The sequence below is a fragment of the Chanos chanos genome, chromosome 8 (assembly GCF_902362185.1).
Source record: "Chanos chanos chromosome 8, fChaCha1.1, whole genome shotgun sequence".
In the NCBI taxonomy this organism is placed as follows: Eukaryota; Metazoa; Chordata; class Actinopteri; order Gonorynchiformes; family Chanidae; genus Chanos; species Chanos chanos.
Window position 1 is genome coordinate 28,304,496 of NC_044502.1, and position 57,002 is coordinate 28,361,497.

Sequence of the window (57,002 nt, forward strand, 5' to 3'; positions counted from 1 at the left end):
GGGTGTGTGAGGGGGAGATACTAATGGGGTGTGGTGATGGGATGGTTGGGTTTTTGGTTTTCTTCCCTAACCAGTCCGGTTGGTTCAGTCTGGTTCCACCGGTTTAGACTTACAGGAAATACAACACAGCCATAAACAGTCTCTCTAAAAGATTGTTTTGCTGTTGGTTAGACATTATGCATGGCACAAATGTTTGTTCAAACATGTTTTATGGTTAGATACAAGCAATCAGTCAGATGTATAATAATTGATACTGAATTGCCTTTTACTATGTTTTGAAACGTTTTTTGATACATCATTTTGATATAAACGTGAACCAATAAGGAACACGCCCACAGCAATATTTAAATCACTTTCCTCAAAATGGAAGATTGATTGGATTTGTATAGAAATTGCAGAAAACTGTAGCGTATTTACCAGATTAGAATCTGAGTTTGGAAACCATATGTACTGTTATGGAGCTTAGATCTAAAAAAAACCCCCTGAAAACTAGCCAATGTAAAGTGTTCATTTCATAAAGACATTCATAACACTCAAAGTTAAAAGAGAGAGATTGTAAACTTGTGTCGGTTTTCTTTGAGGAGCCCGTATGAGGGAGTGGGTCAGGATGATGCCAGCAGGTGAGGAAACCTTAACACCGTATACAATAAAATATACAAGCCTTTTTTACTTTAACCTGACAATCACCGAACAGCTATGTTACACTGAATGAAGAGCCTTTAGTGGCACTAATTTGAAACTGGTCAAGTATCAAGTAATTGATGTCTGATTGTTTTCCTTCATAGTTGAGACAGAAATGTAGCACTGTGATGAGACAGTTTCAGTACATGATTTTCATAAAAAATAAATGATTTTTAGTCGCTGACTCTCATTGCGTTATCAAATTGTAATTTCTGATAACCCTCTAACAATTTACAGTAATTTTTTTTTTTTAGCACTTTCTTGGTGATCATCTAGATCGTGTAGTTATGACTTAAAGCTGGGCTTCACGGCTGTAGTACAGAGATCTGCTATTGTATCATGTATATACCCAACCATTGATACATTACATACATAATCATTCATTATACTGTCATCTCCAATGTTATCAGACTTTGTGTTTTTATGTTTGACTACAGTGTACCTCTGTACCATAGTGTTGTGTCTGTGTTTTTGGACCATTGTAAACAACCATCTTTTCCAGTAAAAAAAAAAAAAAAAAAGAAAGAAAGAAAAAAGATTACTTGTATACTGGGAGATAGAAAAGTGGATTCATGTTTTGTTTTAATGCTGTGACCATTCATCTGGATTCTGGAGTTTGTCTTAATTAGTCAACTCTGCATTGTAATGTGTTATGTCTTTCTCTCCCTCCTTTGCTCGTTTCATGTTATATTTTCTTTGTTTTCTCTCATTTGCTCTCCCTCTCCACCTTAGGCCTATGCTGACTACGGCTGATAAAGTGGACAAAGGTACGTTTGGTGTAGCAGATGAAAATAAGGATACATTATCCTCATTCTCCCCCAACCCTGCGGTGACCCACCCCTTTAAGGAGTCCAAGCCCCGCTCCCTCCGCTTCACCTGGAGCATGAAAACCACCTCCTCCATGGAGGCCAATGAAATGATGAAAGAGATCCGTAAAGTTCTGGACTCCAACAGGTGCGAGTACGAATCGCGAGAGCGGTTCATGCTCCTCTGCGTGTCAGGGGACCCGTCGCGGGACGATTTCGTCCAATGGGAGATGGAGGTGTGCAAGCTGCCCCGCCTCTCCCTCAACGGTGTCCGCTTCAAGCGCGTCTCCGGCACCTCTATCGCCTTCAAGAACATCGCGTCGAAAATCGCCAATGAGTTGAAACTGTGAGCTTTCGGTTTCGGGAAGGTCGGAAAGGATACTGAGCTGAACTCCAGCCCGAGGCCTTAGGCTCAGGCTGATAATAACAGTGAGAGGAGAAGGTGACGTAGATCTTTTCACACGGACTAGCCTTGGGAGCTGTAATGAGAAACAGGAGGTCAAGGAGTGTGAACACTGCACGCTCACTTTTAGGGGAAAGGTGTTTTTTGAGGGAAGGTAATCTTGGTTCTTGGTTTCTTTTTTTTGGTTTTCTGTTGACCTACCCATCTCCCAAGCTTACTTATTTGTTGATGTCCTTTACGTGTGACATTTTTTGATGTTGTTCTGTTTTTTTTTTTTGTTGTGTTTTTTTTTGTTTGGTTTTTTTTTGGAAAGTTCACAATGTTCCTCTGTTCTGGATAAAAGTTGTTTTTTTTTTTATATGGAAAAGAGACAGAATGGAAGGAGAGGAGATGTAATTAATTTACAGATTAAACTCAGTGTGGGTTGTGTTGTTAACAAGAATACAGCCAAGCTCTATCCTCCCTATGACCAAATGCCTCTTCACCTTTACCCACAAACCCAAAGTATGGTTATGCACCATGATATGTGATTGCCTTACTATTTCAGGTTATTTGTGATGAACAGAAAGAAAGAGAGAGAGAGGGAGAGAAAGTGTGTAAGTCTGAATGAGTGCTGAACTTTGACACTCTGAATGTAAATCAGAAACTACAAATGAGCACCTCTGACTCAAGTGTAATGCATCTTCAGTAAAAGTGCTATTAGATAATTGTGTTTTTTTCTCTCCTAAGGCTCCTGTCGGTTCTAATTCAGCCAGTGACATGGCTGCCGTGCTAGTCCTAGCTAATCAACCTCAGAATCATCAACTGAGCCCCCTCAGAACAGTATGATGCAATGAAACCAAGGAGTCTCTCTTGAACCCCTATTGATTTGGTGGTGAAACATCACTGTTCTGAACTGTAAGCCCAGATGATCAGGGGTCTATTTGACCCCCCCCCCCCCCCCCCCCACCACCACCGCCACCAAAAGAAAAAAAACACTTATAAAAACACACACACTGCAGGCACACTGCATATAATTGAAACAAAGTAAGGGCCAGTTAAGTAATTGATGTGGATTGTAGTGTAATTAAGAGTTGCTGGCTGGTGTTTCAATGTGCTACACTGGAATGAGTCTGTTTTTTGTTGCGTTTCTCTGGAGAATAAAAAAATATTATTATTATTATTATTATTATTATTATTATGAAAATAAACTAAGTTGAATTTCTTTTTCTTGAAGCATGTAGCATTCTTGAAGCAGTCCCATTTTTTCCTTCATACAGCCAGTGGTCGTTTGTGATGGGTAAGACACAAGTTTGCTGGTTGAAAATGACTGGACCTTAAATTGATGGCATGATTTCTGGATCAAACTTCATTGCAGGGGCTAACTTTTTATGTAAAAAAAAACAAAAAAAAACTTGTATGTCAAAATATGCTTTTTGCCCAGGGTACATTACAACAGTGGACAGATTATTTAGCATATGTGTATATTGCTCAAAAATGACAATGATATTTTCATGCCATTACGTAATGAAATGTGTCACAACTATGCACAGTTTAATCCCGTGCAATCTGAAGTGTCACAATGATCATCGAGACGCGTTCCAATCGATGCGCAAATTTGGATGAGAAAATTGAGGAATATCGTGGAATTTTTCCGATTAGTTCCAGAACAATGTTATAGATGGCGCTAAACATCGCCATAACTACGTCGAACCACCATTAAGTAGAGGAAGAAGAATTTTGCGCAGGCGTGTTGACGAAATCCATTTTAGAAAGGCCTAAGTAGAAAACAAAGCCGAAGGTGGCTACTTAATCACTACGAAATTTGATCTTAACTGTGTAACTGAGATCTCTTTTATGTTCACAAAAACGTTGATTTTTTTTAATCCAAGGCGAGTATATTCTTCAGTTTGGTCTTCTGAGGATGGCCACCGCGGACGACTCGCGGTATTACAATGGTGAGTTCACTAACGTTAACAGTAAGCTATCTACGTTATCTCACTGGTCCCCCGCGCTAACTAGTTGCTTGATCTGGTCTCCCTTTTAAATGTATAACACGGAAGTGTCTTACATTAGTTAATAATGTGTATCTATATTTTTGTAGGAACGCCAACTTGACGTTGGCTATCGATTTATAATGCACACTCTCTGTCGAAAGTACTTGGCTGAATTTCCGTGTTTGAGTACGAACGTTAGGCGCAGGTGCTGTAGAACTTATCGTGGAAAACGCTATTGAATTGAAGAGTTCTGTTAATATGTTCTGTTTTATGCCTTTACTTCGTCTCCGTTGTCGTACTTAAAAGTGGTTAAAACTATTACAACGCCAAGCCGTGTTGTGAGTAGCCACGTGTTAAGTAGTAAGGTTATACGTGTACGCGTTTTGCTGAAGATGTCTAAAGTGTTTTAATTTAACACGAGGAGTCTCAAATAAAGAGCAAATATATCGTTATTCTTAACTGTTTTACACTAACGAGGAGAAAAACATGATCTTAATGCCACCTCCTTTTAGCATGATTTATAAAAGTGCAGGACACCGCAATCACAGCCACCTCTATACGATAAGAGTTGCACACCGGATAAAAGTATTCAAACTATCGTGTAAATCCCTTAATTTTAGCATGCCTTGCCATCAGAACCTTCCCTCTTTGAGTGAAAAACAAACAAAAACAACCACTTATTTTTCTCTCAGAACACGATGACCGAGTTGGAGGTCCAAAGCACCGTAATCGGAAAGGCAGGGGGCCGTTTAGGGCCCCCATGTATAGTGACCAGATATCAAGGCCCCGACATCGTGGGGGCCAAGGAGGGGGTGGGGGTCCTGGACCCCGATCCAGACTTGAAGACGACGATGGAGATGTAGCAATGTCTGATAATTCACAAGACGGAGCTTTACAACGGAGATTGTGAGTTTGCTAAGATATGTTTGTATGTCATTTATTGTAGTATTGTAATGGCATTTTGATGTCTCTTCATTCTGTGTGTATCAGCAAGCAATTTATTGCGTTCTGAGTTGTTCGGTGGAGCTTAAATTTGACATGTGTTTCCCGCTAGCACTCCCTATGAAAGACCAAATCGCAGGAATCGCAGAGGTGGTGGAGGAGGAGGAGGAGGAGGAGGTGGTGGCGGAGGCCACAGGAATCGGCCAAACAGAGCAGGTGGAGGAGGTGGTGGTGGTGGCGGTGGTGGTGGTGGGGGTAGCGGCCGGAAGAACTGGTTCAAGATGACTGTGAGTATACTGGACACGATGTTCTATCACATACATATTACTTACCTGTCCCATGGATGTTCATTGACCGGTTGAATAAAATTAGCGAAGTCTTTAGGCTTTACTTAGGAATTTCTTATGTAACAGAAGTGTAACTTTCTGTATACATGATTAAAAAGAGGTTAATGTCTTTTTTTGTCCTTCTTTCATGTATAATTCTAAACAGACCATAACTTGAGTCGCTTGTATCTCGCCAGTGCTACAGTTGTACTAACTATTCAGATATTACTTTTGATATTGCCTGCCAACACCCCCCTGCCACACACACTCACACACAGACATTAGATCACCAGTAGTGATGGTAGATTAAATGCAATTAAAGGTCACATGCACAGTGGTAACTTGCATAGATGTTTATTTATTTGTCCTAAATGTTCATTTCCTTCAGATTCCCCATGGGAAGAAATATGAGAAGGAGTGGTTGTTGAACGCTCTGCAGAGTATCTGCTCTATGCCATTCCAAGCAGTACATGTAAGGACTGTCCCTTTGACTATATCATTAACAGATCCATTATTTCATTGTTCTAGATTTTCTTCATGGTTCTGTTGATGGTTGCCGTCTCTGTCATGTAAAAAAGAAAAAAATCACTACGGTTTTAAATCTTTACAGTTAATGTTTTTTTTTTTCTTTTTTACCATTAAAAACTGGTCTAAAATGGATTTCTGCTAGTCTGCTTGTCCTTCATTAAGATGGGAGGCACAACAACTGAGAGATGAGGTCATGTGATGTATCTGTAAACATGTCTCTTTATCTGTTTGTATTGAAATATAATTCACCCCCTCCTTGCTGTACAGTACCACACAGACGGCAACAGAGCCCAGTTCTACATAGAGGATTCCACCACTGCTAACGCTTTGGCGAAAGCCTCCCGAAAAATTACAGACAAAGATGGATACAAGGTACTACAGCTTTTTACCATAACTTGCACAGTCATGAACAAGTTGGTTATTAAGACTGTAGTTTGAAGGTCAGGCATGTCGGAAAAATTGTGATATTCAGGAATGTCAGGAAAAATCCTGGACTTAAATGTGGTGCCTCATCATACTGACTCACCCGCCCCTTTTTTATCTCATCCACCAATCAGGTTACAGTTGTAATGGTCCCCTGTGCTCCACCCAGCTTCATCCTCACAGAACTGAAGCCTGCGGATCTGGAGCACCTGAAAGTGAGTAACAATGTGGAGACAATCACAACCTAGTCAAATGGTTCATGCAAGCAACAAGCAGAAAACCAAAACAAACTCATTAGCAATTGCTCTTTAAACACCTCTTTTTTTTCTTTTTTTTTTTTTAATAAGCAGTTCTTAATTCTCTCCAACACATGGAGAATGTCTTACTTGATCTGAACGAGCAGTGTCAGCATGTTGATCTTACCTGTGCTTTTTCTCCTAAGCAATGCATGGCCAAGCGGTTCGATGGCTCGCAACAAGCTCTAGATCTCAACAATATCCGGATAGATCCAGGTAATGGAATAAAATTCAGGCACACTCAGAAGAAGCTTTAGTAGTTTAGTAGCTCTCATCACATGATAGTTTCCTCTCTTGCTACAGATTTAGTATCACAGAACATCGAGGTCGCTCTGAATAGGAAAAACTCAATGCAGGCAGTCATCAAGATCATTGAGGAGAACATTCCTGAGGTAATATGTGATCCTGGAGAAAAAAAAAAATGTTCACACATGCAAGGTTGCTGAGTTAGACCTGATGGGAGTCAGTGTGAGATCTGCATTACTGAGTGATGACCTGAAATGGTGAAATTTGCACATTAAGTGCAGCATAAAATCAGATACAAAACGCTCATCTGCTTTGCCTTTCTCTCCACCCCATTTGTTCTCTCTCTCTCTCTCTCTCAGCTTATTTGTTTAAACCTGAGCAACAACAGGTTGTGTCGACTGGACGACCTTGCCGAAATTGTCAACAAAGTGCCCAACCTGAAGACACTGAACCTCTCCCACAACGAGGTAATGAACACATCAGACAGCTGTCTCATAGCCTCATTCATACCGTTTGTCTTCATTTGGACGTGGTAAATATTTGAAACGTCTCTTTCTCTGCGCAGATCAAGACGGACAGAGAGCTGGACAAGCTGAAGGGGCTGAAGCTTGCGGAGCTGTGGTTGGAGAGGAACCCACTATGTGATCATTTTAAGGACCAGACCAGTTACATCAGGTAAGGCCTCATTTTCACACAGCCACAGTCCAAGCGCTGTGCTCCGAAGAAGCTCATGAGAGGTGTGTGTGTGTGTGTGCGTCCGTGTCTGTGTGTGTCTTCAAACTCCTCTCTTGAAATTGAGAATTCAACCTAGTTGGCTGCTCCAAGCTGAAGTGCAGCCAGGCAGAGTTTTACAGTATCTAAGAGAGCTCAATGCAAAGGAAAATAGGAAGTACTTTGTCACACACACACTAAGCAGTGAGCAGTGAAATGGAGCCTCTGCGTTTAACCCATCCTAACACCAGTGAGCACACACCACGAGCTAGAAGAAGCAGGCAGCCGCCACTGGCGCCTGGGGACCAACGCCAGGTCTATTTGCCAGTGCCTTTGGTCAAGGTCACTGACAGGAGTACTAATCCTAGCATGCATGTCTTTGTGGTCAAGCCAGTGTAAACAGTGAAGCCCAGTCTTCAGCAGGACCTTTTGGTGTTTCTCACTGACTTATTCTGCCTCTGAACAATGAGAGTTTAAAGCCCAACCCTATTTGAGCCCACTGAATATTATGTAGTGAGCAATCTGCTCTTGTAATACCGTAAGTGACAAAAGTTAACAGTTGAGTTTTGGTGGTTAACACATTCACTTGTGTTAGTGTTTGTGTAATTACAGCTTTTAAATCCTGAAGCTGCTGTTGGGTTTCTTCAAAAGTTACAGTTAAAGTCTTTCACAGTAGTCTGAAAACCGTCCTGGCTGTGTTCATTTAATACTGTTAGGGTGGTGACGGTTAATCATTTCCACTCCTTTATTAAAAGGTTCTGAAGTCAGCAGTTGAGAAACTCAGGAAAGTTGGCTTGATCCACTCAGACTGAAGGATCAAGTAGAGAATTGGTGTGTCTGTCATAAAGCATTCCTCAGTCTCTTTCTCTCGCTCTTCTCTCCTTTACCATCACTCACATTCTCACTTTTTTTCCTCTCTGTTTATTGCCTTCTTCAGTACATGTTGGCCCTCTTGCTCATTATAGAGACTGGCATTCATAACCAGATTTACTGTAAGAACAGAACAGAGCGACTCTCGTCACTACAAATCAGGTTGAGCTTGTTTTGGAACGTTTTCCATGCTGCCTGATGCCTCTGGATTCGTCAGAATGACACCAGGCTTTGTCAGAAGCCCAAGGTGACACCTCGTACAATACGAACAAACAGGAAAACAAAACAAATCTCACGCTGAGTGTTGCCATCTGCATTTTGCTTAATGCTAGAAAGGCTAGCTGGCACCTTCTCCCCCCTCTGTCTCCTCTCTGTGTTTGTGTCTCGAGATGACAGGCTGTCTGTAACGTGGCCAGTGAGGAAGGCTGGTTAGCCAATGACGGGTAAGATCCCACTCTGAACATTTGGGACAACCTAAGGCAGGCACAGCCGCGAAACTGGCCCACAGTCAAAACACTTTGGTGCCAAAACCAAAGAATTCTAAGAGCAAAAGAAGAAAAGAAGATTGAAAAGAAGACAGAAGAAACAAGAAGGAGTTTTTCTTTTCTTTTTTTTTTTTTTTTTTAATCACGATGGAGATCTGGAGGTTAAGAGGGAGAGGGTTAGGGTTTTTCGTTTCTTTCCAGCGAAGAACCCAAAAGCCATGCAATGCTGTCAGATATGATGTCATCGCAACCTTTTACTGTGAGGTTGATTGACAGGCAACTGACCTGTTGATTCACTTTACCTTCAATGCAGCAGAGGAATCAAAGAACCACTTTTAAGGAATTTTGTCTGAAAATGTGACAACGGTCTCTGGTTGGGGGTCTGTCATAAAATATTTAGGTTGCTAGTTGTATTTAAATGTGTATCGCTAAGTTTATTTGTATCTATATTCAGAGTATTATGGACAGAGTCCTGAAACAAAACAGTTTGACTATTTAAATTTCTTTTTTATTATTTAAGCAAATTCCCCTCTATGTTTAAGTGGCAGTGGGGTCCAAATTTAAATAGATAAGTTGTTAGAGTTAGCTTAGCATTAGCTTAGCTTAGCACTAGCTTGTAGTTTGCAAATTAGCATTAACTCCTTTAGAAAGAGGATTTGAATGTGGTCTCCTGTATGAGCGCTCAGGGCTTAACCTCGGTACTTTCTCTTCTTTTCTCCTTTTTGTTCTTGCACTACCGTGTTTCTGGTGTTCATTCTTTCATTTTCATTTTTACAGAGATCTGTCTCAGTATGCCTCGTCCTTGCTTAATTTTCTCTTTTACAGTTTTTCAGAATGCTTGTGTTCAGACACATTCTACTGTCAATAACCAGTTTCCTTCACTATTACATGTTTTGGTTCCATGTGTTACTAAATGACCTCCACTAACACAGCATGTCGTCACTCGGACTGCCTGGAAAAAACAAAACAAAACAAAAACCACAGGCCAGTGTCACTTTGAATAAGAATAATTCTGTTGAAATTTTCCACTTAAGTCAGCAATCAAAACACCAGCACCATCTCTCCATCAGTAAGTTCACCTTTTTGTTCTGTCTCTTCTAATCATTGTACCTACTTCCATTCTCTCTCTCACTTTCTCTCTCTGTATAATCATTCTCATTCTGAACGTTATAAATTAAAAAAAAAAAAACACACAGCACAACCCATCTCCTGGTAAATTTCCCAGAAATCATTTTCATTTGTAGTATTATAAACCTGCTCTCCCTGAGCAGGACGCCCATGTGCAGTAGTCCTGTGGGTTAGTTCCAGGGCTTTGGTCATACTCCGAAAGCTTCAGCAGAGCTTTTGAAAGATTACCACTCCACTGATTTTGGCACTGAACCTATAGGGGAAATTTGGATCAGAATGCACCATACGTTGCTGGCTATGATCAGGGGTCCACATAAGCATCTGACTTTGTCTTGGGGGGTGGGGGAGGGAGGGGGGGGGGGGGGAGGGGGGGGAGCAGACCTCAACACCCCCACTGCCCTGACCCCTCCCCTCCAAGTGGGCGTGTCAGGGTGTTTGGACATGTAGGGTGGACGGTGGTGAGTACGGCCAAGGGGTAAGTACAGGGGCTTTGGGCAGTGGGTAAACAGGTAGGAGAGCTTCCAGGAGTGGCGACGGTTATAACCAGGTTCACAGGAGAGCTCTCTCTGGACTCACACTAAGTCAAAGACACTTTTCTGAGTATGTTTGAAAACTCTGTCTTATTAAAGCATATGTCCATATGTCCTTTGTTCTTCACACAAGTTGGGCACTGTCAAACTCTGAGTAGTTATATTACATGTGATCACTGAGTACACTAGCCAGTGGGTTGAAACCAACATTATTTTGTAAATTTCTGAAATGAAATGACCTTTCTTAAAAGTTTTTACGCCTGCCACTCTTAAATTTGCTAGCAGCATTGCCCCCAGTTTCAACATGGCTGTGTGTGTGTCTGTGTACGTGTGTTTAGGGCTTTGTGGTAAGGCTTGACTTGAGCCCTATTTGTTTTCAGTGTGTGTGTGTGTCTGTGTACGTGCATTTGGGGCTTTGTGGTAAGGCTTGACTTGAGCCCTATTTGTTTGCTCTGTGTGTGTGTGCTTTAACTCTGTTTTCTTTATTTGTTCCTCTGTGTCTTTGTGAACGTGACACAGTGCTATGCGGGAGAGGTTCCCCCGACTACTGAAACTGGTACGTCTCACTGACCTATCTCCCTCTCTCTCCAAATACACTTCCAACTGCAAAATATTCCGCAGTAATGTTGGTATCGGATAAAAAGATGTGGAAACATATTCTATAAGATGTTGGTCTCAACTCGTCATTAATTGATTTTATTTACTTCCTTATTTGTTTCTTTCTTTCCTTATTTATTGACAGTCATCAGTCCATCTACCTAAAATACAGCTGCCTTCTAAATCCATTTATTTATTTCTTCACAGGATGGACATGACCTTCCGCCGCCCATTGGCTTTGACCTTGAGGTTGCACCTGCAGTACTGCCTCCATGCAAGGTTTGTATAATAATAATAACAGTTATCATCATCCTCACAATCTCTGTGTTGTCTCACAGCTGTCCCTTACATACTGTCTCAACCAATACTACTGCAATCTACATAATCATGCTGTAAGAGCCCATGAAATCATCTAGTGTCTTTCTCTTCTGCTTTTAACAGCCCAGTTACTTCTGCTCGGAAGAAATCAAAAACATCATCCTGTGCTTCTTGCAGCAGTAAGTCTTGGCTCTTCTGTGATGAAATTAAATGGAATAGATTTGAATGTCGTTCTGTGGGTAGGTTCTGACGTTTGATTTGTTTTGGCTGATCACAGGTACTACAGCATATATGACTCGGCCGACAGACAGCCTCTGCTGGACGCCTACCATGACGGAGCCGCCTTCTCCCTCAGTATCCCGTTCTCCATGCAGAACCCCTCAAAGTATGCCTTTGCATTCTCTCGGCTTTCTGCACGGTCTCAGCTAGTCTTCTGTCTACTGCTGACCAGTGCCGTGGTCTCCGGACTCTCATGCATCTTAGCATTCTTCTCACAGGGCACTTTTGGCTGGATGTATACCAGCTAATGCTTTTACGGCGCCAGACTGATTTAATTGCTTTCATTTTTCATTTTTAAAAGTTCAGAATATGCATTTAAACCCTTGAAAAAATATCAGATTAGTTTTCAATGTAGAAATCTGCTGTAAAGAATGCTAATTACTTTGCAGTGCTTTGTCGATTTTTAAGCTACTTCAGCATGTTTCCTGGTTCTGCTGTTTTCATTTTGGGTGTGGGTGTGTGTATTTATGGTTTCGTTTTAGTGTTGTGGATATTTTGTGGCTTTCTGTCTTAACAGTCCTCTTGCTTTGTTTTGTACAGATGCAGTTTAGGGGAATATCAGAAAGACAGTCGCAACATCAAAAGACTCAAAGATCCAAGTAAGTCACCAAGTCATGATGCATCACTAATTTTTGGCAAAACGCACTTCACTGTCATGGAACTAGAAATAAGAACCCAGCCACTGATCCTAAACTTTTTTTTACCTTTGATTTGTCCTGTAGCCACACGGTTTCGGTTGCTCAAACACACACGCTTGAACGTGGTGGCCTTTCTCAACGAACTTCCCAAGACCCAACACGATGTTGCCTCTTTTAACATTGATGTCAATACATACACAGTGAGTGGATTTGACCTTGCACTCCTTCTCCTCCCTTTCATGCTCTCGTGTTAAAACGCATTTGAGGTTGTCATGGTTTCAATGCTCCTGACCTCATGCTGTCTTTAATTACAGAACACGTTACTGTCGTTCACCGTCAGTGGGGTGTTCAAAGAAGGTGAGTTGACTCTCTGAATAGTAAAAGCTTTTTGAGTGTGATTTCTGTTAAACAATATTTGTTACCTTTTCTCTGAAAGTGTACCTGTGAAAAAGAGAGAAGTTAACCCAATTCATTCTCTCTTCCTGTTTCCTCTCCAGTGGATGGAAAATCCCGAGACTCGTACAGAGCTTTCTCTCGGGTGTTTATCGCGGTGCCTGCTGGAAATTCAGGGTAGGCCCTCAATCCCTGTTGATTTTTTTTTTTTTTTCTTTTTCCCTTCCGATACTATAACATTCAACCAAGTGAACCTCACCGTTAAAATGAAAACTCAATATTGTACTCTGCTTGTTTGACAGGGTCTTGTAGTCGCCCTGAGTGTATGGTTGTGTCTGATATTTGGCAGTCTTCCCCTTCTCCTGTATTGAGACCCTGACTGCTTGGTTCAGTTGTTCATCATGTTCCCATATTTTGTGTTGAGGGGTGTTTTTGTTTAAAGGATCTGTTTGGTGGAGCTCCTGAACTGCAATAACTGACACACCTTTTGTTATCCCAGTCTCTGCATAGTGAACGATGAGATGTTCATAAGGAACGCCACAACGGAGGAGATCCGCCGGGCGTTCGTGGCGCCGGCACCCACCCCGTCCAGCAGTCCGGTGCCCACCCTCTCAGCGCCCCAGCAGGAAATGCTCTCTGCCTTCTCCGTTAAGTCTGGCATGAACCTGGAGTGGTCTCAGAAGTGAGTAGATGGGGAAGATTTGCCCCATGGAGAAAGGTTGTTTTTTTTTTTTTGTTTGTTTGTTTGTTTTTTTTCACATTTTTAGCATTTAAAAGAAGATTTTAGCATGTAGTGACAACATCCTTTTACATGTAACTATTACAACTGGCCTTGAATCCTCTGTAATTTGCTCTATGCAATTGTCGTTTTTTTTGGGTTTTTTTTATCAGGTGCCTACAGGATAATGAGTGGGATTTCAACAGAGCTGCTCAGATCTTCACTGACCTTAAGGTAACCAGTTCTCTACTTTATAATTGCACCTTTGTGTTAACAAGTGTTTTTTTTTCTTCTTTAAAATATGAATGCATTTATTGCAAAATGTTGGGTGAAATGAAATTTCTCACCACCTCCCTTTTTTTTTTCTTAGGCTCAGGGGAAGATCCCAGATGTCGCTTTCATAAAGTGAAGATAATTGTGAACTTTTTTTTCCCCCACCCCATTGTCTGGTATCTTATCAATGATAACTGCTGAAAATGTTACAACATTTATAATCAGCTTATTAAAATACAGATCAGTTATTCATCTGTTCCTTTCTACTTATACACACACAATCACTGAGTCGTTGTCATTAGTTTTGCCCAACATCTGTAACAGACAGGTCTACCAGAATCAGTCTGAAAGTTCACTGAAGCTGGCTGTGTTGCTAAACTAACAGTACCCTACCAGTTGTAATGTGCTGATAAAACAGCACTGAGATAATGATTTCAGCTCTCATGTGGAGTTGCATGGAATTCCAGGTCTGAAATGGTATCCATTTACCTTATCGTCCACAACAGTCAAATTCTTTTTGGTACTGCTATGTTTAACAAGAGTATCTCGTGCAGTATTCCTTAGCGGTGCTGTGTGAAGTATCAGCACATCCACATTATTTGTGTGCATTTTTCCTATAACCAGAGGTGTACCCACTGCTTCTCTGCGATGAGCTGTTGGACTGAACATGTAACATGTATGTGAAAATATTATGTGGCACATCTAGCTTTTTATTCAAGAGAGGCTCTAAAATAAAGTAAACGTGATTTAATGACAGCACTCAGTTTTTTCACATCTCACACGACATAAATGTACCCTGAACTACAAAGAATACTGCGACATTGAGAGACAGTGTGAGCTGTAAAAAAAAGGAGAGAAATGCCAGAAAAACGAGACGAAAGTCCCCCATGTAAAGGGTGAAAAGTCTCAACATTCATTTATTCATTAAATATGATGTAACAATTTTAACGTAAATGTTATGTATTATTATACTTAATCAGTGATGTATACTGTGAAACAAATAACATTTGCCAAGAAAGCCAGTGGGAAGGTCACTTAAATGTAAAAATGTGGTGAACTACGCTGCCTTGACCCGTTTCAAAAATGTCAGCATCGACGATGGAAGGGTGCCGCAGCCATTAGTGTCTGTTATACCATTAAAATCTTAGCCCATCTCTCCAGTAATACCTTAAACGATTTTTCATTTTATAGTACACAACTAGGCTATCGTTTTTGTCGCACATGGCATTGCAACACTTCAAAATGATTCTCCCAAAACAGTAGTCATGTTTGATTTCGCAAGACTGTCCCGCGCAACTGAAAGGGACAGCGTCGGTTACTTTGTGGCCACAGCGACCTACGGACCTAAAGACCAGGTAATTTCTCCTCGTTTTTGGAAATGCGGCTTTAATAGCACGCCACAAATCCTTAGGCACTTTAGGCGATTCGGTCGAGTAAAGCAATTTAAATGTTTTCGGGATAATCTCAGGGCAAGTTTTTAGACATGTTGGCATACCGATTTTTACAGCATTAACATCCTCGGTTGCTTACCTCTTCTGATACAACCTACTTTAATACTTAATGCTGAGCTAAGAACAGCTCTCCCAATCACTGCTGTCGAATAATGGTCTGTCTGTGCTGGTTTTTTTTAATGATGGGATGCGGATACATTCTACGCTGCATATCATGGATGAAATATCATGGGAAGGAACTCGTAAATCTGTTGACATTTAATGACCTATTTTAACGTTAACGTTCCCCGCTTTAGTGAATGAATTTCATCCTATCTGTTCTGAACAATCTCCCTTCTATTTTTTCTCCAGAGCCAAAGGCTTTCTAGCAATGCCACGTGAGTTAGCTTGGTGTGTATGTGTGACTTCGCAGAAAAGAAATTGACAATTAGGGCTTTTCCAGAAAATACCCCCCCCCCCAAATAATTGTAGACAGTTTAGAAACCTCAACTCAATTGTGCCTATTTTTAAACGCTTTGTTGAATAAAAATGCAACTTTGCTGCGTTTTTACTCTTACCATGTGCACATTCAACCCTATTAGTCATTACAGTGAAGTAAGGAGTAACCAAGTAATAGTAAGCCAGCAAAGTGGTTGAATTTGTTACACTGAAAACAGAATGATGAACTGAAATCATGGTAAAAACCAGCACAGACATTACAATATACTTGTGTTTCTATAAAATTCAGTGGAAACTAGGTGGAATTTGGAAACCAGGAATGCCCAAAAACAACTTTAGAAGGGCTGAAGACAATATGCACACAGAACTCTTCAGACAAACACGACTTGCAGTAGGTTTTAATGTGTTTACTGTGGGAAAACTGTAACTGTTTTAGAGATGGGAGGTCACAGTAGGTACAGCCAACATTGTGCGTATAGGTGAATACTTTTTTTTTTTTTTTAACTTTTGTAGAGCTGTAGCACAGTGAGCCTCAGGTAAACAATTCAAATCACCTGTTTAATGCTCTGGTTAAGTCAATATGGCTTGAGTATGGCAGCCTTGCTGCATACAACTCGTTTACACAACCTGAATGAACTTTTTTTAAAAGCTATTTCCAATTCATTTAAACAGTATAGTGGACTTAACCGTGAACATGTTCCCATGTTCTTTCAGTTTAAAGAAAGTGTTAGAACCTAAGTTTTCAGGTCGAGGAGGACGCGGCTGTGGATATGTACTTTTCTAAGCTGGTGGGAGATACGTTAGGCTAGTTCTGACAAAACATTGGAGGCCAGGCTGCAAGTCAGCCCTGTCCCATCCGGTTCCACGTTGATTTTTTTCACCACTCCATCCTCAACCAGCATGGCATACCTGAACAGAGAGCATTGAGAAAGATGTGTGACAGGTTTACACAGGCAGCAGTCTTGCCGTTTAGCACACCAGAGATTACAAATCAACCTCTGGGGGAAAAACATCATGGACTCTAGACATCCTATGAGTGCTAAAGCTAGCCGTCTTGGTTTAAGCCCACTGACAGAACATGTTTGAATACTCAAGAGCTCAAAGTATAAAATGTGTCGCTATAAGCTGAATCACATCAAATGCAATGATCTCACCTCTTAGATCTTTTGTTCCCAAGCACCTGCACTATCTGATCGTTGTCCAGTAAGAGATCAACTGCCTGCAATGAAATCAAAGAAGCTCTATCACAGATTTATGTGCCAATTCAAAAGGGCAGTGATCTCACTTTGAGATGGAAGAGAGTTCATACCTTAGTGAACGCTCCAGTTGGGTCTGCAAGCATTCGCACCTACAATGAGAATTACCTCCTTCAGTTCCAAACAGCCAAATATATAGCTATCAAAAACATAAAGGCACACACTGTCTGTTCAGATGTTACCATGACAACTAACAACTATGCTGTATTTGGTGACACTTGTTGGCATATATGATTATGCAGCAACATATAGAGTATGGTTTACAGTTTAACCTTTTACCATTAAAATATTTCCCAAAGTGTTGCTGGACTTTTAATTACAGTAATTATTACATGTTCATAAACCTTTCAAGGCTATGCCAGAGTAATCCAATTGAATTACATGATTCTTCATTATTTATTTCAGTTCCCACCTTGCCTTCAGCACCGTGTTCCTTGCCCCATGCTGCCATGACAAAGGCATCATTGACCGAGATGCAAGCCACCTCCTGAACTCCTTTACTGCGAAGCTCCCCTGCTTGCTGTACAAACCCTGGGAGGTGAGTCTTGACACAAGACAGGTGCGTGTTATAGGCCATTACAGAAAATGAGTTATACAGAATCGGTGACATTGTATTCATCAGGAGGAACATCAGCAAAGAAAGACTGTCCTTCAAATGTCACCCAGGCGTATGTTGCCATTTTACACAACTATTTGTACTGTGAGTGCTGTGAGGTAACCACCCAGGTTATTACGTGATGTGATATTTTATTAGAGTTTCAAAAGGCCATTTTCGTTTATGGAAACAGTTAACTGAGTCAAGTGATTGTGTTTAGTTCCTACATCAGCATCATTGACTACCTTAGAGCATCCAGGAGTGAAGGCTCCGGGCACAGCAAACAGTACCCCCTTTTTCCCCTTGAAGAGCTGGTCCATGGATACTTTTGTCCCTGGGTCTCCCTCTTGGACCTCCACAGCTGGGAGACTCTCTCCAACCTACAACACATAGATTATTCAGTTTTACTTACAGTTGCACAAAGACACTTATATTCAAATATGCGGTTTCGCAAATCGTAATATACCAGTTTTTACTGCGTGTTACTGCATGTTTCATTATCTCGTTTCACTCATGGGACTCCTTAAACGATTTGCTATATATCAGAGTTCTCTAGTGAAATGTAGAAAGACGTTGGGTCCATTTCAGGGTTTACGTTTAAGTGGTCAACAGAACGGACATGGAATACTTTACGTTATGTTCATGCTACCATTGCGGTAGACTCAGGCTGTTTGAAAACACTTTTCAGAACCACAGGAGTCTAACAGGCCTGACAAACGCAGCTGTCCCACAGCAGTGTCGCCCTTGTCTGGGCACATGCGCAGTTTTCAAAATGTTGCGCCCGTGCTAGTGGCTATTTCAATAAAATAAAGTAGGCCATTTGGCTTAACGTGTTTTAATGGCTTCCTGTTTATAAGAAATGTGACAGCTGTGCACAAATCATTCCACGTTACAGCCCTTAGGTCTGTCAAACAAAAGCAGATCGGTACCAACGTATAAATAATTTAAGCCATCGAAACGAGATGCCCCACATAGACCATCAAAATTATGTCTGCGAAACAACGCTCATAGCTACGTGTTTTAACTTAGGCTACAAAATTGCCGCACAGTTTAAAATGCTGTTCTCTTCTTTGATAACGGAACATTATTTTGGATAAGCATAGAGTGCCGTTAGTTAACAGAGTGGGACACTGTCAGACTGCTTCTCAACGCGCTGATTTACTGGCAGATTATTCTTGTGGACTGTGTAGTAACATTATCTAGTAGCTTTCATTGTGTGCGATGTGAAGAGAATATTTAAGCGTCACATCACAGCAAGCATGGCGGCCCTACGCCTCAGGATTGTGTGTGTGTATTTAAAAGAAACGTATTACGAATAAAAAAACAAAATGGGCAAAGCCAAGGTCATGCACACAAGCTTCGGCGGCTATTTTTAGATATTAAATGTCTTAGGCTCGTCTGTGGAGGCATTTCCTACCTTGATCGGCATGCTGGCGACGAGAGTGGTGTGCAGCGGTCTGAAGCAGTGGATGACACGAGACCCTTTGAGAATCGCTGAAGTGGAAATCATTGGCTTATATGTATACGGGGGACAACTAACTGGCGTTGAAGTGCAGCTCAACAGCAAGCGTCCAGGGTAACCAGGCCACTAAAGTTAGCCTGACTGATGGTTTGCCCCGCCCTATCCGGTGGGGAGAGGGATTTGGACTTATACACCTGCTACTTCTTACTCAGTATTCAACTCACCTAGAACAACTTTTTAGGTTGCTGACTTCCAAAAGTGTATGCACATAATTTGTCTCCATATTTGTAGTCAGTATGTAAGCTACACAGACTACGAACAAGTAGCCTTTATTGTCCTTAAAATCGTAAACTGATTTTTGTAACTTTATTTTCCACTTTCATTTGGACAATGTTTAAATGAAGACAAAAAACGAACCAAAAAACCCGAACTTGAACGAACAGCGTACACAATGAGAACCTAAGGGAGAATGCTTTTTAAACACGATGTAATTTTTAAAAATGTCTTCTGTTATTAGGCCTATCAGCATCAACAGTAAGTCTTGTCATTCCTACCATTCTGCTCTTGCTCTACCCCCTTGTGGCACTTTGTGGTAATTCCTCTGAGATTGCAGAATTCTCACTCACTCACTCATTATCTAAGGCGCTTATCCGAATTAGTAAAGCTAGCCACCGCGGCAGCGTGCGCTCTTGCAGAATTCTCGTCTCTTTAAATCGTTACATTAGTGGAAAACACAGAGGATTTCTGGAATATGGAAAATTCTGAGATGTAAGAGAACGCACAAAAGAAAACTCAGAAAGGCAGACTAGAGAAAAACTTGACAAAAATATACAAACCAATGATATGCGATGGTGTGTGTTAATTTATTACAAAACTCAAAACACTAACAAGAATTGAAAGTACTTCTAGTTCTTTTGTGGTGTTTCAGTGTTTGTATGTTTCTTTCACAGTGATTTAGTAGTTGAAACAGCTATTACTGACGAACCATTTAGCTGACCAGAAAAAAACAAAACAATACACAAACATTAACATCATTAGAGTGAACCGCCACCCCCTTCCCCAGACACACACAAACAAAAAGCAATAACATCAATAATAAACATCAGCAAATTGAGTAAAAAATAGAATTTAATATTTTAAATACAATGTTTAAATAGAAATATTGATTTGTTCTGTATCATAAGTGTTATTATTACTATTGATTTCATTTTTTTTTTCAGTCTTATTATGGTTGAGGTAAGATTTACAGTATGTGACTAGAGGGAAATGTGAAACAAAGTTTTGGTAATTTCTTGTATTGCTCATTTACATAAATATACACAGATGCACTAAACAACTACCCATGTCCTTACATTAACTTGAAAATGATCCGTTAATCTGAAATCATCGCCTTATCTAATTTTGACAGACAAATGGCATATTATTATGTTTTTCATTATGACAACACTACTGTTATATTATTATTATTATCATTATAATTATTATTATTATTATAGTTATTATGAACACAAAACATTGACATTTTAACACTTGAATGCACCCAGACATTCATGATTATGTACACATTCTAGAACATCCCAATGTACCACTGAGAAATATTTCATAATGCGTACAAAAAACAAACAAACAAACAAAAAAGACCCCACATTGGTAGGTTACACAGATGAAGCTTTTTAGTGTTGTCCATTAAATTTGAATGACTGGGAATAAGATATAACAGAAAAGCAAAATCTGACACTGTTCACTCAACAAGCAGAATTAGCAAAAAACAACAAAAAAAGATGTTAGTACAAGAGCAGAGAAACAGGAACGGGTATTCAAACTAACAGTTAAATAGTCCTGCAGAGTTCAGGAGGTCAACACACCACTTGGTAGTTCATTAAACCTGCAAACGTAATTCACACCAGTACAAAGGAAAATAAAAATAATTACACACACACACACACACACAACAGATTTTGACATTAGAAAATCTTTCCCTGGCTTTCATATTTCATCCAAAGTTCAATTAGTATTTATTGACAAAGACCAAAAGTTAAAAAAAAAATTACAAAAAAGTCTCAAAAAGAAAAAAAAAAAAAGAAAAAGAAAAAAGGAAAACAAAAAAAATTCAATAAAAATTCTAATAGGTCATAACATTCTATTGAATGAATTGCTTTATTTCAGTACCAAACCTGAGGCCAAGCGGAACTACACCTGTTTAAATAAAGATCCTTACTCAAGTCATACTTAGGAACAAACAAACAAAAACGAGCTGAAAGAAAAAACGGACAGCATTTGCTAAGTAACTACAACCTGTTACACTTGTCCACTTCCTGTGGTGTTTTTCTTTCTTTCTTCTTTTTTATGTCCTGCTGCAGCTGGGGCTTATGAATGTGTACATATACAATCAGAATGACATCGCATACTTTTACTGAAGAGCAGTCTAAAGATGTGCTATGATCTCCAAGAGGTTAGCTTTCGAGGGACAGCAACATCGTTTTGGAAACGGTCCACTAGAAAACCTTACAACTCGACTTGTCTTCTTCCTTTTTAGCTCTGTGTGATTGCGATAAATACATTTTTTTAAAAAAAGAAGAAATATAGCAGGTAGAGTTGGTGGGCTCTAAATTCAGTATGACTCCCTTCAATACTAGGCAGCTGTCTGTACACAATCCACACACAGCAGTAAAACAAAACATAATAAAATAAAAATCATTAAAACAAACAAACAAAAAAAGTTAAAAGAATGGTCACAGACTAAAAGGGTTCCACATGACCCCGTATCGTGAGGCTCATGAAAATGCATTAGGTGTTGGTCTGAGCCAAAACAACAGCTCACAGTTCATAGGTTACAAAGCACAGGAACCTTTTGGTCAGACCAAACCAGTCAAGACAATTTTCCCATGTGTATCTCTGAGAAGAGGAGTAAAATCTAGCTGAAAAGAACATTAGCCCTCTCCTTCTTTTAAGAAAAACAAATCAGGTCCTGTTTGGTTTCTCAGAAAGGTTCTGATTGCTGAGGTGATTGCTGGACTTCAACCAAACGACTTCAGTTTACTTCAAACCGTCAGTCTAATTGCTCCCTTCTTCACCAATGGCCAGAAGAGAATGTTCTTTAAAAGATCTAGAGAGGATCATAAATTGTCAACAGAATCTCAGTCTCTTTTCATTTACCCAAACTGAGGCATTTTCTGGTATATTCTTTTTGAATTTGCTTATTTAAACAGCTAATTCTACCAGCACAAGGTTGAGGTTGATGTAGTTGTACCAACATCAGCTCAGACAGCACAGTCAGTTTACACATTCTCTCATTTACTCTCTCTCTCTCTCTCTCTCAACACACACACACAGACATACACACAGTGGATTGACAGTTCATGTTAAAATCAACCACTAAAGGAAAAAAAAAAGGTATATTTAACTATACACAGAAAACAAGTTCCTGATTGACAAATCACAATTTTCCCTTTTTTCTGTATTCCTGCCCTTGTAGATCCAGATATTAATTTTAATGCAACAAAGCCATCCATCAGCAGGCCAGACTCAGTTCCTTGTTGTCAATTCTTGAAGACTGTTAAAGAACACATATTACACGTTCATGGCTCTGATTACTACTATTACTATTTGTTTTTGTGAAACTACTCATATTGCTTTTCAAATATTGCATGCGATTAGATCTGTGACATGTTTCCAAGTTTCACGTGTGCCTGTATGCTGAATGGCAGCGCCGCGTCTGGCCTTAAAGTATGCGCTATTCATCGCAATTTCAGCAGGCGATTTCATTTCAGTGTCACTGCTGAAGACACCGCTCTGGCAGCTGCTTGACTTTCCCTTCATAAATCTTGCATATATCACACCACAATCAATCTATTTCACGGTTATATACAACAGCCCTCACAGGTTCTGGAGAGTTCATAAATACCGAAAAATCGCAGCTAAAGCGCATGGCTATGCCCATCTAATACTTAGCTTACCTATAGTGGAGTCCACAGGTTACTGAGCGCTACCGCTGGCCCATGGTGATTCTCTGAATGTACATGAATGTATATTTTATATGCTATATGTCTGAAATGTATCTTAAAGAAGGGGCTTTAGGGTAAAATGAATGAGTTATCCAGTAAAACAGTCACTCACGTGCTGAATTCAGTGTGGGAGGGAATGTTGTTTAGGATTGGGGCTAAGCTTCAGTCCTTGGCACATGGATTTCATACAACTATCATTGACAAAATGCCAATGAACTCTACTCTTTAACGTGACCCGAAAGAGGACCGCTGTTGGCCGCGGACGACATACTGATTTATTGAAGTAATTACTGACCCCTCAGTTTTGTGGCGTTAGATTTCACCTTCTCTTCCCTTCACCTACCAGCACAACCACAGACCTTATGAATGTTGTGAATATGCAAATCAGTCCTAAATAACATTCAGTCATATGAAATGAAATGAAACAGAGTTCGGGGGAAGGGGCTTTGTCCCAGGTTTAAAAGAGCATTACCAGAGCAAGTTCATCGAGCTGTAGGAGTAGGTCAGTTTGAATGAACTAAAGATTATCAGTCTTTTTTTCATGGCTGCATAAACAAATATGCATTTCTCTCAACAAGAGGCTTCGATAATGACGAACTACTCAAATCGACATCCCTCCGGCACCTTTGCTCTCTGTTTTTCATTTTGTTTAGTTGTTTTTTTTCCCCAAAAAATGATGACTTTAGCCATTTTTCTCTCTCCCCGTGCGTTTCACTCATCTGTCCGTTTCTTGCTCTAGGGCGAGTCCATCATTGCCTCAAGCATCTCCAGGAATAGTTTGTGCATGGGCACTCCTCCACGAGTCTTGATGCTGTAGAAGGTGGTGAGGGCTCGTCCGGCGGTCTGTCTGAGGAGAGGGAGGGTCAGGAGGAGACGGCCGGCGCGTTGGGGATCGTCAGGGCGTCGCTGGCACTCCAGCTCAAGGAGAGCCTGGTGCAGGAGGTCCCTCAACTTCTGAACTGCTTCCATATCCTCAATGTACACCGAGTCTGGAACACAGAGAGACAGAGAAAGAGAGAGAGAGAAACTGAATGATAAGAGAATGAAAACAAAGCGGATGGATGGACAGATGGGTTGAGGTTGTGCCATTGTGTTGCGTACACACACACACGCACACACACACACACAGTGGTGTGCTTGTGTAACAAAGATCAGACATGATTGGTAAACACCGTGTCCCCCCACAGCCCCCCCATCCAGAGCCATCACATGCAACTCTTTGTATTTGTATGACAAACAGCAGCCGTGGGGGCTCAGTGGAGTATGGCATTGAGTTAACTGTTTACAGTAATCAGCAGAACCACAGGCCCCTGTGAGAGCAGAGACAGGCAGGGCTGCTACTGATATAGCATCCAGCCAATCAGGGTAGTCCCTCCCCTCCAACAACATCTCCACTAAAACCCATGGTTTTAAATCCATCCATGCTCAGAGAGCAGGACAAGATCATTATGTCCAGCTCTAACTGTATCTGTTCCAGTCCTGGAAACACAGCTATGGGTGAGGATGTGACAGTGCTGGGCTGAAACTTAAGTGTGAAGAACTGCAGGTCCCCAGGGGTGGAGCTGGGAAGATACAACCCCCAAAAAACACTATAATGTGCCGTCAACGGCAACAATGTCACTGGATTACTGAAGCATTAGACTCTCCTAACCTCCCAACAGAGACTACCCAGTCATCTTTTCACGGGACAAAACTCACCATAGAGCTACAAAACATACTTTAATGTAATACTGCAGTGCCACTGTTATTCAAAAGACCTTGTTCTGCACAGAGAATGAGATGTTTATTCATCATAAAAATAAGTGACTTCATGCATACAAGCTCAAACTTAGAGAACATTTTTCAATCAGTTCTGGGGTTCACCTATAGAAAGTAAACTGAGAGTCAGGTTGTTAGCCGTGCTGACGTCTAACCTGAGTTGGTGAGGGCGATGGCCTTGAGCATGACGAACTCCTCACGGTCCAGCTGCAGCGCTCGGAAACGCCGTGCCAGCTGGCTGATGGCGGCATTGAGCTCGCTCAGGCCAGCCACGCGAGACATCTCCTCATCCAGCACAAAGTCCTCGGCAAACACCACCTCGTCTTCACACCCCAGCGAACGAAAAGCCACCCCCAACACCAGCACCTCCAGCCACACTGACTGAAGCACGGACATCTGGTCCGCCAGAGACAGTGACAAAAAGCCTGGGGATGGAGAGAGAGAGAGAAAGAGAGGGAGTTTAGATGTGACTGATAGCTGTGAGAAACCCCTGCAGGAACCTGAAGGAGCATTCTAGTGAGCTTTTGTTCAATTACAGCATTCCCAGAGTAGGCAAATAGGAGAATGACTAAAATCCACTGAGATTACAGAATATTTAGAGGGATACTGAAGAGTGTAAGATTACACATATATACTAGAGAAACAGTGATTTTTGTGTCTCAGTAGAGTCCGCTGTCACAACATTTGCAAGAAAATATAAGGAACTTTCTGTCCGTAACCTTTTCTATCACTACCTGCCTCTTAACTGGGAACAGTGGGAACGTTCAGCTATCTTAACCCATATACAACAATATCAAAACACATTCTCCAGCCAGGGAACAGTGTCTGCTTATTGGTCCCACATCATCCTCCCCGCTTGTCCCTTCTTCCCAGTTTCTCTCTCTCCCTCCCTCACCAGGGATGTGTTTGGCCCAGCCGATGATGACCACCAGTTCCCGATCGGCCAGGTCGCAGAGGGTGGTGAGTGTACGCTGGGCTGTGTCTGGCTGCAAGGGGTCAGGCATAGCAAACAACTTCTCTGGCTCCGCTACCAGCAGATGTGACACAATGATGTTGGATGAGCCTAAGAAGAGAGAGAGAGAGAGAGAAGAAGGGTGTAACATGAATTCGCAGTTACCAACCAGTGCAGCATGTGAACAGTGAGACAATAAATCAAATGCTCCAAACAAAACCGAAAGGCTAAGAGGAGCGACAGTTATTTTTTTGTTTGAAGTTAACACATTTTCACCTGTCTAGCTCCTCACCTTTTTCCCCCTCTTTCCTTAGAGGTATAGGGGCGCTCTGATAAGTGGCGTTCTCCGTCTCTGGACGTCTCTTGTACTTCTGTCTCCCTCCCCGGACCCTGTCCAAGCGAACTCCTGAGAGCAGATAAACCAAAGTGAAGGGGAGACAGGGCTAACACAAGAATGTGTTTTGGAAATACACCGTTCACTGTGCATGTTGCTGGTAGACCACATCTACTTGTGAGAGTGATTTTACAAGGGTAACTCAAACAAACAAAAAAAGTCTAGAACTGGCATGAAACATGCTGTACTACATGTAATTAATGGCCTGGCATGGTATGTTTCAGTAACAGTACGTAACTGAGCCCCGGGTATTTATAAGTATTTATTGTTATCCTCGGCCTGCTGTTCATGTCAACCCTGTTATAATAAGCCTGATCTGCTCACCCTCTTTGAGCATGCCCACTTTGAGGCACTTGGTGAAGCGGCATGCCTGGCAGGCCTTCCTACGTCTCTTGGTGATCTCACATTCGTTGGATGCAGGACAGCTGTACTCAATGTTACCTAGGACAGATATAGAGAGAGCAAAGGCAGAGGTTAGAAAACTGCTGTCAACTAAACAACCTGTCATTTGTTTGATTTACAGTTGCTAGGCTCAGAGCACAAAAAAAAGAAAGAAAGAAAAAAAAAAACGATTGACTTTACGTGTACTTTAGGGTGAATATACACACTCAAAGAAACAGACACAGACACGCACACACTCAGAGAAAGTAGTGTTCTCACCCTGGATAGTTCTTTTGAAGAAAGCCTTGCATGCTTCACATGAAGCCACTCCATAGTGGTAACCAGAGGCCACATCTCCACACACCAGGCACAGCCTCTTGGGCAGCGTGCTGAGGGCATACTTGCACCGTCCACTCCCACTGCCTGTGGAGCCTTCCTCTGCCCCATCTCCACCTTCATCTTTAAAGTGGCAGCGCAGGGCGGGCGTGTACAGGGGTGGGGAGTAGCGCCCAGCGCCATCCCCCCTGGTCCCACCTCCGCCGCTTTGGGAGGAATCCGAGGAAGCTCCCCCTGGACTGGCCCGTCCGCCTCCGCCGCCGCCCTCCGGGCTGCTGGGTTCGGCCTTTATGTAGACATCAGATCGACGCTCCCTAGAGGACATTTTGCCTGCAGAGAGAGAGAGAGAGAGGAGAGAATAAGGAAGGACATGGCATCTGGCATCTACACTGAGCCTCACACAGCCAATTCTGATTATAATCACCATCTCAATGACATGAGCCAATGACAATGGATAAAGGGGACATCATTATGTGACAACATGTACTGAGCTTCAATTAATAACTCCTGACAGGTTCAGGCCCTAATGTCCTTGGTTTACCCGCTCATTCTTTAGAGAGAAGCCTGTGACGCAGCCTGGAGGTCAACAAGGACAGTCAGTATATATGAGTGAAACTATTAGATTTTTTCCCCTCCCAACAATTCATTGTGTTGTTCAAAAAAAAACATAGTTCTGGATGACTTGGCATTTATTTGTAAGGATATCTGATTGTCCATGTCCATGTCAGACTGCATAATGAAACACTTCACAAAATCTGACCCTGTCGGATGTCTGCAGTAGGCCTGGAGCAAAGAAAAAAAAAACGTAATTTATGTAAACAAAACAAAACAAAACAAAATCTGTGGAGTTGCTTGTGGGTACCTTTGCCTTTTGTGGACACGAGGCAATGTCTTGTCCTTTCTGTCATTTTATTTTTAAAAATAAATAAGTAAGATATGAAACTGACATGCTTAAAGATTTTGGGACTTGATCAAATACTGAAATAGCCTGTGTGTGAGATGTCACATTGCAATAGACACAAGTGAACCCGCAATTCAGGCCGAAGGTATACACCCACAGCAGATTAGGGTCATTAATCCCCAGGAGAGAATTTCCAATCCCTTAATTATACCACCGTGTTACTGCATAAGACCTCTCCGTAGTCCAGGAAACACCGCTAGAGACATACAGTAACTCATGGTCCACAACGCAAAAAACTGCTGATTTAACCTATTCAAGTAGTTCAGCAAAGCCATTACAACACGAGACAGCGTTGCACAAGAGATGCAACACGCACGAGGAAGCTGAACCACTGAGTTCGTCCGCCAAGTTCAATACGCTATCGACTGCGGACGACGATGAGGAAATTCCAAAATTATTAAACGCGTGATTAAACTTTCAATTTCAGGCTGTCGTTCGTGAGTGGTTCCGACTGGAGCCTTTGCCTTACTAGTGTAACAACTCAGCTCTGTGTGTTAAAAGAGACGTTACAACCTCTCTGGACAAACAGTACTGACAACATAGGCCACACAGTTCTTTTCCCTGGTTCACAAGATTAGGTGAGGTATAACTGTCAGGACAGATGTCTTGGCGGAGGCTGGACAGTTAAGTGGGCACGAACATTGACAGGGTCAGCACTGGAAAAGGAACGAACGGCTGAGACCACAGTTAACGTGTCCCCTCTATAAATATCTCACAAACACAGCTCGGCACTTCAGAACTATGTGAGCTGATAACAGTCAACTATTACTGTACGTATTTCACTCATGTTGCAATTCTGTCGCACAACTGACTGTTGAACATCCAGTTTTAAAGAAGAAATTAACAACAGGTGTCGATTTGATGTAGCCTGATGAACAACAACAACAAAAAGATTCTGGCAGTATTTCTGTGCGACTCTGTTCTTGTGTCCAGTGAAGTGTTGAAATACCGGCTACCGTACAGTGTGTTACTATGGACAAATGCCTCGAATGTGTTCTACACACTCTGCCCTACAAACTGTCCCACTCCTTATGTAACATGTGAACTTTGCCATTCCACTCTCTCTGAAGTCTCAGAACGATGCCTTGTCTAGCCGTAACAGAAGCACAACAATGAGCCGAAGACAGACGGAAAGAAAGAGGATCTGTGAGAATAAATAATTTCTGGTAATGTCTTCAAGTATCAAGAGGGTGCTGAAACAATTTTATCCATCATAATATTTGGGGTGTCTCATTTTATATTCCAACCTTTGACCTACCGAAACTAATATAAACAGTGTTTAGGAAAGTCGTTGCCATTAATATCAATTTTGTCTGCCGAAACGAAACTTTGCTTTGTTTGAGTTTGGGTTTTTTTTTATTACCCCGTCAGTTGAGCCGTAGATGACACGCCAGCAAGAGACACTGCATAACTCGAGTACAGATGTGCATAGACACAGCGTGACTCTGGTGTCAGTGAGCAACAGGGTTAACTGGAGCAAACTGCAGCAACACACGTGACTCACCAGCATTGCTAAGCTGCGACGGGGCAGAAATCGACCACAATTTTGCGTCTCACCCGTAACAACAGACACTGTGTACTAACTCTAGCTGAAATGAAGGTGGTGTCTGCAAACTAGTTACACAAATAAATGTAACCGATAAACTGAAATTAACGCGACCATTACGGCAATATCGAAGTGCTGAGTATACCCCATTCAGACACTGTCCGACACTTAGCTGCAAGACCCTGTAACCGGCTAGCTGGTTAGCTAAAGTAACCGTCACCGCTCTCATCACTAGTAGTTATTTGATGTAACTAACCTTACCCAAATTAACAGACCAAAGTTTCTTAATATTAGCATGTTTGACTGTTGCTAGCGTAACTTACCTCCACCTCCCTCAGGGTCGACAAACTATACAGAAGTCTTCAGTCAAATCGTTTTCAAGTCTCGTGATTAAATGTCGCTTCAGTCTGATCGACGCAAAACAAATTCGGGAACAGTAATGGTGAAAAAAGAACAGATGTAATTCACGTTTCCAGGGCAAAAACGGTTAATGTTGGCTACCTTCATTTTTTTTTCATTCATTCTCACACGTTTACTCCAAAAACGTGTCGATTGTCATTGGTAGTTGCCGAGAGGGCGGAGAGAAGAAGAGGTTATGTTACGGAAACTGACTTGATTTTTGTTGACTGTGTTGTACGCATAATTAAGGAATGGGGTTGGAATAATTTAAATATCTGTTGCAAAAGCAGGAGTTGAAACAGCCTGTACAGTAAACCTGATTATGGGGGGTAGGGAATGAGGCTAGATAAGCCGCTGTGCATACAAACACCAACTTGAATTCTTGTAACGGACATTTCTTTTTCAATAGTGCTACCTTTCTCTGATTTAAAAAAAACAACAGAAAAAAAGGGACGAGCAGAACAATACTTGCCACTAACAGTTTCTTAACCTAAAGAATCAGACAACTTTTCTACGGCGAATCGTAGCCTCCGGTTTACTAATAAGATTCTGTCTGCTAAATAGCATCTTTTGAGTATGGGTGAAAATTTACATGATTTACCCACCTCCGTTCCGTTTTTGGTTATCGGCGGAGAATACCCACAAAGTATCAAAATCCTCTAAATTTAACCAAATCAACCCGAAAACATCTTACATCTTATATAGGTCTTAATTACTATATTCAATTAAAAGCAGAGAGGCTGTCCTCTTCAACGGGATGACACTCAAAAGTAATCACAGATGAAAGCAGAGACATTGGAGAAGAGTCAATGGGAAATTAATCTGAGAGATTTGTACCTGTATGCTTCAGAGCCGTTTTCCTTTCAAGGTTTTCTTGTGCTGAAAATCCACTCTTTCCTCTCTCTTTTGGCTACAGATGTGTGTGACTGATGGTTATATCACTGTAGTCATCGGAAGCCCTGGAAAAGAGCACCAGAATTTGGAATACTTACATTTTACTTTTCTTGGACAGTTAAGACACGTCATATAAATGCAATTATAACTAATAAAACCTGTGGTTTGAATAAAATTTAAACTGAAAATACATACATAAAAGATAATCATCACTCAAATTGGGAATATTATGAAGAGACAAGTTAATTTCAGTGTGACAAAGCACCAGCTTCTGCTAGAGATTCCAGTTGAGCCAGACTGACAAATAATGGAAAAAGTCCTTTTGATGTTGCTTTATTTTTATAAACATTCACTCCTTCGGATTTTGTTTTGGTGTTACTTCCCAGACATCTTAGTACTTGCTTTCATTTTGGTGTAATTAATAAAAAGACGTCAGTTGTAATTCACTATATTCAGAGTGAGGCAACAGGACCCTCCAGAAAGCTAACTCTTCTGAAAACAAAACAACCATGCTAACTGCAGTAATCGTCTATCCAGTGTAGGTCATATGTTCTGAGCCTGCAAAGCTGTTAAAAATATTTGCAAAGTAGTCCATTAACACATGCCTACAGTAAGCAAGACCAGGACAGGAACTATCAAAACACACACACACACACAAAAGTAACTAAATGCTTTTGATCTAAATCATCACAGTGCTTGATTCTGTTTTAATAGGTTCATTTTTTACACAGAGAAACAGCAAAACCACGTCACCAGAACAAATTTCTTGTCTGTCTGTTATATCTTCTCTGATCGTTGCGTCAGTACTTCAGTATACTTTATGGCAGATAATACTAAGGACAATAATATTCATTTGTCTTTCTCAGACATACGGTTGTTCATATTGTCGACCACAGTCCTTGCAATTTTCATAGGGACACGCACTAACACTAACACACTCGGTTATTGCATACAACCCACTCCCCCTCCCCCTCACTCCCTCTGACACATTCCAAAGGTCAAAGTCACAGGAGGGCTTGAAGGACACAGTCACCACAATCGCTTTCTCTATCAGACCGGTCATACACTGGGAAAAACATGGCATGTGTTGGGTGATAATTTACTAGGTTTGAAGGGGAAAGGGGTTAGCGAAAGGTAAAACAAAAGAAGAAAGAAGGCAGCCTTAAACAGAAATGTAAACAACTTTTAAATATGTCTCTTTATTCAAAATGTAATCTATTAATTTATTCATTATTAGTGTAATTTATTAAGTTTTCACTATTACCCTTGTGAGGTGCTAAAAGAAAAATGAGAACTGTTTTTCAATGTCAATTCAGACATCTGTTTTACTCACTCAGCACTTTCTCAGAGGGCATATGAAGGTGAAACTTTACAAAGTGTCTGCTTAAAGAGAAGCAAGGCAGGCCACTGAAACAGTGAATCAGCCTGTTTTATGTCCAAATCAGATCAGAATCTTCAAAGTCAATTTAGAACACCAGCAACATTGATCAAACAAGTCACTGATGTTGGGCAAAATGGTTATCAACCTTAATTGAGAAATAATTCATAAAAGTGTGCTTAGAATAACTTAAAAGTGACAGTGTGACAAAGTGAAAAATGGTGTATATTAACATACAGAGGGGTCAAGTGATACTTGACAATGCATGTAATGTTACATCTTGTCAGTTACACTTAAAAGCAGCCACTTTCATTAGTCTTGATTACATATATCCTGCTCGACCAAAATGGGGTTTGGTACGGCATAAAGATTGATGCCCGTTTCAATACAGGACAACTAAACATTATTCCAGCACTTAACAGCATCTCTTCGTATCAGTTAATAGATATATTTTTTATATACTGTGAATGAGAGTAATTGTGGAAAATGTAAAATGGGTAACATTAAAAAGAACTGGTCATGCTGACTCCTACTGCAACACAGGTAAAACCACTCTGGACTTTTACACAACGTTTACTCACACTGTGAGATTTTTGTTTGTTCTCATTTCATGTAAAGTATGTTTGTACTAAAAACATGATGACCTAGGTGTAACCCCTGTGTAATTGGCGAAGTAAATTCCTAAAACCCATGGATGTTTATCAGCTTTATTGCGAATTATCTTGACAATTAGCACATTAAACAGGAGAGCTGTAGACTCAACAAATGACAAAGTCTTCCTTCTTTTGTTGTCTCAGACAGACGCCTTTCATTAATCTTGTGTCTCTCTATGCACTGTCGCTATAAATGGATTGACAAGGAGTGATTCACAAATCAATTGAGGCTCTTCAGTTTTCTACATTGTTAAAACAGTGCCGCTGGCTTAATACAAAAGAAACTAACGACAAGATACTGTCATTGTTTAAAAGGTGAGAGACATTCATTGATTCAGTACACTGATTAATGCCACACTCCCTTCATACATGGCACAATGCCTTATGTGTCCCTGATGTGGTTTGTATGGTTGCGGTTTGTACATGTGAAAGCCAGAATTGAGAGTAGTGTTAAGTGGTACAGGATGGTAAGACTGTTGGTCACATCTGTTTCTGGTGCTTTTTTCATGAGTAAATCTCTGCAGAAAAGAAGTATATCAAGTAAAGATGAGGCTAAGCGATAAACCAATAAGGTCCAGTGCTGCTGAATGAGTACATCTGATTGACAACTAAGAACTTTGGGAGAAATAAAGTCAACTAGACAAGGCTTGAGCTGCTGCATAGACAAGAGCAGACCTTAAAAGGTGACCTTGTTCTCTGAGCCTTGACCAGTCAAAGGTTAATTGTAATAATGGATTACGGCTTCTTAAGAACAGGGATTCCCAGTTTCTGTCCCAGAGGGGGTGTGCTTGCTGGAGTGGGTGGGAGGGCAGGATACAAAAGTATGTAGACATATGACATAAAACACTACCACATGGGAAACTTCAACACGACGCTGGAAAAAATAATTTCACTTCACATTTTAAAACACCGCTCAACACATACCAGGGATTGTTAATTGGTTGAGAAATCAGAAAAGTCTCGACATTTTATAAAACTGGAATTCAACATGGGATAAAATTATCTGGGTTTCTTATCAAGCTGAGGTTTAAGGGGGAGCGTTTAAGCCTGTTTGAACAGTCAGCAAGAACACACGCGGACAAAAGGTGAAAGGCACCGTCCAAAAAGGCTCGGTAGAAAAACAGCTAGTTTAAAAAAGAACCAATATCATTACGTCAGTAACTACGTCGCCAAAGCGCCTTGAATACATGGATGCCAATCACTCCTAGTTGTGCACACTGCCGTCTGAGGGAGTTTATTTTCGGACAACAACGGAAAGCTCCCCTGGCAAATGCGACATAAAGTGGAAGTAGTGGAGGTAGCCGGAGGGAAAAAAAGTCAGTCACTGACACTGTACAGCGTGCAATCTGATCAAGGTCAGACATCAGAAAAACTGTCACAACGGACTTTAGTCACTCAGAATGTGGGCAGAGTTTGAGGGTTTGTTGTAATAAGAGCACAGAGTAAGAATGAGCACGGGACAGGAACGGTGTAACACATATTACCTCAACTATGTGCAGAATCTTAATTATTAGTGACAGGTTACCGTGTTTCCTTTCCGAAATACTACAGAGGCAATTAGTCTAAACATTTTCCCTATGTTTTATTTTATTTTTTATCTTATCGTACGAACTGATCCTCAATCCCCATATTGTAGGTAAAATTAAACAACGTAATTAACAGGTAATAAACTGCAAATGTCACCAGAAACGCTTACTATCATACCTGTAGTTGTGCGATTAATAACAAATGTTCTTGGAGTATTAGGCTAACCTGGTCACGCTTACACAATAAGCAGTAGCTTGCTTGTCGTCTAATAAGTAATGTTTAAACACGTGAAACGCGAAGCCCTTGAAACAATGTGTTACAACTGAAATGCATCTGTTACTTACCAGTATGTGTGATAACATTGCTAGAGACAGACGCCTCGAACCAATGGTGGAGCAACTGTTATCAGTGTAACTCCATTATAGACAAGAGTCAGTAGATCCGATTTACACCACCGTGCAACAATGATCACCGGTAGTAAACCAATTCTATTAAAAATAACATTAGTACAGTGGGTTGCCCGTTTGATGAACTACTGTCGGCTACCCGGGTAATTTGCGCAAGTTTACTATAATCCGAGGCTTCAGTGAAAACGAGACACAATATCAACTGAATTCGTCGAGACCGCTGTATGTCTCGAGTGACTGCAGGACAGGAAGAATGGTCAACGCAGCAGGGGTAGTTTTAATCCATAGTCTATGCTCGATCCTAGGCTCTCCTTAGTAGCTCTTCGTTCGGTTCCTGTTGCCACTGGCAGCTAGGTTCTCGTCTTCCGCTGATACAACCGAGCTCTTAGTTACGTATATCCCTTGTTCTTTCTCCTCCCTCTCTCCTTTTGCGTATGCTGTTTCTCCGTTACGTCCGCGCCCCCTTCCAATCCCGTTTTCTCGCACCGGCGTCATCAGCGTTGCAACAATGAAGAAAAATTGACCTACTGTAATGTAATGTCTGTCTGACTCGTGAGTCAGTCTTGTTATATCTGTCGCAGTCCTTTATTTAAACTGCTTATGACCGACCGTGTTCTATTTTAAGGTTAAATCAGATGAAAAAACGAGGGTAAAATGGCAAACCGGTTACTGTAATGAGCAATATGCCGTCATATATATTAACACGAAGAAAAACCGTTTACACAAAATGTCCTCCCAGTTATTCCGAAAAATTCAAACTGGGCATGTGTTTGTGTCTAAATTCAATTTGTTGTTTTAAGCTGTGCAAAATTAAAAGATTTTTTTCTAGTCAAACGCGTTAACCTATTTAGGGGTGTATGGGGATGCGTAGTTATATGAGTTATATGGTCATAAAATTTAGATTTCGTCTTATATGCGGCATAGTTAAACCGCACACAATTTGAAGAAACACGTCAATTTTTGCAATCTAATTATATGAGCATAACGGACGATCACTGGAATACCGTTTGGTGCAGCAGGCTATGGCTGTGCTATACAATCGATGCAATTTAAACTTTAATTAACCTAACGTACAATGAGCATATACTTTGCCTTTTTTAGTATTGCATAGTCTGTTTCGTACAAATATGTTTAATCTAAGAAGATGGTTGTGATGCAGCAAAGTCCATCGGCTTCACTGAAGCAATAGACACCACAGTAAATCACACATCGCTTTAGATGGCATGGAAAATGTTTGCAGCGCGCTCAGTCGGTTCGGTCTTGTGACAGTGACCCAACTCTGTGCTCGAGGCCACCCCTAGTCAGCTGGTTCATGGAACAGATTTGGGCGTCAGGCCAACGGCGCGGGCTTCCGAGAGTGACTGCAGCGAGGGAGACAGAGAGGGGGGTAGAGAGAGAGAGAGAGCAGAACTCTCCAGTGCTCATAGTAACCTGACCACGGCAACTGGCAAAAAGAAAGGAAGAGGAGTGTGTCTCAAGCTCGTGCATTGCTGTAACGGAAAAAGTCCGTCCCGTGTCGGAAAAATCTGACAGCATTTGATGTTGAAAACGTTGTTACGGTTAGAACAGCATGTTCATAATGTTTTACGCGGATTATATGGGCAAATCTCTAAATATTTACATGTATATTTGAACGCAGCAAATAAGCAAAAGACATAGTAACATCATATGATTTGTGTTTGTCGGTGTTTGAAAAGAAGATTGGTTGTCTTAAAAAGACAAATGGCGATGAAAAGGGATGAGGGGGGAGCTTGTGTTCATTCTGTCATTGAAAATCTACCAGCGACCTTGAATTCAAGGTCATTCTCGACACCGCATATAGCTGAATTTCAATTGAGCTGCATACTGCATTCATTCACCACTGTGAAACTTGCGGTCGTCCCTACCTTAAGAAAAGGACATTTTCATTTTCATTTTACATCTTTATTTTCTGAACACATTTTAGTTTAGTTCAGATTGCAGACCATTTTTGACTTGTGGAGGAGAGAGGGGCGTGTGCTGATGGTGGCTTTAGTGTGAATGTGTTTTATGGCTGTGGACTGCCAGAAAAGGTCATGCAACGATGTTCTGAAATGCTGACAAGGGGTCACGACCCCTAGACAGGTGTGAACAACCACACAAACACTAATAGCAACTCCAAATACCAGCAGGAAGTAATTTCATGGCTTTTGATATGGGCTATAGGAGACAACCTCAGGAATTTATTTCTCTCTCTTTATTGCAAACACTCTCTATCTCTCTCTCTCTCTCTCTCTCTCTCTCACACACACACACACACATAGTCTTGTCTCAGGTATGGTGCCTGGCAGATTTTTAATTAATCTCTTAGTCAAATGGAGTACATGGCTTGACTCTTAACAAAGTGAACAAAATAAGTTCTATTCAGTAAGTCTCTGCAGTGGGGGTTTTGCCTAAATGAGCAAGGAATTGGACACCCTGCTTTGTACCCAGACAAGTCCAGAGCACCTCCATCCCTGATTCATTCACTAGAAGCTGAGGCCAAAATGAATATATTAATATGTATATTAAAGGGGAATAATGAAAAGCATTATGAAAAAAAATAAACAACACTGGGGTCCACAACCTGATTTTTGGCACTTGTTCTAGGACATTGAGGTGAAATACAATCTGCAACAAAGCCCAGAATCTCAATAATAATTTTGAAAAAAGCAAAGATAAAGTGATTATGATATTGATTCGACAGCAATTTATGTAAATATGTATGTTTGTAAAATTCAGTAACTGAGCTCAAGCAAAAGTTGACATGTTCCTCATGACGAGAGGCAGAATTAGGCTATTTTGTATTTGTGAATGTATGCATGTCTTGATTAAACGTGCCATTCCCTCACCCGTTGTCATGCCTAAACATATTTTACACACCTTTCTAATTTGGGATTACTTGTTTCGCCCAGGAAAATGTAATGACGGAGGTGCTGTGTCGCCCTCTACTGGCAACTTCTAGAGCAGATCGTGTGAGTCTTGCAAGCACTGACGTCCTCATAGTGAGTGTCCTCGAACGCAAGGTCATACATTTCCTTGTGCGTGAATTCCAGACAGCTCATGCAGTTGTACAAGGAGGAACACAGTAATGACAGCTACCCACCTACCCTTCCCCAACGGCGATGAAGGAACAGTCTGGAGACAGAATTATGAGACAATCGTTCATTTTTGCTCTATTTCAAAGAGTGTGTGCTCTCCTTTGGAACATTCATTATGAAATAATATGAAATCAAGCTGAAAAAAATAATTGCTCCTTACCAGGCACTTCTGTTTTTTTTTTCTTTTTCTTTTTTTCTTTTTTTTTTTAAATCATGTTTCAAAGAGGTACAAGAGTAGCAGACATAAAAATGTTATTTCAAATAAGGCAAAATGTAATCTCTTTAATTAAAATTCTGCTGTCCTGATGTTTCTCACCTTCTAGTCCACATTGGTTAGCCTGATTTCTTTTACTATAGGTCTGACAGTAGAAAGGTAATACTGATAGATTCAATGCCTCTTATTTAATTATAGTTTGAAATAGGTCAATGCGGTAAACTTCAACCAGAGGTGTTTTTGCACCAGAACGGGGGTGTATACTAAACACACTGGCTTTAACATTCCACTGAACATTGTCACACTATGTTTAACTGTAGGTTAGTGTTAAGTTAATCTGACTAATAAAAAACTGGGGGTGTGGAGACACATTGTGAGGTGTTTATGTGCATGTGGTTTGCTCTGCACCTGCTCCAGCAGAAACCCCAGTCCTGCTCATTCTGGAGACATAGCAGAAAACATGTTAGTCTCCAAATACAAGATGCTATATATGTGAACAAGTGAAAACACCCTGTCTGTCTTTATAGGATAAACTCATACCTAGAGCTTCTTTATTCTCTCTGTCCCCCTCTCTCTGTCTCTCTGTCTCTTTAGCTCCCTCTCTCATTTATTTGTTTATTTATTCATTTATTTATTTATTACATACATGTTAACATAAACCCACCACTCACTTCATATGTATGTATTATGCTTAACTTTGCTGGCCTCTGGAATTACTGCCAGCATGTTCAGTTCCTCACAGTCCTCTGGGTGGTCATGAATACATATTAAAAACAAACAATAAAGACCATGAAAACCTCTGTCCCTGTGCAGTCTCATGGGAAACAAAGGTGATATCACTTATTATATTATTATAATAATATATACATTATTAACAGCGAACATAAGTCAGAGGTGCCTGTTTCCTCAGAGAGTGAAGACTCAGACTCAGGATCACATGCTTCTCCAGAACAACAGCTGTGACTGGGTGGGACTCGAGTGTTGTTGTTTACACTCCAGTCCACAGGGGCATCTGCCTACAGGGTTTAGAGATTGTGTCAAAGCTGTAGATCGAAACAAGCTTTTAGAGCAGGATTTTAAAAGAATCCCACCCTTTCTAAAAGATTAAAGTAATACTGAATCTGGAAATTCCATAAAATTATATTTGCAAACAACAAGGAGTTTGAGATACTGTCTTAAAGTTATGGATCACAGAGCTGCAGATCTCTTTCTTCTAAGATTCATTTTGCGTGTTTTTTGGCCACCCCTTTTTTCCTACAAACCTTTACAAGTGCTCATTGCACATTGATCTGTTTAGAAAACCAAAGATAATTTTCCAATTTGACTTTTTACAGTATTTGTACAGTATTTGTACAGCTAGCACCAAGTAGGGTCAGTTTTGACAATACCAACTTATTCATCCAGAATGTGTTCTGTTGGGCAGAGGGACAAGTTGTAAGATGATTACTGCAGTGGCCTCTTCAAACCACATGTTCACCCTAACATGGTTCTTCATCGTGTTACAAATGGAACACAAGTCCAAAACAACAGCTTTAAACACCATAATATATCTATATTTTGATATGGCATGCAAATCTAAATATATGGCTATTTTGCTCAATCAGATATTATTGGACAATTATTAATCAAATGGGTTGGCCTGTGATGTGTTCACCATTTTAGCAATGTCAGTACTAGTTTATTACAAACTGCAGCATTTTGAAGTGTAGCTGTTGTTTAGAGGTGACACAATACAACCCACTGTCATAAAACCATTATTGGGTCGGTCACAGCAAATTTAAATGCATAGAACATAAAAACACAGCGCAACATGAAAAGTGGGTCCATTATATTTTTCCATTATATTTCACATAGACTGAGACTAGACAAACAAAGATCACACACTGTCTTATGCTATGATTATTTATTGTCTGAGTATTTTTAAGTAATCTTAATTGAACTGAGCTGTAAAATACACATCAGTTGATATGTTGAGATTAGGTGAAGAAACGAACAGAAAGATCAAGTTAATCACATTGTAATAATTCCATTCTTACCTTTATGAACGTTGCTGTATCTAACCTCATTATATCTACCCTATAATAACAAACAGGTTCATAATAAAAAGTGATTGTATTTCCAGTTCGGTTCCATGTAATTTCAATACTCTGTACAAAATGTTAACGATTGTCCATTAGCCACAGTGACGCTACAGTGACAAATAAGACATATAAGATCAAATCAAACAGAGAAAACCCTGACAGTGAGGGTGGGGATTTTTAATCCTGCGTTAAAAGCTTGGTTGAGTCGACAGTGTTGACATAAACCTTAAACCCTGTGCTGGACACTCCCGTGGAACGGGGTATAAAAGACAGAACTTGAGTTCCATCCAGTCACACCTCTCCTCCTGGTGAAGCATCTGATCTGATTCTGGTCTCACACTAAGGGAACATGGATCACAGGCTTGTGTCTGCCGTCTTAATTCTGCTCCTTGGTCTTGGTCAGGCCCTCTCTTCCACGGTAAGAGCTGTATCCCTATCTTTTATTAACACTTGTTCATTCACTCATTCATCTAATCACTCTATTACTCATTAACTTCTTTCTCCCTCTCCAGGAGCAGCCCAGTGTGGAAGGTAAATCTACATTAGAAATGTACAGCTCTCTGACATCACTCTATCATTAAAATGTTGACTGACTGTAATTTCTGCTGTTCCAGTAATTCTGTTATAATAATTCTCTTAAAATGCTCACTCACCCCATCATTTCCCATGGCACTGTAAGGAAAAGGTAGATTTATGTACTTCATTGTTTGTTTGTTTGTTTGTTTGTTTCTAATATGTATTCATGACCAATCAGAGGACCATGAAAAGCTGGACATCACTTCAGTAATTCTGGAGGCTAACAAAGGTAAGCGTAAACAAGTGTGTAAAAAGAGTGGTGGGTTTTTATTGGCGTGAATGTAAAATAAAAGGAAATGACACATCACACACACTTCATGATGTGATCCCTGCAGGAATCAGTCACATGATGATGGAGGGAGACGTGGTCATAGCCAAAACCAGGAACGCCATGAAGTGTTGGGCTGACTACTGCAAGTGGGAGAAATCTTCATCTGGACTGGTGGAAGTGCCATACACTATCAGTGACTACTTCTGTAAGCACAACCCCCCCCAGAAACAGTCAACCAATGTGTCTCTTTACATCTTATCTTCATTATGTGGACCTTACTAACACTGAATGTTCCACGTTGTAGATGACTATGAAAAGGCCAAGATTAAAAGAGCCATGAGAAGGTTCAATGAGAAAACCTGCATTCGCTTTGTGCCAAGGACCGGCCAGACCAACTACATCAGTATTGAGAGTAAAACTGGGTGAGTGACAACGCCTAACATACAGTTTTATCGCCCAGAACAAACCCTCAGACAGTCATTGTGGTTTTTGACTCTTTCGTCACCACACTCCAGGTGCTGGTCAAATCTGGGGAGAACCGGAGGGAAACAGAAACTCTCCCTGTCGGTGTACGGCTGTGTTCACTATGGTGTGATCCAGCACGAGCTTCTCCACGCTCTGGGATTCCTCCACGAACACACCAGGAGCGACAGAGATCAGTATGTCCGCATTAACTGGGACTACATTCCATCAGGTGAAGACTTCAAGTATACGATTCATCTGTTGTTGTTTTTTTTGGTAGGTGCAGAGGGATAATAGTAATGAATTTTGTTTTTCTTTCATAGGAACTGCTTACAACTTTAAGAAGAAGAACACCAATAACCTGAACACACCTTATGACTATGGCTCCATCATGCATTATGGACGGTGAGAGATGTTAAGCCACACAACACAAGTTGTATTTCATTATAACAGTACAATTATTTAGTGCAGTATACTTCAGTGCCAGTGAAGTATATTTTGAACAGGAGATCAGACAATGCAATTCTATTGTACTACACATTTAACAAGAGACCTGTGATCTTCCATGGTTAGCACTGCCTTCTCGACTGAGTACGGGAAAGACACCATCACTCCGATTCCTGATTCCTCAGTGGAGATCGGACAGAGGCAGGAAATGTCTGACATCGACATTCAGAGAATCAACGAACTCTATGAATGTGGTGAGTTATCGTTCCTCTCACATGGTATACATTTTTCTATGAAATCACACACATACTGAACATTTTCAGTCTCAGAAATCTGGAATTTCTAATGTGACATTCTTTATTCTGTTTGCAGATGTGTAAAAAAGAGGGACGACTGAAGATGAATGGAAGACATGGAGTTCTAGCTATGTTCTGATTACACAATACGTACCATCTGTTTTTTAAAGAGCAGAGAGAGCAAACTGAGTATAGGATCTCAGCTGTAAATGTGTTTTAACGTGTCATTTTTCAAAATGTTTGTCCAAACTGTATTAATAAATTAAATTAAAAACGCACCATCATGGAAAATCTCATTTGTGGAAAGTTACTTGTTTCTTCTGATCAGTACTTTGAAGAGAAATACACTGAATAATGAAGGATAAACCCTGAGATTTAACCCTGATAGAGAAGGGAAAAACATAAAAAAGGGAAAATCCATACAGAAAAAAATATACGCATGCATGAATATCATACATACACACACATACTGACAATAACAGTGCATTAGTAGTTGCTTTACTCATTCATTTAGTCTCTTCACCCTCTATGGGCATTTTATGTGCATTTACATCAACTTTCATTTCATAGAATGACTCTCTGTGGAGGATTAAAACATGGTGTCAAGTCAAGATACTTTGCTGTACCCTGAAAAGCAAGGCAAGACACAGATGCAGCGTCTCTTTACAAAAAAGCCTGTCACTTGTATCAATAATGTAAGCCAAATATGAAGTGTATTGGATTATAAGACAAAGCAAAATAATTCAATAAGTAAGGCAAGACTTGACGAAGACAGGCTGGCTGGACTTCCCAGTCTGACTTGTTACCGTTAATCCTGTGTCTCCATCACACAGGACAGTATGGGTTTTTTTTGGTTGTTTGTTTCACAAATCCATTGATAGTAGACTCTGTGAGCTTCAATGTGTTGAGATGTGTGCTATAGACAACTGGCCACTCTCAGAGGAAAGACTTCTTAAGGCTCACATACAGTCCAGCAGATGGAGACACAATTTTTCCTGTCTCTATAAAATGACAATGGGTGATACTGACGATCATCTGCTTCCAGTCAGAGACACACGTGCTTTCAGTAGTTCTCATAGACTGGGGAGGCTATAATAAAAAGCATACCATCTCTGTTGTTTTTTTTTCTTAGTTTGAGGCACACAAACATATGATGACAAAATCACCAGTCCTTCGGAGGTCTCCGAAGTCATTGTAAAAGTGTGTTACAGTTTCTGTTCTTAGCACAGGTGTTCTCTGAATAACCTCAGAATTTAAAGGCTGAACCTGTTTGAAGGAGGATGGCAGCATACCTGGAGGGGGAGGTGGGGGGCATCACTGCAAAATCCAAGGAAGATCTTCATGATGCCTATTGGAGACACCATCTAACCTAGACAGACCCTCTGTGCTTAAGGCTCAGTTGGTGGAGGTGGAGGGGGATCAGCTGGAGGTTGAATGTCCCCATTGGGCTCTTTGAGTTCAGGTTTGATGGGGCTCGTCTTGGGGCTCTTTTTCATCTGGGGTTGTCTCCTGGCCCTTCTCCTCCTGGGTTTGCGTTGAGACGCATTTTTGGTCTCAGTTTGCTCCAACAGGGGGTCCAAGTGAAGTTTGCCGCTCAAGGCGTCTGATGACTCATCGATGTAAGCCAAGTTCTCCCCAAAGTAATCCAATGGCTGAGAGAGCACGGGGTCTGTGGGGGCACTGGGAATTGCCCCCTCCTTCCCCAAATCTTTCCCGTTAGCTGCGTTCTCCACTTCGGTGTCCTCTGAGTAGCTCTCTGAGCCCGATTCGGACTCATTGGAGGTGTAAGAGTAGAAAGAGGATGAGCCGGACTGACTGTCAGGCTCACGGCCGTTCTCTACAGGCCTTCCCCCCTCTGGAGCTGGAGCTGCAGCGGATGCGCTGTGACCATGGCTACGATGGCCACGGCGGCGCTTACGGCGACGGTGCCTGAAAGGGTCGTCCAGTTTGGTGGGGATCCTGAAATCCACAGACATGTTCTGGATGTTCTGAGTCCAGTCAGTCGCATGGGCTCTGAGCTCCTCCATCTGTGTAAGGGTAGAAAGACACAGTGGCAACAAAGGCAACAGAATGAGAGAAACAGGAGGGAGCAATTAAGTGAAGGAAAAAGAAGAGAAAAGGGAGCGATGATTAATGTGAGTAATGTGCAAAAGAACAAAAACAGTTTTGTAATGATTGCATTTCCGAGAGTGAGGAGACCAATCAAGGAGCGCTTTAAACAGGTTCAAATCTTTTTTTTTTAGTGCAATGCCCATCTGTTTCCATCTGGGCACTTTGATGTTTTACGAAATGAAAGACTCTGTGGTGGCAAAGCCAAATCTAACCTTAAACCAAACTTTAAAGCTTTAACCCATTCCTCCTCCTCCACCAACCTTACCGTCCGCCAAATATCTACCTGTCTTCACAGTGATTTTCATTTCATTAAAGGGCCACATAGTTTTGTTTCAGTGCTGAGCTCACCTCAGCACGAGTCTTCTTGGACAGCACTCTCAGCCAGTTTCCAATCATGGTGAGGACGGAGGCAAAATACGCCAGTCCCAGAAGAATCCAGAACCACACCAGGGGCTTGTACCAGTGGTCCTGACCAGCATCTCCTCCATCACCTGAGTGTCACATGAGAAAAGCCAGAGGATGAGAGTGGAGGAGTTGGCCGGTGTTGACTATGGTGCAATTTGTACTTCTGTCCTCTAGAAGGCACTAAAAGCTCAAACAGGCGGGCTTATAAATAATTCAGCTGTCATTGGAGTAAGGTCATTAATAATTAATCAGCAAATGAAATGCGCACTATGCTAAATTGGTACGGTACATTAGTCTTAACTGAACAGAAATGTGTAAAGAAATATAAGAGTGAGCGCAATACAACCTTGATTCAGAGCTGACAAGATCACTGGCAGAGGACAGGTATGTTAGACATGTCTGAGTAGATTGTAGAATTATTAGATCATATGTAATGAGACACTGAATCTCAACACTCAAGAACTGATTCTCAGATGTCATGTGACCTGCAATAATTCAACTCACTTCACCTAATTCAGTTAATTCAGGCAACCTAAACAAGGCCTGATTATTTGATTCAGGTGTGAATTAGATAGGGGTTAGACCTAATTGCCTGTGCTCCTTCAGAAAGTAAGAAGCGTGGACAGAATATCAATTTATTGAGAGAAGCTTTCATAGATGAAAAGCATGAACTCTGTTATCCAGTAACTGTGTTATCTAGTAGTGACAATACCTGCAACATAGTCTCCAAAACCCACAGTGGTGAGGGTGATAACCACAAAGTAGGCTGACTCCAGAAGTGACCACTTTTCCACCTCCTGAAAGACCAGCGTGGGGATGAAAAGGAAGAGAACACAGCCCAGCAGGATGGACAGAATGGCAGAGATTGCACGGACAATGTTGGGACTGACCTTCCATTTCTGAGTGTTATCAAGGAGAGAGAGAGAGAGAGAGAGAGAGAGCATACCATAAAGGGAAGAGAAAGAGGAGTCTTTTACACCCTGGAAAAGATAAGTGAAAAGTTTGGGGGGGGAACTTCTACTTAGACTACAGACCTACAGTTTGAAGGTGCTGCCTCATTGCTTATAAAGATCAACTTAATACCCTTTACATCGATTCTCTTTTCGGTCAATATCTAATGTGTGAACCTTCCCCTTCCTGTTTAGAAACCACCGTAACTGGATAGCATGGAAGATCTGCCAAACTCAGTTAACTCAACTTTCCTTTATGTAACATGAGGAAGACAGATTGCGGGAAGTGTGAATACATGTCAGTCTTTCTCTCACCAGGAAGAGAGTCTCTATTTTAGCAATGGCTCTCCTCAGGCCAGTACCCAGGTGGTCACCAACTCCGGCCAACAGGAAACCAAACAAGGGAATTCCCATCAGGGCGTAACAGATGCAGAAGAGCTGGCCCCACTCCGTCTTTGGGGAGATATTCCCATAACCTTAAAGAAAGATACATGCATGCTTAAAAAAAAAAAGACAAATGCAAGACAGCTAACCAATCGACTGTCACGCCGGATTGGCAGAAACGGTAAGGAGGGATTGGCATTACCAATGGTTGTGATGATGGTGCCAGAGAAGAAGAAGGAACTGGCAAGATCCCAGCTGCTAGCAAAGGTTTCATTGCTGTTTGGGTCGATGCCTGCCCCAATGGCATCTGCCACCTCCTACAGGAGCCGAGAATGGGGATATGAGAGGGAGTTTACTACTGTTGGATGGGACTTTGAAGAGCTGGCTTTTGTATTACTGTCTGAATGTCATATCAATTATCAGCTGCTTACAAAGTAAATGACTGGTAGCTTGCTTACGCAGTAACATCTGGTTACTTGCTTAGTCCAGAGAAAAATGTATCGGCTTAATGAATGGGGTAACAGATGGTGTTCCGCAATGGTGTACTCTTATAGTTTACAGGAGATCTTGAGTTACTCCTAGAGAGCGCTGTAATAAGACTGAAGGATAATTTTAAATAAGAAAACAAGTGTAAAAAAAGAGAACAGAGCATTCCACGCAGTGGGTAAGCACAGCCTCATTGAATGACTTTCTGTTACTTTTATCCATGCTTACCAAATCCATCACATTTATTAAAAATCTGAGAACGTGAAGAAGTGACAACGTTTGATTTAATGGCTGTTTCTCCACGTCCACTTCAGTGAGCCGCTCCCTCACACTAAACACCTCCTGATGTTTTCAGTCAACACCGTAAGTCTTACTTCCTTAATCCAGGTTCAGGACTGGCCCAGAAACACACTTAGATTGCATGAAGTGAAAAAGCTAGCCGAATATAAGCAAGGTGAATGAACGAAACCACACCTGTATCAGAGCCTGCAGGTTTTCTGGGCTGACACAGGTGTAGTTCTCCAGGAATTCCCGTCGGGTTTGCAGCATGTGGATGTGGTGGCCTTCTTCATAGGGCGCCTCCAGGGCATTGAAAACTAATGCACCAAAAACCAGGTATAGCAGCACCCCGGTCAGGATGGCCAGGAGGGTGGAGCAGCGCATGGCCACTCCCCTGCTCAGCCCAATGCTTGCCCGCTTCCTGCCCGAGCCCGAGCCCCTGCCCGCGCTGCCAGAGCTGATTCTTCTCTCTGGGGCACAGCTGGAGAACACACAGCAGCCATGTCAGAGGAGAGCTGCCACATTAATTGATACCAGAGCATTGTTATTAGCCCCATCTTGGCTTGGTCTAGAGCCATTTTGAACCTCTGGTGGGAGTTATTCACATCAGGAGAGCAGAGTTCTACTCTAACCACTAACATGACCATCACTAATTAAACTAACTGTATATACATCAAGCATGACTAATGCTAATTAAACTAACTGTATGTATATTGAGCATGACTAATGCTAATTAAACTAACTGTATACACATCCAGTAAATGGAGAGAAAAAAACCTTTAGATTGACAATAAATGCGTAAAATTTAAAGAAGGTAATTTATGAGGACTAACAATATATTGACTACTAAGACTTGTTTCCCATATGAAGATGGTCCTGGCACCGACCACTCCTTTTTAACTGAATTCTTCATGCAGTTCTATGTACATCCCTAGTGGTGTTTATCTCAGTACCTCTCCTCCTCTGTTTCCTCCCCCCTTTTGCGTCTCCTCCAGCTCCTCTTGTCTTTGTGGCTGAGGATGGGGTCTCTGGAGCCACAGTTGTGCTGCAGTTCTTTGTCCTCACTGTCCAATGGAGGGGACACTGAAAGGGGGTTTTTATGACACCATAAAAATAGAAGCACATTTATGTTGCCATACACCTAACACAACACGCTGGTTACTGTTGCCTGAATTTCTATTCTGTTACATGTCGCACACAAACAGCAAGGCATAGTGAATATTAAACTTTACTTTTTTTCACCAGCATGGATGGATTGAACAATAAAAGTACAGTTTGTGTCAAAGACATACGAGGGGTTATGTATAATAAGTACATAAGTATATGTATATGGGTCTGTTGGTTACGTAACGGCTGTGATAAACAAAACACGCAAACAGACTGGCATGTTTACATCTGCCTTGACTCTGAATATACATTTGTCTCTGGTAAAAGGACGTTTTCATTTTTTTAATGGGAGGCAACATGATGAAAATGACAGATGAGTATTGGTGATCTGAGAGCTGGGTAACTAACTGCCGTGACAGTAATGAAGCTGTAATGAAACCTTTACAGAGTCATGCCATGGAACTGAACTGCAAAGGGGAAAACACAGCTGTTTTAGACAGTGTCCTCCGTAAACAAAACGGTGCAAGCAAAATAAAAGGACATTGTTGTAGCGGGTAGAGTCCCTCTAACCCAACCCAGTAAACATTAGAAAAGAGAAAAAGGTGAGCTTGTGATTGCAATGCTTGAATGTCACTTAAAGGGGTTTTCTGGGTTGTCACAGAGCAGAAAACTCCTAGAAAAGCTGAGATCTGAGAGGAATAACAATACTGTGAATCTGGAGCCTGTAGAATGTATGTCATCTCTGAACGTCACGTTAAGAGAAGTGCTAATCAATTGCCTGTGTTCATTAGAATTCTAAACTCTCATCACTTCCACTCTGACAGTTTTACACCCACAGAGTTTGACCGAACAGAAACAGAACGATATGAGGAGGTGTAGTGTTTCGTTATGCGTGTGTGTGTGTGTGTATGTGTGCGTGTGTGTGTGTGTGTGTGTGTGTGTGTGTGTGTACATGTGTGGCTAACGTTGTGCGAAAAAAAAGAATGAGAATAATGGAGCGTTAAGACTAATGAAGTTATAACTTGTACATGTTGTTTTTGTGTGCGCGTGCGTGTGTGTGAGACATGAGAGAAATCTGAGATGGACCAATTGCACAGTTGTTCAGTGGTAAATTTTCGTGTGTGACAGTTTATTGGGGCTTTGGCTGTATCTGAGCCAGAGACCTGCTGACTGAGAGCCTGCAAGCTCAACATAACCAGCCTGGCTACAGTGTGGATGTAAAACCTGAGATGTGTTTCAGCTCACATCAACTCAAACCGCCCTTTCTCAAGCCCGCATTCAACATTCCTGGGCCAGAGTAAAATCACCATTACGTTAAATACAAATTTATTAATATACAAATATTTGCCTATTGTGTAATCACTTTCCTTTTAAGTTTCGCTGTACACTCTGCATGAGTAACTGTCACACAGAAACATCACCCTGCAGCATGAGCAGCTGGTAACAAGTAAATGTTACTTCAGTACTTTTTTCTCGTGGATAGACTGAAGTTATGCTAGTTGTTTTTTTGCGTAACTCCAAAGTATTTACACATGCATTAAATTCATTACAGCTGCTAAAGAACTCAAAGTATGAATGTCAAGGTTATACAGACATTAGAGACCCCCTGGCAAGGGTGGGGAGTAAAGATGCCAGTACCCTGAGCATCTGAAACATTTACAGCAACAGCTGATGGGCCAGTGGTACCAGATGAGTCTCACCATTGGGAAACCATTACTCACATTTCTCCTCATAGATACTGTCATACCACACTACATACACTGACAGACAGTCTGAATAAACAGTCAGCTAACAGCACTGCACGGGTCAAAGCTCAAACTCATTCTCAAATGAAACAGCAGTGAGAAATTTAAATTTAAAATTAATACACACACCGCAGCAAATCCTTTTTTCTCCCCCCCAACCAGAATGTGTATGATCAGACACTACACACAATGCCAAGCATTACAGAACTATTAGATCTTCCTTTAGCCAATGGCCTGTAAAATATAAAAGGCAGCAGTACTAAAACCAAATAAATGTACTCTATCCCTTAGAGGGTCATTAACGCATCTCCTACCTCAGAGTAAATGCTCCAGAACATCCACACTGCAGGGGCTTGCTCCAGACAGACAGTGCAGAATGAGTGCGAGGGGAGTGTGTATGTGTGTGTATGTATGTGTGTGTGAGTGGGTGTGTGTGTGTGTGTGTGTGAGTGTGTAAGCGCGTGTCGGAGAGTTGCTCTTGCTGAGTGCCCAAGAAATGAAAATAAAGATACTTAATCAACACGAGTCAGAGTCGAGACTGTGTGAGTGTGAGTGTGTGTGTGTGTGTGTGTGTGTGTACGTATGTGAGAGAGACAGATGAGGAAAGAGTGTGAGAGTGAAAGTGGGTGGGATAAGGAGGGACGAAGGGAGATGGAATGGTATGGGGGTTCTGTGGGACTATAAGGCTGAATGAGATAGAGAACACGAGAGAGAGAGAGAGAGAGAGAGAGAGATTAAAGGAGGGTGGGAATAAAGGGAGGGGTTGATGCAGATATTCTGAGCCAGAATGGTCTTTACGCTTCTTTCTCTCTCCATCCCTCTGTCTCTCTCAGTCTCTCTCTATCCTTTCAGCATTTTTTTGAGGAGTTGAAATGGCTGTTTGAAATGATGTGAGGTACTGAGGTAGTCCTATGCAATATGCAAAGAAAGAGAGAGAGAGAAAGAGACAGGGAGAGAGACGGACAGAGAGAGAGAGAGAGAGAGAGAAAGAGAGAGAGAGAGAGAGAGAGAGAGAGAGAGAGAGAGAGAAACAGGGACTTTTACGATTCCCTTAAGTGTCATAGGGTATTAGATTTGACAGACTAGAAAAGGCCTGTGAGCAGTAAGTATTTTCTGAGTTCCGAGTATTCAAAGTACTGATGAGTTGCCAGTGAACCTAACTAATTATGACTCAGTGCTTTAAAAGAAATCCCTTCAGGGAGAAAGCATTCCGTTTTCATTCCCACAGCGCTGACTGAACAGCTTTGGCTTTGAGCCGGCTTCACCTCTGCTCTGTCTCACATAAGGATTCACGCGGTCCCTGACTCTCGACTGACCAAAAACAAATTTGACAATAACGAACAGTGTTGATGTATTTAGTGATCTGTAGAATGCCTTTGCTGAGTAGACTCCACGGTTGTCATAGTGACTGCAGGTCTCACTACAGCACGCTGTATCGCTGCAACTGGTTCACACACACATGCACTGTTTCACCTCATACACACCCCCCCCCCTTACCCTTTTCTGTATGTCCCTGATTCTCTTCTCTTACCCTCTCTCCCTCCCTCCATGTACTTATCTGAGTATTAGTGTTACTGTGGTTTAGTGCCAGTGTGTGTCTCCTAAGGCTTTGCGTGAAGTGGGCTGCTGTTTGCTGCTACATTGCTGACATTGCATTGGGCTACCAGGCCCCCAGCCACCCCACTCTTGTGCCAATAGCCTCTCTAACGCAAATGATGCCACTTGTGTGTGTGTGTGTGTGTGTGTGTGTGTGTGTGTGTGTGGAGGGGGGGGGGGGGGGGGGGGGGGGTGCGCGTATGTGTGTGACTGAGTGAGTGTGAGTGTGTGTGAGCTACGCTCAGCAGGGATGTGGTTACACTTCCCATGAAGATCTGCTTTAAAGGCATTGCTACCCGCTACACAAACCACTAACAAACTGGCTCTCCTGTCACACAGCCCATGATGGGCCAATCATTACTTATCCAATGCTAGTTCTCCCTGTGTTAACCCCCACCCCCCCCCTCTCCCCCTGACTGCTCTGTTTTGCCCTGACATATTGCTAGTGCAGCACTCCCAAGGCGTCTAATTCAAGGAAAATCACACCCACAGGACCACACCAGTGATGACTCTTCTTTACTTTCACGCTGAAATATATAATAGATAGACAGATACCTGCTCTGATTCACTATTGGGAGCACTGGTAGAACCGATAGAACACAAAGAAAAATAGCAGGATGGAGACATATGGAGAAGAGAGAAAGAGACAGGGAAGAGATGATACGACATAATGTTACAATATCGAGAATCGACTGAATAGTGAATACAGCAGACAGGCTGCATTATTTATAGCGATGTACAAACCTCACTGCTGAGACAGCAAAAATGGGAGCAGACATCTATGAGCCCCTCAACTAAGATAACTCCTCATGCTACAAATCCTACTTATTCTCTCTTGTTGTTTCCCTATTAATATATCCATTTCTTTCCTGTTGATTTGTCCTTGTCTGATTATCTCATTTACTGTGAGCGACGCTAGATCAAAAACAAGATACCTCACTGGACAAGCCTCAGTGAAGCTGACGGCCGAGCGAGCTACTGTCTGAAACAAACTGCGGCCAAATAAGTGGCAAACAAAATAAATGGCCACTGTAGTTAGTGTTCTGCAACCCACTGCCAAGAAATCAATTACAGTGACTATTTTGTGATGGCGTCTCCTCAGTTTCTTTCGCTTTGCTTTTTGTATTGTCAAATGTTTCTGCTTACATTCTCAGAAAGCGAAGAGGGGAAAGATGAGAGACGACGCGGGTGAAATTTAGGGGAGTGAGAAAAGTTCGGAAAAACAGAAAGATTGTATTAAACGTAGCGGTCATATCTCTGTCAGTCTGTAGTCTTGTAATTATCTTATGAGCCCCTTTTCTGTTTACACTGGGCCGTGTGCCATTGCCGGTGCATATCACTGCAGCTACTCATTTTAACGAGGCCTGGAGGCTTGAACACGAAAACGCAAACTCGCTAAATCCCAGTTCAACTAGGGTAGAGCCGCTCTGTCCCTCTGACCGAACGTAATGAAAGGGTTGTGTCCAGGGATAATTTAATAATTTAATCCAGATTTTAATGATGTCAGCCCTCTTCGTGTTTATGTGCTGCATCACGTTGATGTCTTAAAAACCTAATTACTACAATTCAATCTCTAGAATGTAATCACTGGCGGACTGCTGTAGGCTCACCACAAGAACGTTACTTACATCATTTACCATAGTGGGGGACTATACGATCCCTGGGATCGCAGATGACGTCGCAGTTTACGTCTGTACGTTGTAGCATGAAGAAAACAAACTGTAAAGCATTCATGTGAACCTTTTGATCTGTTCAAAGTGACCGACATTAACAAATGATGTACTGCAGGGACCAATTTAGATGTGACTAAACCATGGTAGGTGCCCCCTTATCAGATGATGTACATATTTTCTATTTATACCTGTGATAAAACATGAGGACACGCCGTTTTGCCATGGCGTGTTTCTCTGTGCGCTCTTCGTTGCTGAAGTGAAGATATTAGCCATTCGCTAACCAACACCATTTATTCACATCTCAGAAAGCTCTGCTGGGCCAGGCCGACTTTGATTCATTTTGTATCTTTTAAATGAACTTTTATTTCCTTTCTGCTCTACTAAATGCAATTTGCGTGAGAGCCTGCAGCGCCCCTCTCCCTCCTAAACCTGAACGAGATCCAACGGCTGTGAAGCAAGAGGCAGTGGGTGGCGGTAAATCAAGGGCTTAGAGTGAAGCCCAAAGACAGATACATACCAGAGATTTACTGCCAGCAACATTCTGGAGGTAAATATAAAAACTGATTTAGCACATACGCACAGAGAAAGAGAGAGAGAGATGGAAAGGCAGACAGAGAAAAGAGAAGAAAGAGAGAGAGAGAGTCATGTGCTTATTATTATAGAATGGGGAGGGGTAGGTTAAGTTTTTTATTTAGGTATTAGAATATGAGGAGTATGTAAAAATATGATGACTGGATGAATGATTTAATATATTGTGTATAATATTTTAAAATATAACTTTATTAATCAAATCAAACATTTTTTTCTAGTTCCATTTCAATAATGACTTTCTTTAATTTTTTAGCTGTTTTATCATGCTTCACCAGGCGAGTTTGAGAAACTGAATGGTTAATAAAGTTGCAAATGGCTTTTCAGTAGCTTTCAACGATGGCTTTTATTTATCATCTCAAATCAACAGATACTGCAAGAGCAAGCAAATTCAAAATCCCCTCAAGTAATTACAGCATCTGTCATGCATTGTTCAGTCTTCATCTTCACTCACTGGCTAAAAAAGGCCTAGGCCTTGGAATTGGACATTATACCCAATCATGTACCAGGAAGTCACTTTGCCTAATCCTGGACTCACCAGTTCAGGATAAGAATCAAAACCTATTTATCTTCTCTGTTCTTCATCTACAAAATGCTTAGCTGATGTTATCAAAAAGGAACTGAAAGTCATTGTTTGGTTCAAAGCTCTGAACAATAGCAGACCATCACACGTCTTTAAAAATGACCCAAGAACTGGAGCTGAGCAGAGCCACACCCAGTTCACACCACTCCCCTGTCACCTCTAAGACTTGAGTTGTGTTATTCTATGGAAAGTATAGGTAAAACACTCACAAAGATTTTTTTCATTGACATTAAAGCATTGTCTTTTACGTACTAACCAGTTATCAAAGTTTGAAACACAGATGAAGGTTCTGTCTTTGCAAAGGTTATCAAAATGTTGTGATTAAGTTTAATTGTTTACTTGGTTATTCATAAACAAATCATCAGTATATCTCATGCACCAATGTATTTTGCAAAATACATAAAATTTCACAAGTACACAAAATATGTCATGATAGTCATAGTTCTAAACAAAACAGTCTTTACACTCATTTATCTAAAATGAGGATCCCAATACTTACTGTTTTCTCTGGGCTGAAGGGTCAGGATGGAGTGGATCTAGTGAGTTTTTACAGGTTCTGTGGAATTTTTCCTATTCTTCCTCTGTTTTATTCATTATCTGTTTATTATGTCTTCGAATCCAACCTTGAGAAGCGTGATGCAGTGATAGGAGTCAAAGACAGAGAGAGAGAGAGAGAGGGAGAGAAGATAAGAGAGATGTGATAGAGATATGATGTTTGTTCTTCTAAGCAGTAGATACAGTAGCTTGGTTTGGAAGATGTATTTGGGGCGGAGCTTTGTGGGGCTAAAAACTTCACAACTGATTAATTTAATGGATGTATTTACCTGGAGCAGCACATAAAAGAGAGAAAAAACTGGTGATGGTGATGGGAGGTAGTGATGGAAATGAAGGTCTGAAGAAGTATTTAGATGATGTCTTTTATTCCATCAACAGCGCTTTTTCAGTTAAGCCTCCTTAGTGGTGTTTTATTTTGATGATGCATGAACTTCTGGGTCCGGAAATTGACTGGTTTGCAAACGTTTGCACTTTTGCCTATTTAGCCGAAGACAAGCTGGCTACTGCAACACAAACACAAGACTACAAATAATCTTGCAACTACAAAGTCACAAAACGACTATTTGGGAGGGAAAAAAAACAGGCAAGGATCTTGTGCATCATGACAGGTTACTGTTTTTCAAAAATATTATCTATTCCATAAAGTCTTTGCAGAAATCAAAACTTACAGGCAAGCGAGGCCATTAAGAAACACTAAAGAAGCAAAGTTTGTGTCTTTGGTCCTGAAATGTTGTACAGTTTGGCTTCAGGCACCAGCTCCCGGGCTCTTAGCATAACGACTAACAGTCATGCTAGGATCTGAGTTTACTGGCACAACCAGAATGAACACTGTTTCTTTCTTTATTGCTCAGTTAAGAAGGCAGAGACACACCTGCAGAGGGGCACCACTCCAGGCGTCTGCGATCAATACGCAAAGGCTTTGTTAATGTTCATCTAATCCGACCATGCTGTGAAGGCTTTTACCGTGAGGAGACAAGTAGGAAAACGTGGGGAAGAATGGAGAACAAAGAGTCCTGTAATTTGTTTCAGACTTTTAGTTCAGGCCTTTTTTTTGTTACATATTAATCGGAGAGTAAGAGAGAGTGATGGTAACTCAGGATTGATCTTCCCACACAGTGTTTAAAACATACGATTTTGGTCTGTCCGTCATAAATGGCAGCCCATTGTTTTCACTTGAACCCTTTTCTGTCTCTGCCATAGCTGACAGGGTGAAAATAACTGCAGTAATGCATCTGATGACTTATGTTGCTTGTTTTGTCAAACACTGTTAAGCACATTGTGTGACCCACTGTGTAATAGGTTGGTGCCAGAAAGGTGGAAGGATTTATACGTTAGGAGTAGACAACATGATGGAAACATCAAACATTACACTAATAAGGAGTTGGATTCACCCTGTGCCTACGGAGTCATTCCAGTCCTTCCTGGAAGAATGATGTACAGTCTTTGAATTGTGCCTAGTGAGATATTGGAGCATTTTTCAGGTAGGACACTGTCTGCCTGTTTTAGAGATGAAGAATGTGGAAATTTATCCTGCATAGCGTGTTTCGAAGCTTTGTGACGTTGAGAGCCAGTAATGTCCAGATCCGATAATTGAGAATCAACTTCCTCCTGATTTTCATGAAGCCAGTCGTAAATCCATTCAGTCATGCTCAACAGGACATGTTTGCATTATACAGTGCACCTGTTCTTGTTCTTTGGCTTCATAGTTCTTGCCCAGAATTTCGCCATGCAGACTAATAATCAGAGCCAATGACTCATGTAAGATCATCGTTCATATCATGACAGATTTAACAGCTGGGATCGGAGGTGTGGGTTGAATACACACTTAGGCTGTCTCCAGACACAGACTCATCCAAACGCAGGGAAGAGAGTATAAGATGACTCATCGTATCATATTACTTTCTTCCAAGGCTCTGAAGTACAGGTTTTACAAAACCTTGTATGTTGCTGCACATTGGCCTTGGATATGAGTTTATTTCAAATTGCCTGCAGACCAGAAATATCAGGTTTATGATCATGCTGACTCACAGAATATAAACAGAGAGGTCAGCTGTAGCATTATGATTATTTTTGAGGGCATTATTTTGTGGTGTTTAGCAGTTATCTTTTTAAATCACCATCTGTCCCTGTATATAAACTTCTGCTTGTGACAACTGTTCCTTTTACAAAATGCTTTTTTCCCCCCTGTGTTTGGTAAATGCTGTACTGGTTTTCATCATTGTTCCCTGGTTGTGTTAATTCATTTTACTGTTATCAAGAGATGACACATGTATAATTTGAGCACACCTATTTGGCTTCTTTCAAACACAATTATATCTTTCATGTTCAATTACAAAAAACCCGCATGTTAATTAATGGACCGCATTTAAGAGGGAGCAGTCTTTCTGTGGTAATTAGCACTGGAATTTACTTAAAACAGATGCCTTTTTAATTGTGATTTAGAGTTGTTGTGAGTCATTTTCCGTTAGTTATTTCCAGCACTTTGACTTTGGATAAATCATGAATAATGAGCATGCGGTCCAGCTTGAAACTTGTTATTAGGAGACGTATTATTCAGTTGGAGGCAGGAGAATGCCAAAATGATAAACAGTCATTTGGCTTTTTTTTAGAGACATCCTTTTGGTAGTAGTATGATATAATATTTTTAGTTTACTGAGAACAGTAAATTGGCTTTTTAAAGCAATAAGGAAGAAGAAAAATAAGAAAAACACTAGGTTGGCTTTTTCAAACCAAAT

The 57,002-nt window shown here is 41.2% G+C and overlaps 6 protein-coding genes across 6 annotated transcripts in view; 3 read left to right on the plus strand and 3 right to left on the minus strand.

The window, feature by feature from the left end:
- The window catches only part of LOC115818109 (serine/threonine-protein kinase MARK2), a 26,802-nt gene extending 24,704 nt beyond the window's left edge, over positions 1 to 2,098 (plus strand). Inside the window, 1 exon segment of the mRNA XM_075353593.1 lies at positions 1,464 to 2,098. Within this exon segment, the coding sequence (XP_075209708.1) occupies positions 1,464 to 1,837 (374 nt within the window). The 3' untranslated portion in view covers positions 1,838 to 2,098.
- A 1,560-nt stretch (positions 2,099 to 3,658) lies between these two features.
- On the plus strand, positions 3,659 to 14,300 carry nxf1b (nuclear RNA export factor 1b). The gene is made up of 21 exons (XM_030782235.1): positions 3,659 to 3,827; positions 4,559 to 4,772; positions 4,921 to 5,095; positions 5,523 to 5,606; positions 5,930 to 6,034; positions 6,220 to 6,300; positions 6,528 to 6,597; positions 6,685 to 6,773; positions 6,987 to 7,094; positions 7,193 to 7,302; positions 10,871 to 10,907; positions 11,156 to 11,227; positions 11,390 to 11,445; positions 11,544 to 11,651; positions 12,086 to 12,144; positions 12,268 to 12,383; positions 12,498 to 12,540; positions 12,681 to 12,753; positions 13,076 to 13,258; positions 13,468 to 13,528; positions 13,665 to 14,300. Exons 1-21 carry the CDS (start codon positions 3,794 to 3,796, stop codon positions 13,701 to 13,703), a joined length of 1,917 nt encoding a protein of 638 aa, XP_030638095.1. The 5' UTR covers positions 3,659 to 3,793; the 3' UTR covers positions 13,704 to 14,300.
- A 1,548-nt stretch (positions 14,301 to 15,848) lies between these two features.
- On the minus strand, positions 15,849 to 18,906 carry prdx5 (peroxiredoxin 5). The gene is made up of 6 exons (XM_030781439.1): positions 18,725 to 18,906; positions 17,553 to 17,687; positions 17,125 to 17,256; positions 16,766 to 16,804; positions 16,611 to 16,675; positions 15,849 to 16,365 (listed from the first exon to the last, which is right to left on the minus strand). The coding sequence occupies exons 1-6, from the start codon at positions 18,815 to 18,817 to the stop codon at positions 16,257 to 16,259; spliced, it is 573 nt and encodes a 190-aa protein (XP_030637299.1). The 5' UTR covers positions 18,818 to 18,906; the 3' UTR covers positions 15,849 to 16,256.
- A 1,979-nt stretch (positions 18,907 to 20,885) lies between these two features.
- Positions 20,886 to 34,712, minus strand: esrra (estrogen-related receptor alpha). The gene is made up of 8 exons (XM_030781123.1): positions 34,297 to 34,712; positions 30,338 to 30,459; positions 26,538 to 26,924; positions 26,202 to 26,318; positions 25,776 to 25,889; positions 25,427 to 25,594; positions 24,687 to 24,956; positions 20,886 to 23,762 (listed from the first exon to the last, which is right to left on the minus strand). The coding sequence occupies exons 3-8, from the start codon at positions 26,917 to 26,919 to the stop codon at positions 23,509 to 23,511; spliced, it is 1,305 nt and encodes a 434-aa protein (XP_030636983.1). The 5' UTR covers positions 26,920 to 26,924; positions 30,338 to 30,459; positions 34,297 to 34,712; the 3' UTR covers positions 20,886 to 23,508.
- Positions 34,713 to 40,045: 5,333 nt separating this feature from the next.
- LOC115817905 (high choriolytic enzyme 1) lies at positions 40,046 to 42,095 on the plus strand. Its single transcript, XM_030781061.1, has 9 exons — positions 40,046 to 40,170; positions 40,265 to 40,283; positions 40,507 to 40,557; positions 40,664 to 40,804; positions 40,904 to 41,021; positions 41,115 to 41,293; positions 41,385 to 41,466; positions 41,635 to 41,762; positions 41,881 to 42,095. Exons 1-9 carry the CDS (start codon positions 40,102 to 40,104, stop codon positions 41,886 to 41,888), a joined length of 795 nt encoding a protein of 264 aa, XP_030636921.1. The 5' UTR covers positions 40,046 to 40,101; the 3' UTR covers positions 41,889 to 42,095.
- A 1,097-nt stretch (positions 42,096 to 43,192) lies between these two features.
- kcnk4b (potassium channel, subfamily K, member 4b) lies at positions 43,193 to 46,804 on the minus strand. Its single transcript, XM_030783048.1, has 6 exons — positions 46,616 to 46,804; positions 45,858 to 45,972; positions 45,587 to 45,747; positions 45,034 to 45,220; positions 44,265 to 44,407; positions 43,193 to 43,831 (listed from the first exon to the last, which is right to left on the minus strand). Exons 1-6 carry the CDS (start codon positions 46,802 to 46,804, stop codon positions 43,193 to 43,195), a joined length of 1,434 nt encoding a protein of 477 aa, XP_030638908.1.
- Between the last annotated feature and the right edge of the window lie 10,198 nt (positions 46,805 to 57,002).

What these genes read in the sequence shown, in the direction of transcription:
- nxf1b (XM_030782235.1), top strand. Translation starts at nt 3,794, where the DNA reads ATGGCCACCGCGGACGACTCGCGGTATTACAATG. An exon ending in CAGTACTGCCTCCATGCAAG is followed by an intron (nt 11,228 to 11,389) that starts GTTTGTATAATA and finishes TGCTTTTAACAG; the next exon opens with CCCAGTTACTTCTGCTCGGA. An exon ending in CAAAAGACTCAAAGATCCAA is followed by an intron (nt 12,145 to 12,267) that starts GTAAGTCACCAA and finishes TTTGTCCTGTAG; the next exon opens with CCACACGGTTTCGGTTGCTC.
- prdx5 (XM_030781439.1), bottom strand. Translation starts at nt 18,817, where the DNA reads ATGATTTCCACTTCAGCGATTCTCAAAGGGTCTCGTGTCATCCACTGC. An exon ending in TCGCCAGCATGCCGATCAAG is followed by an intron (nt 17,688 to 18,724) that starts GTAGGAAATGCC and finishes TATGTGTTGTAG; the next exon opens with GTTGGAGAGAGTCTCCCAGC. An exon ending in AACACGGTGCTGAAGGCAAG is followed by an intron (nt 16,805 to 17,124) that starts GTGGGAACTGAA and finishes TTCTCATTGTAG; the next exon opens with GTGCGAATGCTTGCAGACCC.
- esrra (XM_030781123.1), bottom strand. Translation starts at nt 26,919, where the DNA reads ATGTCCTCTAGGGAGCGTCGATCTGATGTCTACATAAAGGCCGAACCC. An exon ending in AGTGGGCATGCTCAAAGAGG is followed by an intron (nt 25,890 to 26,201) that starts GTGAGCAGATCA and finishes ATCTGCTCTCAG; the next exon opens with GAGTTCGCTTGGACAGGGTC. An exon ending in AAGGAAAGAGGGGGAAAAAG is followed by an intron (nt 25,595 to 25,775) that starts GTGAGGAGCTAG and finishes CTCTCTTCTTAG; the next exon opens with GCTCATCCAACATCATTGTG.
- LOC115817905 (XM_030781061.1), top strand. Translation starts at nt 40,102, where the DNA reads ATGGATCACAGGCTTGTGTCTGCCGTCTTAATTCTGCTCCTTGGTCTT. An exon ending in CACTATCAGTGACTACTTCT is followed by an intron (nt 40,805 to 40,903) that starts GTAAGCACAACC and finishes TCCACGTTGTAG; the next exon opens with ATGACTATGAAAAGGCCAAG. An exon ending in CTGGGACTACATTCCATCAG is followed by an intron (nt 41,294 to 41,384) that starts GTGAAGACTTCA and finishes TTTCTTTCATAG; the next exon opens with GAACTGCTTACAACTTTAAG.
- kcnk4b (XM_030783048.1), bottom strand. Translation starts at nt 46,804, where the DNA reads ATGCGCTGCTCCACCCTCCTGGCCATCCTGACCGGGGTGCTGCTATAC. An exon ending in CACCATCATCACAACCATTG is followed by an intron (nt 45,748 to 45,857) that starts GTAATGCCAATC and finishes TCTTTCTTTAAG; the next exon opens with GTTATGGGAATATCTCCCCA. An exon ending in CCAAGAAGACTCGTGCTGAG is followed by an intron (nt 43,832 to 44,264) that starts GTGAGCTCAGCA and finishes ACCCTTACACAG; the next exon opens with ATGGAGGAGCTCAGAGCCCA.